This window comes from Cupressus sempervirens, chromosome 10 (assembly GCF_028749045.1).
Source record: "Cupressus sempervirens isolate cs-2001-9-10 chromosome 10, ASM2874904v1, whole genome shotgun sequence".
Taxonomy (NCBI): Eukaryota; Viridiplantae; Streptophyta; class Pinopsida; order Cupressales; family Cupressaceae; genus Cupressus; species Cupressus sempervirens.
In genome coordinates, this window is record NC_143127.1 from 372587215 (window position 1) to 372659303 (window position 72089).

A 72089-nucleotide genomic window follows, 5' to 3' on the forward strand; every position below is an offset into this window, starting at 1 on the left:
TTCTAGTTTCATGGAGTGAGTGAGAGAGAGGGGTTGCATAGTTTCATGGGTGCCATAGTTAGAGGTGTTATCTCATCCTTTGGTAGCATGTTTTGTGACTCATTGTGGATGGAACTCTATGCAGGAAAGCATCACCACGGGTGTGCCAATGCTTTGTTGGCCTTATTTCATAGACCAGTTTCTTAACAGAACATATATTGTGGATGTGTGGAAATTGGTTTTGGCATTGAATGCAACTAGCAATGGCATTATAGAGAAAGGGGAATGCCTAAAATGTGTATGGAGTTTATTGGAATTAGAGCGAAGCCAGGAGATTAGAGAAGCAACAAGAAAATTGAAGAGAATTGCAAGGGATGCAATGGAGGATAGTGGTTTGTCATGCAACAAAATTAATCTTTTTCTCACTGACATGAAGTGGCAATGGGATGAATGACTCTCTTTCTGGATCGATTATTTTGGTTCATTTGCAGGCTCATTTAGATTGGGTTCTCCTATTCAACTTCCACATAGGTTATTCATCCATGATGTTGTAAAACATTCTTGTTTAGGAATCTGTTATGAAAAATATGATGAATTAAAGGATATTTTATTTTATTAAAATAGATCTTAGTTATATGTAACCATGTTGTTTGGGTGTAAATGTTGTATTATTGTAAATGTTCGGTAATAAATTTTGTATTATTGTATCTTAGTTATAATCACATTTGGTATTATTGTATTAGTTGCATTGAGTATATAGACTATAGATCCTATAAATTCTAAAGTTAAGCTTTATTGTTGTTTTTGTTGACACAAAAATGTGTTTTTCTATAACTATTAAATAGAGTTTAGTTGATTTGTATTGTAAAAAATATTGTCAAATTGTTGATCATGGTTAGTGTTATTAAATCAATTTTAAAAAATTGGTTGAATTTAGTATATAGAATGTAATTTATATAAACTTAAAAGTTTTAATTTTGTTGATAGTTTGCAATTATCTCTTTTATATTAATCATTGTCATGTTTTTGAAATTTTCCCTTTACACTATGGTTAGATTATAATTTATTATTAAATTTAATTTTATGCTCTTTTATTGGTTGTGTCCATTTTTGTTGATAATCTTTTCATTTTCTCTCAATGAAATAGTAAAAATGAAGTTGTGACATTTGGCAAAGCAACATGTGTGTCATTTGGAGGTTTTGTATGGATAATAGTGCCCAAATCTTCAACATTTTCCCTAAATTATTAGGATAATAGTTCCTCAATCTTCTCCACTTCATTTTTCTCATTAGATGAAACCTTAATTTTCTCAATCTTTTTCAAGATATTAGAATTTATGAAAAGATTTTTTTTCTTTATCTTTTTCAAGTTATTTAAATTTATAATCATGGTTTAATTGAATGGTGTAATTTAGTATTCCTCATGTGAGAATCGAAGCACAAAAGTTTACAATTATGGTTATCTTTTGAGATTGTTGGGTGGATAAAGTTAAATTTGAATAAATTAATAATATATTATTACTTAGATTTTAATAAATTTTATCTTTACTAAAATTTAATTATAAAATAATTAAAGATTGCCTAATTTTCTATGAACATTTTCAACCATAAATAATAACTATTTTTAAATAAATGTCACTTGTTTAATAAGTTGATTTTTTTAAAAATTCTCTCTATATATTTAAAATTCTTTTCTCACTTGATTCATATTTATTTTATTCTTTACTTCCATTTTCATCTATAGATTGCACGAGGTGGGACTCTAGCTTACATAGCTCTTGTTCATATAATTGTTGGGTTGAGTTTAGTATACAGAAATAATATATAATTTTAAAAGAATGTATTTTTGGTATGATTGTTGAATTGAGTTTTATGAGCTTAGTTTGTAACTTGTTCATATAAGTTTTATTTTTATTTAGTTGTTGGATTGAATTTAGTTAATTTTTTAAAAACCAATTTATATAGGAAAATTTCTTTCAAAAGACTATTTTCACACTTTGAAACTTGTCTAGCATATATTAGAAAATTAAAATTATCAAAATATATTTGAACCAAAAAATTATCATTATATGTGGTTCAAATGAATTAACATGAAATATAATAAAACACTAAATTAAATCATAAAAATAATAGAGTAAATCAAATTACTTCAAAATAGTTAAATAAAATTTCATATAAATAAACCATTTGAAATTTGAATGTCATAGAATAGAGAAAACACTTATCCACATGTTTTAAACTATAATATTTTTTTCTCCAAAAATGACAATGATTGAAAGGAAATATGTTTGAGCTGAATATAAATATTCATTAGGTTTGACTCATTAGGCTATAAGTTGAATTGTACCATCTTCAATAGTTGAAGGAAATACTTCATTGACATTTTAAAGTTTATTGCTTATCATATTGAAATATGAAATGAAGAAATAGGTCAAAGGGAAAATATCGAATAGCTCTACCTAAGGGCACCGATCTACCAAAGTGTGATGGTCTTCATGTGGACGCTTGTTTCTCCTCGGTTCGGCTCGATGGGGCACCGCTGGTTCAATCCAATGTCGATTACCTAAAACACAACGCCAATTTATGGACGCTACCCTTTTGGTAGCAATTTGCTTTAAAAAAATTGAAATGAAAGGTTACGGAGCTCATATCTTGCCTCTTTAAAGAATTTGAATGCTATAAATTTCCGTCATACTAGTTTCTATGTGATGGGATTTAATTAACTTTAGCAATGTATATATTGACATATTTTTCTTGTTATTATATTATATTCATATATATTTATTAGTGTCTATATTTTAAAGAATTTGAATGCTATAAATTTCCGTCATACTAGTCTCTATGTGATGGGATTGAATTAACTTTAGCAATGTAGATATTTACATATTTTTCTTATTATTATATTATATTTATATATATTCATTAGTGTCTATATGATTTATTAAAGTGTAGTTCTTAACAATGTATATATGTATTTATTGCAAGAATAATATAGAATATGAATAATATGACATAAGATAATTTGAATGTTGTTATAGATTTGTATTATTTAAACATATTTTATTTTCAATTACATTGTGTAAATTTTTTAGATTGATGCAGTTGTAAATTTCAAAGTGCATTCTTCTATCAAGTCATATAGACTCGTATTATTATAGATTTGTATTATTTAAAAATATTTTATTTTAAATTACATTATGTAAATTTTTGAGATTGATGCACTTGTAAATTTTAAAGTACATTCTTGTATCAAGTCATACAGATTCATATTATTAATTTCTACCAAAGCATTTCAATTTTTTCTATGTAGGAATTTCATTTTAAGTTGTCACCTAGATGTAATAATAATGGTTGAACATTATTAGAAACATTTCATCGATATATGTTTTTGCAGGTTTTTTTTCCTTTTTGGTGGTGTCTTGTTTTTGGTGTTCTATTTATAGTGTTAGTTTGTTGGGCTTGGTTTTTAGTTGGTGTTGGTTTCTTGTTTTGGGAGAAGTGGTTTCTCTTATAATTGTTTTCTTTGGAACTTTAATGAGTTTTTTGTTGTATTTTTTTTAGAGTTTTCATTCTTATAAAAAACATTTTTTAACACTTAATCTAAAACATTTCATATATGTCACTAACATTCACAAGTTAAATATCAATTATATTATATTCAGTAATAGCAAATAATAGTTATTTTATTATTTTGTTTGAGTTATCATTGAGGGCCATACTTAAAAATCACACTAAGGAAGAAATTAAACTTGGAAAAATAAGTCCACATGATTATTTAACACTTTTAGTTTAGGAATCAAGTCTGAGTGTGTGATATTTAAGCAGTCCAATCATTAAAGATTAAATTCTAACAAGAAAATTGATAATTGTTTGCACTATTATTACATTTCTATTTGGTGATCCTCAATACTATTTAGTTTTTCTATGCATATGTTAGATAAATATCTTTGTTCACATGATTTTGATGGTAATCTAAATTTTCATAATTTTATCTCTCAAGTCTCTATTACAACATTTAAGTACTCCAATATTAGGTCAGTCTACCTCATCGAGTTCAAATTATTCTTTACAAACAGGACTCTATTTTAAATTTTGGTTAATGTTGAGTGAAATGTTTTATTAGAATATCATTATTTTTTAAGTCAGTAAGTTAACTAGAGTTGAGTAGGATTGAAATTAAAAACTAATATGCAGGTGAAGTCGGTTGGGGCAGTGCAGCTGGCGCGAAATATTTAAACATTATTGCGAACAATGCGTTATGGCGGATTTGATAATGCGTGAGAAAGAGTCAAAAAGTTCGATAGATACAATCGCTATACAATATAGAATAAGGGACAAAAGTTTCACTCATTACAATGAAGATTTCCTATCATCAATCAGGTATAGAATAGAAAATTTTGTTGTTGGAATAGAAATAGAAAATTTGGAATACATTTTCTATTTTCGGTTTGATTTGTCAATTAGAATAGGGAATAGAGATATATATTCCCATTTCACCTCTAAAATAGCTTATAACCATTCTAAAAAATAGTTTGAAATAGCCATTCCTATTCTCCATTCCTTTGCTGCAACCACACGGGCACAGGAATATTACATCGACTGTTGTTTATCTCGGTGCAGGGCTAAGCGATGGCTCCTCACGCGCTTCTCATTCCTTTCCCTGCGCAGGGTCACATTAATCCCATGATGCAGCTCGCCTGGAAGCTCGTCTCAAATGGATTCCTCGTCACTTTTCTAAATTCTGATAGTAATCATAACCGCATGGTCAAAGATAACACTCCAAATTCCTTCTCTGATGGCATCCGAATGATATCAATTCCCTTTAAATTCCCGCTTATGGAAGGCGTTGAAAATACAATGGAAGCGGTGGAAGAGGGAATGGGATCTTCTGTAATTGATAAACTCATTCAGGAATTAAACGTCAGGGAAGAAGAGAACAAACTCACCTGTATAATTGCAGACGTCTGGATGTGCTTTGGCTTGCAGCCAGTAGCCACGCTCCACAAACTTCCCCTCGCCGCTTTCAACACTGCTCTTGTTTCACTCCTTGCACTTAGCTACTTTGCTGCCAATCTGGTTTCGCTTGGCGTCCTTTCTTCTGATGGTAACATATAATCATCATACACTAGTTTCAATCTATTTCAGTTTTTATTCATGATATAATTGAAAACCTTTTCCAATGTTTGTGGATTTTGTATTGAAGGATCTCTGAAGGAAGATAAAACAATACAATATTATCTTCCCTGCATACCTCCACTGCCATCTGCAGATCTCCCGTGGTTGTGGGGAGGCGAGTACATGTTTAGAAAGGGGATTCGCAAGGCTGAGGAAGTCAAGCAGATCAAATGGGTCCTCTTCAATTCTTTCTCAGAGATCGAATCTCCAGTGGTCGAGACGTTGTCCAAAGAAATGGGAGTGTACCCAATCGGACCTCTGATCGCTCCTGAGTTTCTCCATAAAAGCAGGTCAACCACGAAGGTCCTCCCAAGCTTATGCAAACAGGAGACGGAATGCTTACAGTGGTTAGATGAACAGCGGGCCCTCTCTGTGATCTACATATCTTTTGGAAGTACTACATTTCTGAGCGAGAAGCAAATCGAAGAACTTGCTCTGGGATTGGAGGCCACCGGAAGACCATTTCTGTGGGTTGTGCGGTCCAATCTTATAAAAGGAAGCGAAGCTGTTTTACCTGCAGGTTTCATGGAGCGAGCGGGAGATAGGGGCTGTGTAGTTTCGTGGGCGCCACAGTTAGAGGTGTTATCTCATCCTTCCATTGCTTGTTTTGTGACTCACTGTGGATGGAACTCTGTGCAGGAAAGTATCGCCATGGGTGTGCCAATGCTTTGTTGGCCTTATTTTGCAGACCAGTTTCTTAACCGCACGTATATTGTTGATGTGTGGAAGTTGGGTCTGTCGTTGAATGCGAATAGCCAAGGAATCATAGAGAAAGGGGAATTTGTGAAACGTGTAGAGATTTTGATGGAGTCGGAACAAGGTCTGGAGATAAAAGAGGAAGCGAGAAAATTGGAAGGAGTTGCAAGGAATGCAATCAAGGAGAGGGGTTCGTCTTGGAATAATTTTAATGTATTTGTCACAGCCATGAAGCGACAACCGACTAGTGAATGAATCACTTGCTTTCTGGAGCGATTGTGTTGTTGCACTTCGTTCTCTGTCCAAAAGAAAGGGATCATGCTTTTTATTTCCACGTAGGTAATGTCACCCATGCTGTTTAAAAGAACAGTACTTTCTTGTTCACCAGCAAATCGAAAAAATGCTAGGGCTATTTTGATAAAATAGACCATAACCATATTTTTATTTGGATGGTCAAGGTTGTTAATGCGATGCACTGTATTATAAATTAAAACAATATCAAAGCATTTTGTACTGTTACTGGATTGAGTTTTTCATATGGATATTTAATTAAATAGTTCTTTACCATATCAAAATATAATTCAAAGATAACATAGAGAGAAATTTGAAGTATCAATTTTATCTTAAAAAAATATTTTCATTTTAAATTAATAATATTCATAAATTATGAATTTATCAAATTTATATGAAATAAAATAATATATAAATATACCAAAGAAATGATAAATTAAGAGTAATAAATATGGATTTAAATAGATAAATTAAATAAATTTAGAGGTGCTTTTAAAAAAAAAGAGAAAATAATGTTAAATGTGTTAGATTGTTTTATCAAATATTATAAGTGGAACCCTTTAGAAATATTTTTAGAGTTTGTATAATAATTATACATTTCTATGTTTTCAATATCTAATAAGTTTTTTATTTTATTTCTACAAATCTATGTGTAGACTTTTGAAACTAAACTGATATGTAAATTTCATCCTAGGTCTATACTAGCTATATATACCTCTATATATATTACGCCGAGAGTAATCGTTCTCGAGGCACCTATTTTTATTTAATCCCAAAGTTATTTTAATCGAAGTTGGGATTAATGAAAATAAAAATAGGCGCCTTGAGAACGATTACTCTCGGCGTAATATATATAGAGGTATATATAGCTAGTGGCAGTCGCGGCGCAATAGGAAAAATATTTACTTTTTATTTTTTATTTTGATAAGGTTACTATAAAATTGTTAATTAATTTTTAATTAGAGTTGTATGAAGTTAGTATAAAATTATGCTTCAAAATATTTTTAAAAATTTAATATAAGGAGTTTAATATAGATTAAAAATATATTTTTTATTTTTGGGATATTGTAATGTAAAATGTTATAGTCATACATAGATATATGGTTAGGGACAAAGTTACCATTATAGTTAATGTTAACCTTAGGGATAGAATTAGGGTTAGGGTTAGGGTTAGCATTAGAGTTAGGGTTGGAGTTAGGGTTAGGGTTTGAGCTATGGTTAAGGTTAGGGATAGAGTTATGGTTATGGTTATTGTTAGAGTTATGGTTATGGTTTAGATTAGAGTTATGTTTATGGTTAAGGTTAGGGTTAATGTTATGGTCATGGTTAAGGTTAGGGTTAGAGTTATGGTTATGGTTATGATTAGGGTTAGTGTTAGGGTTATAGTAAGGCTAACATTAGGGTTAGGGTTAAGGTTTGAGTCAAGGTTAAGGTTAGAGTTTAAAGGGTTAGGGTTTGAGTTAGGATCAAAATTAAGGTTAGGGTTAAGGTTAGAGTCCAATTATGGTAGAGTCAAATCCAAAGTTAGAGTTATGCTCATGGTTAAGGCTAGGGTTAGACTTATGCTTATAGTTAGGGTTAGGGATAGGGTTAGAATCCAATTATGGTAGAGTTAGAATTAGGGTTAGAGTTAGGGGTAGAGTTATGCTTATGGTTAATGTTAGGTTTAGAGTAATGCTCATGGTTAAGGTTAGGGTTAGAGTCATCATTATGGTTATGGTTAGGGTTATAGTGTGAATAGGATTAGGGTTAGGGTTTGAGTCAAATATATCTTTTAATTTAATATAAGGAATTTAATTTAGATTTTTTTTAAAAAAAATTTGGGATATTGTAATGTAAAATGTTATAGTCATACGTAGATATATGGTTAGGGACAAAGTTAACATTACAGTTAATGTTAACCTCAGGGATAGAATTACGGTTAGGGTTAGCATTAGGGTTAGGGTTGGAGTTAGGGTTAGGGTTTGAGCTATGGTTAAGGTCAAGGATAGAATTATGGTTATGGTTATCATTAGAGTTATGGTTAAGAATTAGATTAGAGTTATGTTTATGGTTAAGGTTAGGGTTAGAGTTATGGTCATGGTTAAGGTTAGGGTTAGAGTTATGGTTATGGTTATGATTAGGGTTAGGGTTATAGTAAGGCTAGGGTTAGGGTTAGGGTTAAGGTTTGAATCAAGGTTAAGGTTAGAGTTAGGGTTAGGGTTTGAGTTAGGATCAAAATTAAGGTTAGGGTTAGGGTTAGTGTTCAATTATGGTAGAGTCAGATCTAGAGTTAGAGTTATGCTCATGGTTAAGGCTAGGGTTAGAGTTATGCTTATAGTTAGGGTTAGGGATAGGATTAGAGTCCAATTATGGTAGAGTTAGAATTAGGGTTAGAGTTAGGTGTAGAGTTATGTTTATGGTTAAGGTTAGGGTTAGAGTAATGCTCATGGTTAAGGTTAGGGTTACGGTTAAGGTTTGAGTCAAATATTATTTTAAATTTAATATAAGGAGTTTAATTTAGATAAAAATATATATTTTATTTTTAGGATATTGTAATGTAAAATGTTAGTCATACGTAGATATATGGTTAGGGACAAAGTTAGGGTAAGGGTTTGAGCTAGGGTTAAGGTTAGGGTTAGGGTTAGATTCTAATTATGGTAGAGTTAGATTTATGGTTAGAGTTAGGGGTAGGGTTAAGGTTAGTGTTAGGATTAGAATTAGGGTTAAGATTAGGATTAGAGTTAGGGTTAGGATTAGGGTTATAGATAGGGTTAGGGTTAGAGTTAGGGTAAGGTTCTGGGTTAGGGTTAGGGCTAGGGTCAGGTTTAGGGTTAGAGTATGAGTTAGGGTTAGAGTTTCAGTTAGGGTTAGGGTTATAGTTTGAGTTAGGGGTAGATAGAACATTATAATTTGGGTTAAGTTTAGGGTTTGAGTTTGAGTTATGGTTAGAGTTAGGGTTAGAGCTAGAGCTAGAGTTAGAGTTAGGGTTAGAATTAGGGTTAGGTTTAGGGTTTGAGTTACCAATAGAGTTAATTTTACAGTTGGGTTAATGTTAGAGTTAGGGTTAGGGTTAGAGTTTTGATTCAAGGTTAGGGTTAGAGTTAGGGTTAGGGTTAAAATTAAAATCCAATTATGGTAGAGTTAGATTTACAGTTAGAGTTATGGGTAGGGGTAGGGTTACGCTTACAGTTAGGATTAGAGTTAGATTTAGGGTTAGGGTTAGGTTTATATTTAGAGTTAGGGTTATATATAGAGAGAGTTATATCAATGTTAAGGTTAGGGTAAGGGGATTGAGTCAGGGTTAAGGTTAGAGTTAGGGTTAGGGTTTCAGTCAGGATTAAAGTTAGGGTTAGGGTTAGAGTCTAATTATGGTAGAGTTAGATTTATAGAAAGAGTTAGATTTAGGGTTAGAGTTAGGGGTAGGGTTAGGGTTAGGGTTAGGGTTAGGGTTAGAGATAGGGGTAGAAAAAGGGTTAGGCTTAGGCTTAGGGTTAGGGTCAAGGTTAGGGTTAGGTTTAGGGTTAGAATATGAGTTAGGGTTAGAGTTAGAGTTATAGTTAGGGCTATAGTTTGAGTTAGGGGTAGACAGAGTATTAGAATCCTAGCTACGATTAGGGTTAGGTTTTGGGTTACGGTTATGGTTACGGTTAAGGTTAGAGTTAGGTTTAGGGTTACAGTTATAGTTAGGGTTAAAGTCCAATTATGGTAGAGTTAGATTCAGGGTTACAGTTAGTGGTAGGGATAGGGTTACAATTATAGTTAGGGTTAGGGTTAGGGTTAGAGTTAGAGGAAGGGTTATATTTAGAATTTTTCTTATGGTCACAGTTATAGTTAGGAGGGGAGTAAGGGTTGGGATTTTAGATTATATTTATTATTATATAAGGTACCCTATATAATAATATGTATATTCCCACACTCATGGATAAGGTTAGGGAAAGAAGTAGGACCATGGTTATTAGTGTTACATTTAGAATTTCATTTAGGAGGGCATTGTGTGCTATTTTTTCCCCCTATTCAACCCATCACTGATGTCTGATCTGAGAGACCTTAAATGGGATAGGTTCTTTGCAGAGGGTTAACATCGCTAAAGTTGGCGGCTAACATTTTGTGTTGGCTCGGTTTCTTCATTGACCACGCTGGATCATTTTTTCTTGGTCGGGTTGATTCATGCTGCGAGATTCGATAACTCTTATTTCTTCGCGAGCTATCTTCCCATCTTCCCAAAGTGCAAGATGTTGCCATGCATTCCCATTCTAACATTTCTTTATACGCTAGTGTCTTCGAAACACTGTAAAGCCTAGAATTGCAAAAGATGCTGCCATGCATCTCCATTCTGATGCATTGTCATGCTACATTGTTTCTTCAATTCTCTGAAGCCCAAAATTGCATCATGCTACCACGCATTGCCTTTCCAACATTTCCTCACTCCACAATGCTTTCATGAGTCTTTGAGACCCAAAATTGTGCCACATGGAGGGGGTTCACACCTTTTGTGCTATTTGCTTCATTTGTTGGGAGGAATCTCTTCACTACATCTTAGTCATCCATTGGAAATAAAGCCAATCTTGATCGACGAATGTGACTTAATCCTTCATTGGGAGGAGTTTCATCATTGCATCTCAGTCATCCTTTTTGAGGGGAGAATCTACATCGACGGTTGCGACTTAATCCTTCATTAGTGAGGATTCACGATGCATCTATGCCATCTATTTCGAGAGGAAGACCTTCATCGATGACCATCATTCATTTTTGGGGAAACCAAATTCCCCCTTGGGATCAACCTTGCATTTTTTGTTGGAGGTTAAGACATCATGTTATCTCTTTTCATAGTTTTTTTCCAGCGACATGAATGTCTTTCCTCTTCTTTCCATGAGTCTCCATTCTAGCTCCTCCTTACGCTGCATTGTTTCTGCAATGCTCTAAAGCCCAAAATTGCGTCATGCTACTACATGTCACCTTTCTGACATTTCCTCACTCTGTAGTGCTTTTGCGAGGCTCCAAGACCCAGAATTGTGACATGTAGCAGGGCTCCCCACCTTTTGTGCTATGGTTACAATTTGGATTTTAGGGTTATGGTTAGAATCAAGGTCAATTCTAGAGTTTATAGAATATTTAGAGTTAAGATTAGGGATTAAATATACATGAGGGTTAGCATTGGGTTGTATGATAATTACAGTTAGGATTATAGTTAGATATATCATTTAGATTAGGTTTTAGTCAGGGTTTAATTAGACTTAAGATTAGGGTGAGGATCAAGGTGAAGTCTATATTAGGGTTCATATCATGGAAGGATTGAAACTAATGTTAGGGTTAACATTGAAATTATGATTAGGGGTAAGGTGAAGATTTATATTTGGTCATGATTGTGGTTTGTGCTAGGATTAGGGTCTAAGCTATGATTAATTTTATGATTGTACCTTTAGGGTTAGGGTTTTGTTTAAGTTTATGATTATGGTTACAACTATGGTTTATGGTTCAAGTTTAAAGTTGGGAATGTGATTAGGATCAGGGATTAGTAAATTTTTTAAGAGTTCAGTTATAGGTTTACACCATGGTTAGGACCTTGGGACTAGATTTAGAGTTTAATATCATGGTTATCCCTATAGTTAGGTTTAGGATTTTGATCAATATTTTGGAGTTTGTTTTTACATTATGGTTAAGGGTTAGATTTTAGGGTTAGGACTATAACCAATATTAGTGTGTAGGTTTTTGGTTTAGATTATGGTTTGGGCTGAGATTTTCGTTATGATTAGAGTTTAGAATATCAATAGGGATATGTTTTAGTGCTATAATTATAGTTTAATGTTGGATTATAGTTAGATTGTACATCATTGTTGGGGCTAGGGCTAAGGTAGGGGTTGTTGTTAGGGTTAACTAAGGATGACAATTAGGATGGTTTATCTTTTCAAGTAGAAAAAAAAACTCATATTGATTCAAAAACAAAGAAATTATACTTCGAAAATATTTTTCTATGTCATAATAGATTCATTTATTTTAATTATTGTATTAGTTAATTAGTTGTTTGATGTTTCAAAGTAAACATGGCTTATTTTATTTAAATTTAAATAATATTATTGTTTTGAATTGAATTTAGCCTAATTGTTAATGATCATATTTATATTTCTAATATTAAGTCCAATTTGATCAAAGACCAAATATATTTTTGGTATTTTTGTAAACGAACTTGCTTAACACTTCCCTATTTCAAAGTTAATAAAATATCATTTCTATTGTCTTAGATTTGAGAGTAAGTATATTAAATAAGTAATAATAAATGAACATTATGATTAATATATTTCTAAAATAAAAATATATTACTTAAAAACTTGTTTACTTTAAATGAATAAAGTACTCATTTACTTGTAAATTTTAAAAATAGAAATTAATCTACATATATATAAAATATTTATTCTTTTTCCTATTTGCATACAAATTAATTAAAATCTAAACTTTAAACTACATAAATATTTTAAAAATATATATCCATCAATAAATAGTTTAGAATAAAGTAAAATCTAAAAATTAGACACATATAGAATCTTTTTAATTTCTATATACATGTTTTTCTAATTTATTTCTACAAACGTGCAACTAATATTTCTATTATCCATTTTTTTCCATTCTAAAAAAATCTAGATGTAAATAGATTTTTTTTAGATGCATGCAATCTTTCTAATTTTTTCTACATGCATATATTAACATTTCTATTTTATATTGTGTTTTTACATTATGGTTATTTCAATCAAAATATGTAGATGTTAATAGAATTCTTTTCAAAAAAATTTATTTAAATTTAAATAATATTATTGTTTTGAACTGAATTTAGCTTAATTGTTAATGATCATATTTATATTTCTAATATTAAGTCCAATTTGATCAAAGACCAAATATATTTTTGGTATTTTTTGTAAACGAACTTGCTTAACACTTCCCTATTTCAAAGTTAATAAAATATCATTTCTATTGTCTTAGATTTGAGAGTAAGTATATTAAATAAGTAATAATAAATGAACATTATGATTAATATATTTCTAAAATAAAAATAAATTACTTAAAAACTTGTTTACTTTAAATGAATAAAGTACTCATTTACTTGTAAATTTTAAAAATAGAAATTAATCTACATATATATAAAATATTTATTCTTTTTCCTATTTGCATACAAATTAATTAAAATCTAAACTTTAAACTACATAAATATTTTTAAAATATATATCCATCAATAATTAGTTTAGAATAAAGTAAAATCTAAAAATTAGACACATATAGAATCTTTTTAATTTCTAGATACATGTTTTTCTAATTTATTTCTACAAACATGCAACTGATATTTCTATTATCCATTTTTTTCCATTCTAAAAAAATCTAAATGTAAATAGAATTTTTTTAGATGCATGCAATCTTTCTAATTTTTTCTACATACATATATTAACATTTCTATTTTATATTTTGTTTTTACATTATGGTTATTTCAATCAAAATATCTAGATGTAAATAGAATTCTTTTCAAAAAATCTAGATGTATATAGAATTCTTTTAATTTTTTACATACATAAAATCTTTCTAATTTTTTTCTACATGCATAAAAGAATAATTTCTATTTTCTATTTTTTATTTTCTATTTTTAAAAAAAAGCTATCATAAAGATTGATAAAAAAATTGATTGCATATGCATTCTTTATTTTGTGCACTAAATGCACAAAATAAACTATATAGATTAAAACTTCCCGTGCTGGGCACAGGAATATACAATAGAAATATCAGTTACCAAGAACAGTCGGCCATAAGCAATCAAATCTACCTTGCCACTGGAAATAGCTTCGTTACCATCATCTCGATCATAACCCCCTGTAGCCAAAAATGTTCCCTTGAATGTTGTTCTTATGGGAATCAGGCTCTTTTCACTCGCTATTGTCGTCTGTGAATTATCAATCCTAGGCTCAAAGAAATGAGCGTAGAATATCTTATATTTATTCAGAGCCTCCGCCATGTGAAGTCCCAGTGCCTCTGGATTTGAGTCATACGCTTCTGCATGATCCGAAAATGGAGAAAGCCAAATTCCCACATGCTTTGCTCCGATTTCCTCCACCACTGCTTCCACAACTTCAAGTGCAAATCTGCAACGATTCTCCAATATTCTGCCATAGCCATCTGTTCGATCATTCACCCTGTCCTTCATGAACTGGTCCACAAGGTACCCATGCGCCCCATGGATCTCAACACCGTCAAACCTTGTTCGTAAAAGGAATGATTATGTCAAAAAAAGGAACATTCTCTTCTTCAAACCAAGATAGATCAGAATAAAAAAACATACCTGCATCTATTGCATTCATGGCAGCATTTCTAAAATCAGCAACTATATTGGGAATTTCCTCTGTTTTCAGAGGCCGGGGAGGAGAGAAATCTGCCACATCCTTTCGGTTCGGAAGAGGGATCTTTCCAGAGATTGGTTTGCTTGTGGAGGAAACTGGAGATTGGCCATTAGGCTAATAATCTGCATTCCAATGCACCCATTAAATACACAATACATTGTTTGTTGTGGAGGAGAGCCAACCAAATTGAAATTAATTAAAATTGAAATCTAAATCAAAGTAGAATATTATAACTAATTTTGAATTTCAATTTACATCTACATCTAAATCTAAATGAAAATGTAAATAAAAAATAGAAATCTAACCTGCAAAAATGTTACTCCAAAACTTCAATTTAATCCTATTCAAAAACTCCAATCTAATCCTCCAATAACCTCCACCTCTTCCTTCTTGCAAAAACATAAAATGAAAATGAAATGAGGAGCCTTGGTTTTATAACTTCTGAGAGGCTCTTCATATCCCCCAACAGACGTCTCTTCACATTCCACGAATTTGTTTCAAATTCCCCCACTCCCCGCAAAAAATAAGCATGAATGTGCATGCAAAATTATATTTAACAAAAAAAAAAATCATATTGAAATTATTTCGCCCCTATTTTTTCGGGCCCTATTTTTTCGGGTCCTACTTTTTCGGGCCCTACTTTTTCGAGCCTATTATTTCGACCTCCATTTGGCTTCCTATTATTTCGGGAATTCTTTTTTAATATTTAATTTGGAAGTTTGTAACTGCTCCCAAATCTTTTTTATTGACAAGGAATCTTGGCAAATTCCCGTGCTGGGCATTTGTGTTGCCATTGTATAGAACGCCTCTCGGCGTAATAATGCATTGAAGAAAAATGAACTATCAACATTTAATCGTAATTTCTTTTGGTCAAACACTCATTGACAAAGGAAGATTAAGGTCCTAAGAAGCTTGTGGCATAAATGAAGAAATGTTGTAAAATTAGGACATGTAATAACTAGAATGCTAAAATAAAATATCAAAGTCATCCATCTTCTTCTCTAGTGTAACAGTTGTATACCTATAAGCCACTTCATTTTTCAGCATGAAGTCAATCCCTTCATTTAATAGGTCCCTGAAATTTTTACCTTTTTTTAGAATAACAATCAGTTACACAAAGATGTTATGAAAAATGAGTCCCCACTAAGACTCAGGTTTGAATGATAAACTAAATAATATTATTACTTTCATTGAAGATCAAAGATTTTCTAAATAAAATACAATGAAATATTAGTAATATGTTTCCAAAATTTAATTGTCATATCTCATAAATCGAGTCACAATCTGACAATATATAAATTATACAAAGAAACAAAATAATAAAAAAATAAACTTTAAAACATTAAATCTATAATACATTTGATAGATGTATAACCATATTAAAATGTTTTTAGCACAAAATATATTTATAATATGGGTAAGCAGACAATGCCATATGAGGTAGAAATCTTGAATGGGCTTTTTAAATTTTAAATATAAATAATCTAATATATATTTTTTAACCCTAGCAGAAACGGATTGTGCTGCTTACGCCCAGCCATTGGAGTAATGCGATAGGCACTATGCGCGATATGGTAAAGCCCAAATCCTAGATAAATACAATCGCTATACGACATCCTCGAAGCGACCACTAATGTTTTCAGGCGAGGGTCCCAACATAAAACAATATTTTAGGCATAATATTTCATGGCGTGTTTACTAGCAATTATACTACATCTGTGTTGCCCTGGAGAGGGGTATAGTCAGCCATGGTTTCTCACGCTCTTCTCATTCCTCTCCCTACACCGGGCCACATTAACCCCATGGTGCAACTCGCCTGGAAGCTCGTCTCCCATGGATTCCTCGTCACTTTCCTCAACTCTGACAGTAACCATAATCGCATACTCAAAGCGAACGCTCTACGTTCTCCGCACGATAACATCCGAATGAAATCATTTCCCTTTGAATTCCCAGCTATGGATACTCCACAAGGTCTCGAAAACGGTATGGAGGAGTTGGAAAAGTGTATGGGGCCTTCTGTAGTTGATAAACTCCTTCAGGAAATCAACGCCAGCAAAGAAGTTAGCAAGGTCACCTGTATAATTGCAGACGTCTATATGTGCTTTGGCTTACAGCCCGTAACCGAGCTCCACAAAGTTTCTCTTGCTTTTTTTCACACTGGTCACGTTTCGCTCTTCGCCATTCTCTACATCACTGCCAATCGTGTCTCACTTGGCATCTTTCCTCCCGATGGTAACATATAATCATGCAAAGGACGTTTAAGAACTCATTTTATCTTGGTGGCTTTTGTATGAAGGAATTCCAAAGGACGATGAAACAATTGAATATCTTCCCTCCATACCGCCACTACAATCTAAAGATCTTCCGCTGTACTGGGTAAGCGAATACATGTTTCGTAAAGGGATTCGCATGGCAGAGGAGATCAAGCGTAGCAAATGGATCTTCTTCAATTCTTTCTTAGAGATTGAAGCTCCTGTGGTCGAAACGTTGTCCAAAGAAGTGGGAGTGTATCCAATCGGGCCTCTAATTCCTCCTGACCAGTTTCTCCATTGCAGGACGAGCGCGAAGGTCCTCCCAAGCTTCTGGAAACAGGAGATGGAATGCTTGGAATGGCTAGATAAACAGAGTTCCCAGTCTGTGATCTACATATTTTGGAAGCTCTACATTTCTGAGCCAAAAGCAAGTGGAAGAACTTGCTCTGGCGTTGGAGGCCACCGGGAGATCGTTTCTGTGGGTTATGCGTTCCAATGTAATAAGAGGAGGCGAAGCTACTTCACCTGAAGGTTTCATGGATCGAGTGACAGAAAGGGGTTGTGTAGTTTCGTGGGCGCCACAGATAGAGGTGTTATCTCATCCTTCCATAGCTTGTTCTGTGACTCACTGTGGATGGAACTCTGTGCAGGAAAGTATCACTATGGGCGTGCCAATGATTTGTTGGCCGTATATTGCAGACCAGTTTCTTAACTGCACGTATGTCGTGGATATCTGGAAATTGGGTTTGCCATTAAACGGAAAGAGCCAAGGAACTCTAGAGAAGGGAGAATTTGTGAAAGGTGTAGAAATTTTGCTGGAGTCAAAACAAGGCGTGGAGATCAGAGAGGAAGCGAGCAAATTGAAGAGAATTGCAAGGGATGCAATCAAGGACGGGGGTTCCTCGTGGAATAACTTTAATCTATTTGTGAATGCCTTGAAGTCGCAACAGAATGAATGACTTGCTTTCGGGATCGCTTGTTTTGTGTCATTTAGGCCTGGAATTTGATGGCTTTTTCATGATGGCTAAATTTTTTTAACTTTTTATTTTAGTTTATTTTTAATTTTTATTAAAAATTATTTAATAGATCATTTTGAATTTAAATATTTTACATTTTAGATAATTATAATATAAATTAGTAATATACGCAAAATTATCTATGAATGACTTATAATTATAAATTAGTAATCTATACAAAAGTCTCAAATAAAAAAGCAAGTTTCTAGTTCATGTGTTTATTTTAACAAATATTTACATTAATATTAATATATATATAAAAATATAAGAAAACATATTTAATTTTGTAAACTACTAAAAATAAGTTTTTAAAATTCATTATATTCTATTTTAACAAGTTTCTAAATTAATATAAATATGCAATCATCAAAATACAAAATAGAAATAAGAAAGAAAAAAATAGAAACATATAAATATTATATATTATATATTTATAATACATATATATTATACATATTATGAAATCACATTTATTTATATTAAATAAAATACTAGATTGCCTATAAGAAATATTGACGGTTTAATAAAAAATTTGCTTGTCATATTGACGGTTCTTTAAAAATTTAGCCTATCAATTCATACAATCTTACAATTTTTTAGTCCATCGTATACAATTCAAAAATGCAAAAATGGTCAATAGGACCACCAAATTCCAATTTTAGCCTATCAATTCATACGATCTTACAATTTTTTAGTCCATCGTATACAGTTCAAAAATGCCAAAATGGTCAATAGGACCACCAAATTCCAAGCCTGGTGTCATTGTTTGTTATCTGGCAGAAAATAGGAAACCTCTTCTCCTCTGATCAAGTTGTCCCTTCTATCTTTAGTTATGTAATCTAGATCTACGTGCTTACCAAACATTTTCGTTGTTCAGCAATGTGTTTTAAAATCAAATAATGTTTGTTAAACAATGGACTCTAGGTTGTAATCATGTTTGTACAGGATGCATACTTAATGTTTTAACTGTTGTTGGGTAACGAGATAAGTTTCCAGTAAAGATGGATGGTAATATAATTTAAAAAGTTTTGCTGAGTTCTTTCTTTTTTTTCAATTTAATTAGATTTTTAAGTCATTTTAATCCAGAGGAACAAATCAAAATATTTTAATATTGAGCGATGTAAATGAATTTTATATATATATACAAGAGCCTTCATTTTCTTCTTCTTCCTGTCCTATCCATCTTGACTTTAATTTTATCCTCAAGCCAAGTAATACTGACATGAGACAACTGATTTCATGTCTGAGAATGAATCATATCACGTGTGTATGATGTTGATCAAGTCTAATTCATAGTTCAAACCCATAGAAGGTAACCATGCATTTGTTGATCAACTCTGATTTCAGATTTCAGAAGTTCATGCATTTGTGTAGACAATGATGAAGAGAGTTCTTCCGATTCACTCAACGAATCTCTACCAAAGAGCTCATTAATCCCTTCTGAAAGCAAAACGAATGAAGGGATCACTGAACTCAAAGATGAGAAGTTGTGCATTCACTCGCCAAACACAAACAAGATTGTTTGCTTTGAAAGGGGAAGCGAGAATCGCCTATAGTCCTCTCTATTGGCCCCAATTTTCGCCAAATTCGTAGTGGAATAATCAATGAGTCCTCATCCAGGAGTGGAAACGGTGACGAAGAGTCGTTTGGGAAGAAACTGAGAGCAGGGAGGAGCATAGGGTAAAATTTATAATTGAATTATAAAATTTGTTTTTTAATGGGGTTTTATAAATATTATACTTGAATTTAAAAGTAGATAGTTATAATTATTATTTTTAAATAGTATTTTAGAGTTTTAGATGTATAGGTACATTTGAAATAACTGTGACACCACTACGGTTTCATTTCAACCACCACTAAATAATTTCCTAAGGAAATAAATTTTTAATTTTACCAATTAAAACTCTAATGTCAAACATGATAACTATTAAAATATAAGGCATTCTTTACAAATTAAATATTTGTAATAGATTTTTTATAAGTAAAAAATTGAAATATTAGAGAGGTATTGGTTGACCTTAAGAAAATAATAATATTACCTCATATCTCATATTAATCAATTTGTTCTATTGATGGTATGTGACCTACAATTAACAATCCCACCAAAAAAAAATAGAATTAAATAACATAACGAGTGGAACATAATTTCTGTTATTATGTCAAGATAGATTGATTGATTTTGTTTTTTATTATGTTCACTTCTATACAACTGTTTTTTTGAAAACAATAAATAAGAATATCCTTATATGCAATTATTCACGGTACCAAAGAATTCAAATGTTAGTTGTCTCACACTTTTGAAGACACTTGGTTAGGACAAAAATGATTTCCCTTATCTTTCTTTACAATTGTTGGTTCTATATAGCCTTGCTTTCAAACAAAAATTCTATATGAATTAATATTTTACCAAATATGACTTAGTGTATGTTAGAATATAGTAAACTTGATATTCCTACGTTTTCCTTATAGTTTAGATTCTTTTGGTTATAGTTTTTTAAAGCATTACCCTTTTTCAGCTTTGTCTTTCCTAAGATTTAATTCATAATGTGGCTTAAATTTTATTACTATATTTTTCATATATTTATATTTATATCTCTTTATTATACTTATTTATTAATTATTTAAAATAAAATCATTTATAATGTTTCTATTTTTCCATTTCTCATAGCTAAATTTCGTTGTTTGTAGGACAAGATTTTAGAAGCAATTAATAAAATGAATTAGAAATGAATCTGAATAGTCTAAATATCTTTAATTTATCCTATAGATATATGTTAAGTCTACATTTTAGTATTAAAATATATAATTGAGATTTGTAAAAAATAGAAATTAAATTTACAAATTATGATACATGTTCTTATTAACTCATAAAATTCTCTATTCAAAATGAAAAATTAAAATAAAATCCTATAATCTTTAATGTCACTTCATCTTTCAAATCTATATTTAAAATAATATATTTAAATTTATTTAATTGATACATTTTATTTAACAATTATCATTATTTTTTAATTAGAATAATTTTCAAAAAGAGGAGATTGCGCAACTAATTCAGTTGAACCATTAATGAAGGTGGTATGGTGTTAGTGTACCTTGAGGAGTTGGTCCATAAATGTGATTGGTCTTCCTACTAAAACAAAGATTTATTGATAGAAGCCCGCCCATTGCCATGAATTGCACCATATCTGAAACTCTCATCTACTAGATCTCTATAGTGTGACTATTTTTCAGAGCCGCCTGTCACATCCTTCCCCATTTCTCCATGAGATGCTGCAAAGAACTCCGATTGACCTAAAATGGGATTCACAAGAAAAAAAAAAGTGATTAGTTAGCAATCTACTAAAATGGATATTTGTTAAATTTTAGAAGTTAACATGTTTGTGGAGAGCATGAACTCTGCTTCATCAACTGTGGATCCTCAACCTTGGAACCTTTATCCACATTCTAGAAAAAATAATGTCAATTTCTATACAAATTCTCATAAAAATTTGTACCTTGCTAAATTTCAACCTTCTTCCCAAATTCTCAACAAAAGACTCAATTTATTAGGCAATGCTGAAGAAAATTCTAATTTTGTTGTGCATAAATCATTCTTCCCTAGAAATCATTCTAGGGAATAATATTTGTGTATAGAAATTTTGATTGGGTTTAAAAGAAGTTAATCTCTAAATTATACTTAACTCTATCAAACTAAATAAATTTTGGAGCTTTTGTCAAACTTGATCTTAAGAACTAAAAAACTAGAAGCATTGCCACATAAGCATAACAACCAAAAAATGCAAAACATAAAGTTGAAAATTCAAATGTCGACTTCATAGGCATAATATTTTTTTTCCAATTTTCAAATAGAAGTTCAAAAATTATACATAATGACTTTTAGTTGAGTTGAACAAATATCACAAGTCTTCATTACATAAACACCAAAAAATTTCTCTACATACGATATTACATTGTCGATCACATGTCGATATCATAAACTAACAAAAAGATAAAGTCTACTCTTCAAACATCTATCATTAGTATCTCAACCTGCACGTCGAACATAAGAGTCATGAGTATATCATATGAGATAAACGTACAATAACATAAAATAATATGCCATCAAACCTGTGAGCCCATCCACTTGTAGTCCTATCTCCTAGCCATATGAATGTTGTCCATCTGCTATCATGAGATAGAAGAGTGGTCCAGGTGCTTTTACCGCCCAACCATGGAGTGGTTAGCTCCCCAAGGTTCTCCTATTAAGAAGAACTACTCGACCCTAGCATGAGAAGGCTAGCATCTCAACATAATTGGATTGGAAAGATCTGGTGCAGCCAAGTGATTTAATTTACTTACACCTATGTCTAGTAGATACTTTCACAAGGATATGGAAGAGGGAAAAACAAATTTTAACCTTGCATTTTCAATCATATGCATTGATATTTTACCAAGCTTGGCCAAACATCATGAACCAGTTTAGTGTAAAAGATTGGTAGGTAGCGTAATGAGGAGAATAATACACAATATTTACTTCTAAACTACCCTACTCTTTCAACCCACATTCAACACCTCTTCTTTAAGAACACAGAGTCAAGTATGAAGAGAAATAAATCTCACTACATTTATTTACTTATCTATTATTTCTTTCAGATTTATGTTTTCCATCTGAAAAGAAGATTTTATCAACAAATTTATTTCGTATCTCACCAGTGACCCAACTTGTCTAAAAATGTTGATACAATTTTAAGTAATGTTACATAAAAGAATAATATACAACCATCTTCATTGAACTAAAAACAATGATTTACATATGAAGTAAGTTTCTAAATTGTTTGGTGAAATCAAAACCTTTGTGTTAATAACACATGAGAAAAATTGAATCCCTTTTAATGTACAGGCATTCCATTTGAAAAATTCAGCCAATTATCTCTATTGGAAAACAAGCAAAGTTTTCATTCCTCAAAGATTTTTACAGTAGACATCGATGAATATTACAAAAACATTCATACCTAACGAAAAGATTGACAATGCCTTTTATAAATAAAGAAAAATGGTTTCAATATTTATCATTACATCTGCCCCTACTAGATGGTCTACTTTTAAGGACTTCTACTAGCTAATCCTTTATCATATAATCATTCCAAGTCAATAGAATTGATATAGTTCTTAAAAGAAAAACAATCTCAGCTATATAATATTCCTAAACTATTGGATAGTCAAACAAAAAACTATAGCAAGTTAATGATTTCACTATTTGGCTCTCATTAAAACTCCTATGACATTGATCATAGTTGCTATTAAAGGGACATTTTTGACTTTTTTTACTAGTTTCCCTGTATACAAACATTTGATCGATTCAATGACTTCATAGTAGCATACAAAAAAGAAAAAGAAATTCACATGATCACAATAGCATATTGATTTCCTAACAGCATAAATTTTCATAGAATAAAAACAAAACATAGCCAAGATATATATGTATTAAGATGTGAAAAAAAAATAGAAAGAGGAACCTGAAACAAATTGAAATGTGTCTCCAAGATTTTTGAAACAAATCAAAATGTGTCTCCAAGATTTCTGAAAAAAAAAAACACTTCTCTTCCAATATGTATCCAACAACTTCCCAAAGAATTTTTTCTCCCTTTTTTTTCTTGTTCTTTTCCTCCTACCAAAAATGTGCCTCCTTCAGCTCCCCCTTTTCAACAACCCTGTCCTTCCTTATCTAAGAAAACTTATTAGATTTTTATCCAAATCCGCACACCCTTCTTCCATTTGGCTTCCCCCCCTCTTCTATAAATCACCATCTTTCCTCAATCTAGTGCCCCCCAAAAAAAAATTTCATTTTCTTTTGCTCCCCAAATCATAATGACCATTAAGTTAAACTTAAATATTTTTAATTCTATTTCCCACTGATCTTGGAGAGTAACTGAACTTAATAATGTGGATGAAAAATTCACTCTTGTTCTATTTATTAACAATAAATTTTTAACTAACAAATTTGAGCATATTAGTTACTAGTTTTTAAAATAAATAAAAAACATAACATTTATTTTAAAATCTAAATTATAATATTAAAAAAAAAACAATAGACAAATCTACGAAATTTGTAAATAAACAATCCACAGTTTTTTTTTCTTATTTCAAAATTGAACTAGCTTTGAAAATAAAAGACAATAGATTTGATATGAATAAAAATATCTATGTGTGTGTGTGTGTGTGCTTACACCATAAAAATTCTGGGCCAACCTTGCCAAGGAGCTAAACTCCTCTACCTGAACTGCTCTTCCACCTTCAATTCTTGCACACTCACAATTTGACATCACCCAGTGCATCAGTAATGTTGATGTATCATTAAATAACATCTTAATTATAGATTTTAAACATTCATCATTCATCATTAGACATAAACATGTAAATACATCCAATAAATTTAACCATCATGTCAAGATCTCATAAGATCAACATATAATGACTTATCATTAAAAAAGAAGAAGTTAAATTTCCCATCTAATAGCATTGATGGTAAAGGTCTAGTTGGAGTCTATAAAGTATCTGACTCAAGTTAAGTCATACATAGTCAAACACAGTCTTAGACAAAAAATCAAACAACATACTAAGTCCTAATAAAAACATGTCAAAATAATGAGTTGTGACATCCCTCCACACTAGGAAGAAACGTTGACCCGATGTTCATCAATATCCAATGATCAACATAACATAAAAGAAACTACAATAGCAATATAAAGGTACTAATCTAAGTAAAGAGATATGAAATGGACTGATGCATATCATTAGCATCCTCCCATGTAGCACTGTCAGTAGAGAATTGGTCTCATTGGACCTTACATTACAAGATGCCTATGTCATGGACTCGGATAGTGTGCTCATCCATGAGGTGGGTAGGTAACACCTGTATGACCCTCAGATCTTGAACCTAGAAGGCACGCCAATCAAGAATATGAGATGCATTAGGATGATATGGCCTCAACAACGAAACATGAAAAACATTATGGATATGGGCCAGAGCTAGTGGTAGAGTAAGTTGATAAGCCACAAGATTTATGACTCCAAAACATCAAATGATCCAACATATCTTGGTGCAAGCTTAGAAGACTTGCCAAAAGAGATTGAACTCTTATACAGATGCACATGTAGGAAAACGTTGTTCCCAAACTAAAACTATCCAAAACTACATTTCCTATCTACATAGCTCTTTTGCCTGTTTATAGCTTCCTTCAGGCAAGAACAAATCATAACCATTTGTTCTTCCATTTCCTTGAGCATCTCTAGACCAATCACAATTTGATCCTCCACTTTATCACAACTAATAGGTGTGCTATACTTATGCCCATAAAAGTGCCTCAAAAGGAGCCATTCCAAGAGATGCATGATAAGAATTATTATATGTGAACTCAACCAAAGGAAGGTATTCCTCCCATTTATACTAATGATCCATGCAATACATACGAAGTAAATCCTCAACAACTTGATTTACCCTCTCTGTTTGTCCATCAGTCCATAGATGATAAGCAATACTAAAATTTAACTGTGTCCTCAAAGAAGCATTCAAGGTTGTATAGAACCTTGATGTCATTCGTGTGTCCCTATCAGAAATAATAGTCTTAGGTACACCATGTGACCTGAATACCTCTTGCACAAACTTCTTGGCCAATGCCAAAGATCCATCCTTCAAACTTTTAGGTATAAAATGTGCTACCTTGGTCAACTTATTGACTATGACTAATATAACATCATGCCTCTACCTAGTCATAGGTAAACCATGTATAAAACCCATAGAAATCACTTGCCATTTGTACTCTAGTATGTCATGAGGATACAACAATCCTACTAAATGAATATGCTCAGCCTTAACTCGCTAGCATTCTAAACACTGGGCAAAAAAAGCGTTCATGTCATGCTTTAGCCCTAGCCAAAAGTAAAGTGGGCTCATATTAGCAACCATCTTAATCACTCTTGGGTGACCCGAATAAGGAGTGCTATGCATTTCCTCAATCAAAATTTTCCTCTACCCTGTACGGTTGGGAATATACATACGTTCTCAATATCTCATAAGACCTTTTATGTCAAAACTATATCTGTCAAAATGGTGATTGGATGGATCAGTGTGCAATGTTTTTTTAAGCATCTCGTAATGGTCATCACCAGTGAGGTTTTCTACAACTTTCTCTCTCAGTCGTGTTCTAGTCATAGATATAGCAAAGATATGCCTTCTCTGACTAAGAGCATCAATTACCCTATTCTCTTTACCCTTAATGTACTCAATACCAAAATCACTGAGGAATTCGAGCCAACTCCTCTATCTGGTATTCAAATTTGGTTGAATAAAGATGTATCTCAAACCGATGTGATCCATTTTCGGCTCAAAATGTTTACCAATAAGATAATGCCTCCATATCTACAACGCATGAACAATGGCAACCAACTCAAGATCATGAGGTGCATAGTTAACCTCATGTTGCTTTATCTTATAGGACTCATATGCTACAACTCTACCTTCTTGCATCAACATTCTACCTAAACCATCACCTAAAACATCGGTGATCATGATGAAATGTTTGTTGGGATCAAGAATCACAAGAATAGGAGTGAAGGTGAGCTTCTATTTCAATAACTAAAAAGCCCTCTCACACTCATAAGAGAAAAGGAGGAGGAGGAGAGATATGAGGTAATTATAACATGAAATAATATCCATTAAAAAAATTGTTCAATAACCTTAAGTTCAAATACTAAATAATTAATTAATTTGAATAGTATCCCTAACCAAAATTGAAAATTATATCATATGGAACCTTAACCCATATTTAAAAAATCTAATTTAATCTAAAACATTAAGTTTGGTTCTATGCGCAATCCTATAAAAATAAAATTTATATATGTATACAAAGCCAAATTATGATTTTCTTGTGAGGACTTTCCGCTCCCGATGCTACTAGTTATATATATAATTTCACCTCTTATATTAATAAAAAATGATCATATCTATAAATTTCTAATTTTGATTATTTTAAATTTATAAACAAGAATATATAATTATTTGACTAAAAATTTACATGTTGAATTTGGATAGAAATATCATGTGAAAAATATTTCCTACTTAGAAATAAAATTATACCCACAAACCCTTTCAAATAAAACAATCATTTACTACTAAAAATAGATAAAATATATTTTAAGTTAAAAATGAATAAATATTAAATTGAATCTCCAGTCAATAGGCACATGAAAAAGTTTAAATTAAAACTATTTGTACTCTTTTCAGCTATGATGTTATATCACAACTAACATTCTAGCTGAACTATGGAATTTTCTCTTCTCGGTGTTGTCTTTATTGGTCAGATATTCCTTATTGCCATACCTATACATAGAAAATGTTAATACATGAAACATCTTGTAATTATTTTATCACAACATCATAGAGTCAAGTGGCAATGCCCTTCGATAATACCAACTTTCAAAAGATAATGTTTTTAAAAGCATAATATTATAGGGGCCTATTTGGCTGCGGGAATAGGAATAGCTATTTTGGAATACTTATTTTGGAATAGAAAATGGGGCTACATATTCCTGTTCTCTATTTGGTTCAGCCAATATTTGATGGGGAATTTGCGGACCCCAAAATTTATGTTTTCTAAAATAAATAAAAGTGGAATAGGAATATGTATTCCAATAACACCTATTTGGGTGGAATTGCAAAACCCCATTTTGGGCCAAAATTGGAATACGTATTCCTATTTTACTTCGTATTCTAATTCCAATTTGGTTCATCCAAATAAAAAATTCAAAATTTTAAGAATTTACATATGCCTATTCTACTTGTATTCCCATTGACAAATGGGCCCTAGGTGAACTCATTGTGGTGCTTCAGCAGGTGTAGATTATTTTTAAACATTACTGCACATAGTGTGTTAATTGTAGATGTAACCACACATCAGCTAGAGACAAAAATTTTGATAAATACCATCTAAAGAGACAAAAAAATTATTCATTACAATTAAATCAATTTCCTATCATCCACAGGAAAGTACGCAATTTATGTTAGGAAAGCAACGGTGTGGAAACGCTTACCAAATGACAAATGATAGGGAAATAAGCATAAACAAAATTACAGAGATGTGTAGATTAATAAACTATCCAAAAACATATCGGACACAAGACATAGAGAAAACATAGATTTAACGTAGGAAACCCTTCCAGGAAAAAAACCCACCACCCAAAACCCGAGCAAGCTTTTGTATAATAGTAAATGAAATTTACATACAACACTCTAGATTTTCACATGCTTAGACTGCCTCCTCTTCATCCAGTCACACCCTCCTTTTCATCCAGTCCTCCACTAGGAAGTTGTATATGGACTAGGAAGTCTCACTCTCCTTGCCTAGGTCCTTCAATCCTTGTTCACCCGTAGATAGTAAAGGGTGGTAGCCAAGGTTTCAAATCTTTGGCAGATGCTAGTATGATTATCTATCAAATCCTTCATTAGCCTATCAAGCCAAGCCTTGCAATGACTCCATTCATGGTTATTCTTTCCTCTCTCTTTTTCCCCTGCATTAGGTGTGTCCTTCATGGAGGAGTTGATGTCCTCACCACCGCTTCTAGCCAAGGAAGCATTAGCCTTAAGGATGTCAAAAATATGGGAGGGACTAGGAAGGGTTATGATACTTGTTACTAATAAATCATAAAATTTACCCTTTAAAAAAATTCTAATCTTTAATATCTTTTTTTAATTTTTGAAATCCATCTTTAAAATAGGACAATTAAATTTAGTTAAGTTATGCATTTTACTAAATAATTATAATCAAACTTAATCAATTAAAATGACTTAAAAATCTAATTGAATTGAAAGAAAACAACAATAATTCACCATTACATAATAGCACTTGATTTTAATTAATTTATTTTTAAATGATATTATTGACCGACCCAACAACAATACCAAAGACTCTTCTATAGTAAAATAAGAATTATAACATCAACTTTGATGAAAATATGTTTCAAAATCTACATGTTAAAGTGATGAGGAATCCATCAGAGACTAGCTTCCAAGCAAGTTGCATCATGGGATTAATGTTGCCTAGTGTAGGAAAAGGAATGAGAAGAGCATGAGGAACCATGGCTAACTATACGCCTCTTCGGAGAAATAGAGAGGTAGTATAATTCTTGGTAAACATGCCTTGAAATATAATGTGGTCCCTTGGCTAAAAACATTTAGTTTTTGCTTAGAGGATATTGTATAGCAATTGTATTCACCTAGGATTTGAGCTCTGCCATATCACACATAGTGACTATTGCATTATGCCAATGGCTGGGCCTATGCAACACAATTTGTTTTTGCTATGGTTTAAAAATATATATTAGATTATTTATATTTAAAATTTAAAAAGTCCTTTCAAGATTTCTACCTCAACTTACACATATTTTTATTATGTTTTATGCTAAAAGTATTTTAATACTACTATACATCTATCAAATGTATTATAGATTTAATGTGTTAAAATTTAATTTTTTTCATATTCTATTTATTTGTAAAATTAATATACGTTTTCTTTATTTTATGGATTGTTACTCGATTTTATGAGATGTGACAATTATGTTTTGGAGGTCCATTGTATTTTATCTAGAATTTTTTTATATTGAATAAAATTAATAATCTTATTTAATTTCTTTTATCTATTTATATTTAATGATATCACTAAATTTGGTAACAATGATATTTAAAATAGTAGGAGAATCTATCTCTCTTGAGACTCATTTTTCATAACATTCTTGTTTAGGTGGCTATGATTGTTAGAATAGATGAACATTTCTTGAACCTATTAAACAAAGGTAGTGGCTTGATGCTGAAAAAAGTGGCCTATGGATATACTACTGCTATACTAGAGGAGGAGATGGAGGACTTCGATATCACATTAATAGAGCTAATTAAGTAGATAAGAGAAAGGTAGAAAGTAAATAAAGACAAGAGGATAAGAAAATATTCCTCCATAGGTTGATCTCCTTCCTATTGTAGTTTTTCCTCCAATAGCTAATCTCATTCCCACTGTTGAAGAAGTGGGAGATCCATATACTATCTTTAAAATCAATGACATGATCTCAAATTGTGTAAAGATCCATTGGTTAGATTAATTGGGTAGCTAGCTACTACTAACTGAATTTTTAGTATTAGCTTTAGAATGTTTTTTATGTAAATTTATTGTTGATATGATGTTTTATGTAAGAGTGTAATGTAATATCAGAGTCAAACACAAAAATGGATCATAAGGCTTCCCTCTTTATATGGGTGTCATATTTGTTTTTATGGCTAATGGATCATATACTCATCATAGTATGTAACTAATGTTGCTTTCCGTATATGTTGTAATATTTTGAATATACTCAATTCATTAACTTAGTACAATGATATTTTAAACTAATAATTGTAATTGCAAGTAGTGTTATATCATTCTAATCTATAAAGCTAAAATTATATTATAAATAATTTCTAAACTATAAAGATGCCACTAAGTGGCACTTTTATATTTTTATCTCTTTATCATACTTATTTATTAATTATTTAAGATAAAATAATTTATAATGTTTCTATTTTTTCATTTCTCATAGCTAAATTTATTTGTTTGTATGCAAGTTTTTAGAAATAATTCATAAAATAAATTAGAAATGAATTCCAATAGTCTAAAACTCTTGAATTTATCCTATAGATATATGTTAAGTCTACATTTTAGTGTAAAAATTATATAATTGAGATTTACAAAATTAGAAATTAAATTTACAAATTATGATACATGTTCTTATTAACTCATAAAATTTTCTATTAGAAAAAAAAAATCCTATAATCTTTAATATTACTTCTTTATCTTTCAAATCTATATTTAAATGTATTTAATTGATACATTTTATTTAACAGTTATCATTATTAATTTTAATTTATTTTATAAGTAGAATAATTTTATATATAATTAGTTCATTTACATCACTCAATATTAAAATATTGATTTGTTCCTATGGACTAAATTGACTTGAAATCTAATTGAATTGAAAAATAATAATAACAACTTGCCATTATATTATGCAAAAAAAAATTATATTATATTAACACCCATTTTTAATTATATTACCACCAACCTTTATCGGAAACTTAGCCCGACAACATTACCAAGACACTTCCATAATAAAATAACAGTTACAACATTGATTATGATGAACGCATATTGCATCCTGTAAAAACATGATTACAACCTAAAGTCTATTGTTTGACTTTAAAACACATTGCTGAACAACGAGAATGTTTGGTAAGCACGTAGATTCAGATTACATGACTGAAGATAAAAGGAACAGCCTGATCAGAGGATAAGAGGACTCCTATTTTCTGCCGGATAACTAACAATGACACAAAACAAGCGACCCGAAAAGCAAGTCATTCATTCTGTTGCGACTTCATGGCATTCACAAATAGATTAAAGTTATTCCACGAGGAACCCCCGTCCTTGATTGCATCCCTTGCAATTCTCTTCAATTTGCTCGCTTCCTCTCTGATCTCCACGCCTTGTTTAGACTCCAGCAAAATTTCTACACCTTTCACAAATTCTCCCTTCTCTAGAGTTCCTTGGCTCTTCCCGTTTAATGGCAAACCCAATTTCCAGATATCCACGACATACGTGCAGTTAAGAAATTGGTCCGCAATATACGGCCAACAAAGCATGGGCACGCCCATAGTGATACTTTCCTGAACAGAGTTCCATCCGCAGTGAGTCACAAAACATGTTATGGAAGGGTGGGATAACACCTCTATCTGTGGAGCCCACGAAACTATGCAACCCCTATCTCTCACTCGATCCATGAAACCTTCAGGTAAAGTAGCTTCGCCTCCTCTTATTACATTGGAACGCATAACCCACAGAAACGGTCTCCCGGTGGCCTCTAATCCCAGAGCAACCTCTTCCACTTGCTTTTGGCTCAGAAATGTAGAGCTTCCAAAAGATATGTAGATCACAGACTGGGAACTCTGTTTATCTAGCCATTTCAAGCATTCCATCTCCTGTTTCCAGAAGCTTGGGAGAACCTTCGTGCTCGTCCCGCAATGGAGAAACTGATCAGGAGGAATTAGAGGTCCGATTGGATACACTCCCACTTCTTTGGACAACGTTTCGACCACTGGAGCTTCGATCTCTAAGAAAGAATTGAAGAGGACCCATTTGCTGTGCTTGATCTCCTCTGCCATGCGAATCCCTTTCCGAAACATGTATTCGCATACCCAGTACAGCGGAAGATCTTTAGATCGCAGTGGGGGAATGGAGGGAAGATATTCAATTGTTTCATCTTCCTTAGGAATTCCTTCACACACAAGCCACCAAGATAAAATGAGTTTTTAAACGTCCCTTGCATCATGAAAATAATAAAATTAACTAAAATCGAATGACAGAGTATGACTATATTTTACCATCGGGGGGAAAGATGCCAAGTGAGACCCGATTGGCAGTGATGTAGAGAATGGCGAAGAGCGAGACGTGACCAGTGTGCAAAAAAGCGAGGGAAGCTTTGTGGAGCGCGGCTACGGGCTGTAAGCCAAAGCACATATAGACGTCTGCAATTATACAGGTGACCTTGCTAATTTCTTTGCTGGCGTTGATTTCCTGAAGGAGTTTATTAACTACAGAAGGCCCCATACACTTTTCCAACTCCTCCATACCGTTTTCGAGACCTTGTGGAGTATCCATAGCTGCAGGGAATTCAAAGGGAACTGATTTCATTCGGATGTTACCATGCAGAGAATGTAGAGCGTTCGCTTTGAGTATACGGTTATGGTTGATGTGGGAGTTGAGGAAAGTGACGAGGAATCCATGGGAGACAAGCTTCCAGGCGAGTTGCATCATGGGGTTAATGTGGCCCGGTGCAGGGAAAGGAATGAGAAGAGCGTGAGAAACCATGGCTGACTATACCCCTCTCCAGGGCAACACAGATGTAGTATAATTGTTAAGTGAACACGCCATGAAATATAATGGTTAAAAAATTGTTTTATGTTGGAACCCTCGCCTGAAAACAGTAGTGGCCGCTTAGAGGATATCGTATAGCGATTGTATTCATCTACTATTTTTTGGCTCTATCATATCGCGCATGGTGACTATCGCATTACGCCAATGGCTGGGCGTAAGCAGCACAATCCGTTTCCGCTAGGATATAAAAATATATATTAGATTATTTATATTTAAAATTAAAGAAGTCTATTCAAGATTTCTACGTGATATGGGATTGTCTCCTTACTCGTATTATAATTATATTTTATGTTAAAAACATTTTAATATGATTATACATTTATTAAATATATTATAGTTTTTTAATTCAGTTTCTTGTATAATTAATAAATATTTTCTTTATTTTATGGTTTTTGATTGGATTTATGAAATATGGTAAATAAGTTGTGGAGACATATCACAAATATTTCATTGTATTTAATTTAGAAATTTCTTGATCTTGAATGAAAGCAATAATCTTATATAGTTTATTTTATCTTATTCAAATTTGAGTCTTTGTGGGGACTCAATTTTCATAACATCTTTGTGTAATTGATTGTGATTATGAAAATAGATAAAAATTTCACAGACTTATTAAATGACTTGATGATGAAAAATGAAGTGGCCTATAGGTATACAAGTGCTACAATGAATGACTTTGATATTTCATTTTAGCCATCTAGTTATTACATGTCCTAATTTTACAACATACATGTTGGCTATAATGACTTACCCTTTAATTTCTCCTAGCCCTATTTCTTCATTTATGCCACAAGCTTCTTAGGACCTTAACTTCCTTTGTGGATGAGTGTTGGACCAAAAGAAATTAGGATTAAACGTTGATAGTTCATTTTTCTTCAATGCATTATATAGATATAGGATGAAATCTACATATCAGTTTAGTTTCAAAAGTCTACACATAGATTTGTAGAAATAAAAATAAAAAACTTATTAGAAATTTAAAACATAAAAATGTATAATTATTATACAAATTCCAAACATATTTCTAGAGAGTTCTACATATAGTATTTGATTAAAAAAACTAATACATTTAACATTATTTTCTTATTTTTTAAAAAGCACCTATAAATTTATTTAATTTATCTATTTAAATTAATATTTATTACTTTTAATTTATCATTTCTTTGATATATTTATATATTATTTTATTTTATATAAATTTGATACATTCATAGAATTTTTAATTTATGATTATTATTAATTTAAAATAAAAATAATTATTTTAAATAAAATTGAGACTTCAAATTTCTCTCTATCTTATCTTTAAAGGAATTATATTGTAATATGGTAAAGAACTATTTAATATCATCAATACCCATATGAAAAACTCAATCCAGTAACAGTACAAAATGCATAGCTACTATTTTTATTTAATTAATACAGTTTCAACATGGATCGCGATGACGATGCATTGCATTAACACCTTTGACTATCCAAATGAAAATATGGTTATGGTCTATTTTTATCAAAATAGCCTTTATGACAACATTGTTTCGATCTGGAACAAGAAAGTAGTGTTTTATTAACAGCATGGATGACATTACCTACGTGGGAATAAAGCATATACCTTTCTGCTAGACAGCGAACGAAATGAAACAAAACAATCGCTCCAGAAAGCAAGTCATTCATTCACTATTCGGTTGTCGCTTCATGGCTGTGACAAATACATTAAAACTATTCCAAGACGATCCCCTCTCCTTGATTGCATCCCTTGCAACTCCTTTCAATTTTCTCGCTTCCTCTTTTATCTCCAGACCTTGTTCCGATTCCATCAAAATCTCTACACATTTCACAAATTCCCCTTTCTCTATAATCCCTTGGCTATTCGCATTCAAAGTTAGACCCAATTTCCACACATCCACAACATACGTGCGGTTGAGAAACTGGTCTGCAAAATAAGGCCAACAAAGCATTGGCACGCCCATAGCGATGCTTTCCTGCACAGAGTTCCATCCACAGTGAGTCACAAAACAAGCAATCGAAGGATGAGATAACACGTCCATACACAGCCCCTATCCCCCACTCGCTCCATGAAACCTGCAGGTAAAACAGTTTCGCTTCCTTTTATAAGATTGGACCGCACAACCCACAGAAATGGTCTCCCGGTGGCCTCCAATGCCAGAGCAAGTTCTTCCACTTGCTTCTCGCTCAGAAATGTAGTACTTCCAAAAGATATGTAGATCACAGAGAGGGCACGCTGTTCATCTAACCACTGTAAGCATTCCGTCTCCTGTTTGCATAAGCTCGGGAGGACCTTCGTGGTTGACCTGCTTATATGGAGAAACTCAGGAGCGATTAGAGGTCCGATTGGGTACACTCTCATTTCTTTGGACAACGTCTCGACTACTGGAGATTCGATCTCTGAGAAAGAATTGAAGAGGACCCATTTGATCTGCTTGACTTCCTCTGCCTTGCGAATCCCCCTTCTAAACAGGTACTCGCCTCCGCACAACCACGGGAGATCTGCAGATGGCAGTGGAGGCATGCAGGGAAGATAATATTGTATTGTTTTATCTTCCTTCGGAGATCCTTCAATACAAAATCCACAAACATTGGAAAACGTTTAGGTTTTCAATATCATAAATAAAAACTGAAATAGATTGAAACTAGTGCATGATGATTATATGTTACCATCAGAAGAAAGGACGCCAAGCGAGACCAGATTGGCAGCAAAGTAGCTAAGTGCAAGGAGCGAAACAAGAGCAGTATTGAAAGCGGCGAGGGGAAGTTTGTGGAGCGTGGCTACCGGCTGCAAGCCAAAGCACATCCAGACGTCTGCAATTATACAGGTGAGTTTGTTCTCTTCTTCCCTGCCGTTTACTTCCTGAATGAGTTTATCAATTACAGGAGACCCCATTCCCTTTTCCACTGCTTCCATTATATCTTCAACATCTTTGACAATAACCGGGAATTCAAAGGGAACGGATATCATTCGGATGCCATCACTAGAGAAGGAATTTGGAGTGTTATCTTTGACTATGCGGTTATGATTACTATCAGAGTTAAAAAAAGTGACGAGGAATCCATTTGAGACGAGCTTCCAGGCGAGCTGCATCATGGGATTAATATGACCCTGCGCAGGGAAAGGAATGAGAAGCGCGTGAGGAGCCATCGCGTAGCCGAGAGAAACACAGTCGATGTAATAATATTCCTGTCAGCCAAGAAGCCAAAATATAAAGGATAACTATACTGGTTTTCCTGTGGATGATGATAGGAAATCTTCATTGTAACGAGTGAAACTTTTGTCTCTTAATATATAGAGATTGTATTTATGTCACTTTTTGACTCTTCCTTACGCATTATCAAATCCGCCATAACGCACTGTTCGAAATAATGTTTAAATATTTCGCCCCAGCTGCAGTGCCCCAACCGAATTCAGCTGCATATTAGTTTTTAATTTCAATCCTACTCAACTCTAGTTAACTTGTTTATATTGAAAATTAAAATTATAAAGAAACATGGTGACAGCAGATAACAAAATTATTTCATTGATCTGGCTGCACACAAACAACCAATTACATAACTTCTATAAATAGAGGACTTCCAGCTGTTTAGAGCTTACATGTGGATCATCTAATGTGACAGCACTAACACTTCACTTAACAACCTTGTCATGTGTTTGGAGACAAATTCAATTGTGCATACATGTGGTGGAGTTAACTACAGTCCTACAAAACTGATGGCTAGAGAATAGGGAGCAGCAGTCAACTGTTAAACAGAATAGCAGATTTGGTGCAACAAAGTAGTGACTTATTCCAACATCCTCCCTTAATTTCTACCACTAAAGACTCTTTCCATGGGAGAAATTACAATAAGAAATTTAAACATGATAGGTCTCGGCATTAAGCCTTTTGAGGTACCCATTTACAACATAGAAATTTTTAGTTTCCCCTATCACTATCACTATGAAAAAATTCATTTTTCTTGTTAAGTGGTTTTAGCTCACCACAAACTCTTCGAAAAAAAATGCTTTAGGATCTTTCACCCAAACAAGTGGTTTTGGTTTACCACAAACCCTTCAAGACTTTTAGGCTTTTCACCTAAATAAGTGGTTTTGGCTTACCACAAACCGTTCAATAGATTTACTTAAACAAGTGGTTTTGGATTACCACAAACCCTTCAAACTTCACAAAACCATTGATCCAATGATAGGTAAACCAACTCTAAATTTTTCTCTAGCATACTAATATTGAGTCCATATGAAAAATAATCCATCTACCGAGTCACATTGGTACCCAGCCGCTGTGCTCGCTAGTTCTCTAGGAATATTTTTCAAATACATGATTCATCAATATAGTAAAAACTTTTGAGGTGTCAGGTACAACCTCAATTAAAACAACAGCTTCTTAAAAAATCACAGCCCAAAATTGCAAACACACCATTTCCAGCAATATATTTTCCTTCAACAAAACCCTCTAGCAATATTTCTAGCTGAACTTCTAAATGAATCTCCAGCTGAACCTGGCTAAGCTAGGCTCTGATACCATATTGAAAATTAAAACTATAAAGAAACATGGTGATAGCAGATAACAAAATTATTTCATTGATCTGGCTGCACACAAACAACCAATTACATAACCTCTATAAATAGAGGACTTCCAGCTATTTAGAGCTTACATGTGGATCATCTAATGTGACAGCACTAACACTTCACTTAACAACCTTGCCATGTGTTTGGAGACAAATTCAATTGTGCATACATGTGGTGGAGTTAACTACAATCCTACAAAACTAATGGCTAGAGAATAGGGAGCAACAGTCAACTGTTAAACAGAATAGCAGATTTGGTGCAACAAACTAGTGACTTATTCCAACAGTTTACTCTGAATATCATGATTTTCTTATAAAACATTTCACTCAACATTAACCAAAATTTGAAATAGGGTTCTGTTTGTAAAGAATTATTTGAACACAATGAAGTATAGTGACGTAATTAAATGTTGTAATAGAGATTTCAGAGATAAAATCATAAAAAGTTAGATTAGCATCAAAATCTTGTGACCAAAGATATTCACTTAACGTATGCGTAGAAAAGCTAAATAGTATTGACGATCACCAAATAGAAATGTAATAATAGTGTAAATAATTATCAATTTTCTTGTTAGAATTTAATCTTTAATGATTGGACCGCTTAAATATCACACACTAAGACTTTATTCCTAAACAAAAAGTGTTAAATAATCAAGTGGACTTATTTTTCCAAGCTTAATTTCTCCCTTAGACTATGATTTTTAAGGATGACCCTCAATGATAACTCAGACAAAATAATAAAATAAATATTATTTGCTATTAGTGTATATAATGTAATTGATATTTAACTTGTGAATGTTAGTGACATATATGAAATGTTTTAGATTAAGTGTTAAAACATGTTTTTTATAGTAACTAAACTCTAATTTTTTTTACAACAATAAGTCATTAAAGTTCCAAAACAAATAATTATGAGAGAAACCACTACTCCCAAAACAAGACACCAACACCAACTAATAACCGAACCTAACAAACTAACAGTATAAATAGAACACAAAAAACAAGACACCACTAGACAGAAAAAAAAAAACTACACAAAAGAGATATGTATGAAATGTTTCTAATAATGTTCAACCATTATAATTACATTTATGTGATGACTTTAAACAAAATTCTTACATAGAAAATTGAAATTCTTTGGTAGAAATTAATAGTATGAGTTTGTAGGACTTGATGCAAGAATGTACTTTAAAATTTACAAGTGCATCAATCTCAAAATTTACATAATGTAATTAAAAATAAAATATTTTTAAATAATAAAAATCTATAACAACCTTCAAATTATCATATATCATTCAAACATTAAATTATTCATATTCTATGTTATCCTTGCAATATATACATATATACATTGTATTGGTTGGTTAGGGGAGATCAACATAAACACGTTTAATGGGCACCCAATCAATGTGTTGGGATAGAAGAGGTCCATCTTTTCAATATGTAGGATGAATCTAATTATGTTTCATGGACTTAATTCATAAACCTAATTTATCTTAAGCCCACTAGTATCTAATTCACCTGGTATTAATTTGCATGTGGATGGCTTATTTTTCATTCCACAATTCCATCCTAGCAATACTTCATTACAAATTAGGATCTTTAATCAAACCCTTTAACAGGCCATATATGTCACAACTTATTATAAACTGATTAGGTTCCCTATTAGTTCTACCATTTTGATAACTCCATCAATGGAAGGAAAAACACAATGTACTCACATATGCATCCATTGATGCTTATGTTTCTCCGATTAAGTGATTAATGTAGAGAGTGAGAACCCACCTTCTTGGAGATGCAAGATAAGTTGAGACAAGACTAGAGGAATGATAATCTTGACGGAGAAATATCCTTCAAAGAATATGCAAAATTGTGAATGAAATATTCTAACACCGAGAACCATGGCTACTAGAATACTGACATTAAGTGAAAGATTAGTATGATGAGTCATTCTACTTTTGATGGATCTGAAATGACATCAGTGAGACCATGGGTGCAAAAGGAGAATACCTATTTTCAACTCAATCCAATGTCAAGGGATGGACTTCACAAATGTTATAAATATGCATAGACAATAGATAGGGTGGGGAGACGCTCCCATCAAAATTTCAAATGTTAGACTAGGGAGGAACTTCCATATCTGAAATGGCACACAGACTCAATTTTAATGAGAATCATAAATACACAAGAAAATATAACTCTACGATGGCTCCCTAGAATATTAGGCCCCTCCTTATAAAGGGGTCCATGAAGTATCTAGAAGGTTTAAATAGACCAACATGATTTACCATTTATTATGTTATTACATTTTACTCAATAATTTAATTAATTAATTAAAGTAGTCTATATGATATTATTTAAATTCAAGACCACTTAACCATCTCATTTTGGCATACTATAGCCCAGAGATACCAACCATAATCTGGACCCTTGAATTGAATTTTTATGTCATTTCATTGCAATCATGGTTCCAATCATTGTTATAATTAGATCTGTATATTTCTTTGTATATCAGACATGCTAAACATTTTTTTGTGCCTATTTTTGTAACATAAATGTATACTTGCTGCCATATTACCTTGGTATCCGATTTTTTTTTGTAAGAATTATGGATCCTATCCTCTATTTTTCTTCTAAGAATTATGGACTCTTCTAATGGTACTTTTCATTTTGTAAATCCATACTTTATCTTCTATAAAGACAAAAGCAAGATAAAGAATTGTCTTAGACTCTTATGTCTATGTCTAGAAAAGAGAGTTGTTTCTACTACAATATCCTTCAATGGTAAAAACCTAAATAGAAACATAAAAACTTTTTTTCTATCCCTTTTCTATGGCAGAAGAACATTCCCAAGAAAAAGTGCAATTCCTCCTCCATTCTTTCTCTAGCATTGATTTCAAAGCATCTTATACATTTATTAATGATGAAAGAAACTCTACAATGTGACCCATCTATAGGTAAAGATTTATAGGAGGATCATTTGATGGTGTGATTGATGGTTTGTTTTTTTGGGTTTCATTTACTTGGATGTCATACATTGAACAAAATGGTGCTTCTTGTTTCTATTGAGTACCGCATGGAACTTGAAAATCATCCAGCATGATGAACAAACTCAATGTTGTGTTAAACATACATTTCATTTTTGGGTAATTGCACATAATATTGGAAGAGACTCCAATTTAGGAGAGAGAACATTTAGTAAATGGAATAAATAAAGAACAACTGAAGAATGTTCATGTCACACATAGGGTATGTCTCCTAATTTTTAGATCAAAATTGATTGTATAAAGTTTTAAACTTCTGTAGGAATATGTGAAAATCATCTCCATATAATCATTGAAGACTTTTTTCTACTAAATTTGTGCATGATATCTTTGTTAAGGAACATCATTCTAAATGTAAAAAAAAAAAAATTCTTATTGGTGCATTTTCTCAATTGCTATTGTTGAAAAAAAAAAATCCAATTGAGTTTTGTCTTTCAAGTTGGGAACCCTAACAACTACTTCGACCTAAAGGATGTTATATGAGACATAGACATGGACTCCAAGAAGTAAGATAAGTTACTCTTGTCAATAGTAGTGATCTTAGAAAAAAGATGGCATATAGGAGGTAGTAGAATCTATTTGAAAAAGAGAGTGACTTCATAAATATGTGCCTGCCATTTTGCACATTTGATAATCCTCCTAAATTTTGTAGATCCATCTAAGCTAACAAGCAATCAAGTTTTTCTCTTCTCATGGAAGAGAAGATATGCAAAGAAAGTTATGTTTAGGTACATATTTATTACTAGAATAAAATCAAAAAAGGATTTCATAGGGATAATAATTGACAAATCACATTGTCAAGCTAAGGACATTAAGGTATTAAATTGAATTTATGCATTCAATGTGTACTGAACAATATATCCATGCATGTACATTTAGCATTACTATAGTGAAGTTATCCCCATATCTATTATTATGTTATTACAAGTTCAAAGTGCTTCCATTCTTGAAGCCATTAAATTCTATATTTAAAACAACCTACTCTACAAATTCATCATAGTTCCAAGTGCTTAGCACCATGCTAAGTCCTTGTTGAGTTCTATTTGGATGATTCATATTCCTACTACTTCCAACATAATTTTAAAATATTTAAAGAGAACTTGTGTTCTCATGCATGATAGCTATATTGTCTATTCAATTAGTTACTACTTGATGACTAGTGCTCATCCTTCCGATGGAAGAATTCTGGTACCTTACAAAACTCAGTTCAAGATGTAACTAAATAATAATATCATTTATATGACACATAACAAGAATGCAAAGGAGGAGTTTGAATTAAGACTTCATATTTATTTAGACCAAAGGAAGCTATTCAATCTTATATAGATGGTTCATAACTAATCTAAACACAAAAAATTACCTTTGAGAAACCAAAGTATAATTTTCATTTTTAGATGTAAGTGGCACTTTCTGCCAGGTTTGGAAAAATATTGAAAAACTAGTAGATCCTCCCATACATAATTCAAATGAAAAAATATTCTTAGAGTGGTTAACTAGAAGATGAGATTTCCAATCAATCAAAATTTTAAACATAACCCTAATGGACATGGTCATAAACAACAACGATTACCTAGAAGAGTATTACTAGATGATGTAAATGAAGACAGTCAAGCACTTATGGTAGCTATAGATTCACTTGGTTTAATAATGACTAATTAAAAATTAAGTTCTTATTGCTATGATATAATGTTTTCTTTTCTTTTCAATTTTACTCTCTCTTCTTGTGTGCCCATAGATTTTGATATCTTGCTTTGTGAAAACTACATATTATAGTGTTTCCACTTCAACTTCAAGGTTTATACTAGAAGAAAATATGCTACTGGGCATTGCTTTTAATAGACCAAAGCTTAACTCTTTTAGAAGGAAAAGAAAAGAATGTTTACATACCTCTTCTCCCCTTGAAGAAAATTGTAGAGTTGCAAGGGCTTGCCAACAATATCACGGGGACACACCAAGAAAAAGCACTAATCCCAAGAGCGTGACAACGTTTAGAGCTCTCCACCCTCATTTGGAGATCTCCACCTATTATGATTAAACCATAGACAGAAATAATAATTACATGCAAATATAACCAATAATAGACCACACAGAAAAGAACACAAGGCACCAAGATTTAACGTGGTTCACCCAATCCCTTGGCTACGTCCACCAAACAGCAAGTCCAATATTTTTATGTTCTAATGATTACAACTTGATTACAATCTGTAATCCCTTATAGCTCAATACCACTGTAAGAACCAATTTCACATCACACCTTATGAAACAATCCCTAACCCTAAGCCCTTTTATACAAGTATTTTAACCACTTTAGGGTTATAATTAATAATTACATGTCGGCCCAAAATCTCAATTAAATAGGGCCCAAAACAAAATTTTGCCTCAAAGAATTTATGAAGTGTGTACAGTACTTTCCTGATCAGTCACCACAATCTAACACCACCTCTCTCATGTGTAACTCCACAGTCGATCAAAAAAAATGGGGAATGATGTCACATGATTTTTATTCTTTTAGTTTATAATCATGTCGATGTCACAATTATAACACCAACATCGGTATTGTAATGATGTCAGGGACAATTGCCTAAAAAAAGAAACATGAAAATCACCCACAAATTACACCACTATTGCAAATTGTCATCACAATTTGACCCCAAATGCTGTAACTTAAGTAATTAAATATCAATGGGTGAAGACAACCCATAACCAAGCCATAAATAGAATTTATAACTATAGACCACTTACAACACTACACAACTTGTAGACCCAACAAGTCGTCATATATATATCCAAACCAAAAACTGATAATCATATTATCATGAGACCAATCTAAAATATGAATTGATTATATCCATATCTCCAAAGATATACCAAGTGAATCTCACATCATCAACATATCCAATTTGTAACATGCAATCACAAGCCTCAAGAGTAATACATGCCAAATATACACTAAGAAGCTCCCACTGCAAAAGATAATGTTAAATATGTAACCAATCCACTCAAAACATCTCAAAGAAGTGAATCTATGTAGTATCAAGGACATCTACAACACATGAATCAATAACTTGCAAGAACAACTCTCATAACAAGTCTCCAACACTATCCCAATTTCTCCACAACCAACAAAGGAAATAGATAAAAGAATAACCATTTCATATCTTACATGGCATACATGAGCAAAAACTAGTCATCACAATCTCCAACCAATCTCAAATCTAATATAAGTGAAACTAAACATTCAGGAAGATAACCAAGACCAGAGAGAAAACATGTGAATCATAACCTATATCATGTCCTTCTAGACACACCTCTAGATGTAAACTGTACAAGTATGATGTCTTTTATAAAACCCCAACAAGAAGCCACAACAACACCCAAACCATACCATATAACCAATTATGGATGTAAGCCTCTCATAAGAAGGTCACACTCATAACCATTCCTAAACCAAGGAATAACGATTCCTAATCCAAGGAATATGCCCAATATAAAATTATCTCCCAAACTCAAAAAACATAACAACATATGCACATAGAGATAAGCAATGCTAAACCATCTCTCAAATGAAGCCTCCAGAACTAACTCATGTACCATAGCTCAAGATCCATATCAATGAAAGAACTCTTCTCCCCATTGATCAACCCACTCTGATACCAAATGAAAGAGATAAAATATAAAATGACTTAATTTATTGACTCGAATTTTTTGGATACATTTGGATACACACAGACTTTATATAGCCTCATGGTTCCTTACAAGAACTACTTACAGGAATAACTTCCCAACAACTAAATATTAAACTAATTTATTTATTTAATCTAATCTTAGAAACTAACCTAATTCAATGTAATAAATCTAATGTTGCATAAAAACTACCCATCTCCACACTATGTTAAATCTCTTGAAAACTTGGTCAAATAGTCTTTGGTTAAATAGTCTTCTATGATTGAATTAGATATGCATGGCATATGGTGTTGCAATTTGAAATAGGCATTTGATCAACATTAGTTTTAGGACCTTGTTCAATTCGTAGAGTCACGAGTATTTCAATGGCAACTCATTTTTGTGATTTATAGAGTGGTTTGTTGAAGTACACTAGTATTCCTTATTTTCAAGATTCCTTCTTTTTATTGATTGGATCTAAGGTTTTATAATTATCAATTCATAACCAAAATAGGAAAATCTATCTAATTAGAAAAAAAAATTTAATTGGATTTGATAATTGAATCCACCTATTTAGCAAAATTATTATTAGATTTGATAATTGATTTGGTTGTAGAAAGCACCAAACTTCTATTGTAGTGCAATATAGAACCTATGCTCAAAGAATGTTTTGAAATCTTCAATCAAATGCAATAGGAATGTATAAAGCCATGTTTCACAACTTTAATGTTATGCATGTGATGACAAAAGGTTTAATAGATTGAATTAAGCTGTCAAAGTAGTTTTAGGTGTTTCTTGTTGTAGCAAGCCTTTGAGCCTAGCTATCCTTTGTCCTTTTTTTCCATTTATTAAATTTCAATGAAGGTAAATTGTTTTTAATTTATATGTTTTATATAAATTTAAAAATTACTTTAGTTTATTGTAGTTTTAAATATTTTATTTTGTTCAAATTTATTACAATTATATATTTGAACTTTAAATTTTGTGCAAGTATTTTTTTAATTTGTTTTAGATCAATTACTAATGATTAAAATTAGTTTTGTAGATATTTAACTTTGTTTAGCTTTGTAGATATTAAACTTTTTTTCTATGTTATCATGCATACATGTTTAGTACATAACAATTAGTAAATAATTCTAAGTGTTTCAATGACATGACTTGCAATGGACAAATATTTAAGAATGAATAAAATAATAAACATTGAATAAGATCTCTTAAAATTTTGAAGGAGTGTATAATTTTCAACAAATATTTATCATATATTAATGGTTGAAATAAAAATAATTAATATAATATTTTCAAGTTAAGATTATTAATAATTCTAAACCATGAAACTATAGGAGTTGAGTTATAATGAGATAGAAACTAAAATAATTATTGCAAATAATATATCTCAAACAATCATATGGTTGAAATAAAATGCATATTATATTTTAACGTCTAAAAATATTAATAATTCTAAATTAAATATTAGAAACTAAAAAAAATATTACAAATAATATCTCAAACAAATATATTCTTTTAAAAAATATACTATTTAAAATTCTAACAATATTAAAATAGTTCTAAATAAAATAATATAATATGAAATTATAAGAATTATAACAAGAAGAAACTAAAAATGTTATTACAACTAATATCTCAAACAATGATATTCTTTTTTAAAATAATTAGATCTCTAAACTATTTGCAAATGATAACCTTTCCAAAAATATTACATATATGGTTTATATAAATTTATTAATTCATATCTTAAAATATTTGTAATAATCTAATAAGTTAATAAATTTTCCAAGGAGATGATATGATCAATTTTTAATGTTGGAGATGAAAGGAGGAGGGAGGAAGAAGAACAAGAAAAGGAAGAACATGAGGAGAAGAGGAAGGAGGGAGGAGGGAGAGTGGGTGGGGGAGAAGGAGGAAGGATAGGAAATAGAATAAGGAGGAGAAGGAGAAGAAGAAGAAGACATATGAGAAAAAGGATGTACAGATAGGAAGGAGGAGGAGGGAGGGGTAGAAGAGGAAGAAGAAGTAGTGAAAGGAGGAGGAAGAGGAGACCAAGAAGATGGGAAAAACAAAGTGGTAGAAGAAGACAAAGGAAAAGAATAGTAAGGAGAAAGACAAGGAGGAAACCAAGAAGGGGAAGAAAATTAGCAAAAAAAGATGATGATGAGAAAAAGAAGCATAAGGAGAAGAGGAAAAAGCTACAAGAGGAGGAGGAGTAGAGGGGTGAAAAAAGAAAAAAAAAGAAGCCAGAGAAGAGTTAATGATGAAAAAGAAAAAATTATAAAATGACAAAAGAGGAGGAGAAGAGGGAGAAGTAGAAGCAATAGTGGAAGGAGGAGGAGGAGATAGAGAAGAAGGGAAAAAATCTAATAATATATTTTTAAAAATCTAATAAGTTAATGAGTTAATATAATCTTTCCAAGGAGATGATATGATCAATTTTTAATGTTGGAGACGAAAGGAGGAGGGAGGAAGAAGAACAAGAAGAGAAAGAACATGAGGAGGAGAGGAAATGGGAAGGACGGAGAGGGGGTGGGGAAGAAGGAATAAGGATAGGGAGAAGAATAAGGAGGAGAAGGAAAAGAAGAAGAAGAAGAAGAAGAAATATGAGGAGGAAGTGGAGATAGGAAGGAGGAGGGATGGGTAGAAGAGGAGGAAGAAGTAGTGGAAGGAGGAGGAGGAGACCAAGAAGATGGGAAAAACAAAGTGGTAGAAGAAGATGAAGGAAAAGAATAATAAGGAGAAAGATGAGGAGGAAACCAAGGAGAAGGGGAAGAAAAGTGGAAAAAGAAGTTGATGATGAAGAAGAAGCATAAGGAGAAGAGGAAAAAGATGAAGGAGGAGTAGAAGGGTGGAAGAAGAATAGAAAGAAGAAATAGAAGAGTTAATGACAAAAAAAAGAAAGTATAAAATGAAAAAAGAGGAGGAGGAGAAGGATGTGGAGATAGAAAGGAGGAGGAGAAGAGTGAGGAGTAGAAGCAATAGTGGAAGGAGGAGGAGGAGAAAGAGAAGAAGGAAAAAATATAATAATATATTTTTAAAAATCTAATAAGTTAATAAGTTAATAAATTTTCCAAAGAGATGATATGATCAATTTTTAATGTTGGAGAAGAAAGGAGGAAGGAGGAAGAAGAATGAGAAGAGAAAGAACATGAAGAGGAGAGGAAGGACGAAGGAGGGAGAGGGGTGGGGGAGAAGAAAGAAGGATAGGGAGTAGAATAAGGAGGAGAAGGAGAAGAAGAAAAAGAAAGATGAGGAGGATGTGGAGATAGGAAGGAAGAGGAGGGAGAGATAGAAGAGGAAGAAGAAGCAGTAGAAGGAGAGGAGGACAGCAAGAAGATGGGAAAAGAAAAGTGGTAGAAGAAGATGAAGAAAATGAATAATAAGGAGAAATATGAGGAGGAAACCAAGGAGAAGGGGAAGAAAAGTGGCAAAAGAAGATGATGAAGAAGAAGAGTTCATAAGGAGAAGAGGAAAAATCTATAGTAATAGGAGGAAGAGGAAGAGTATAAGGGTGAAAGAATAACAAAAAGAAGAAAGAGAAGAGTTAATGACAAATAAAAATTATGAAATTAAAAAAGTGGAAGAGGAGAAAGATTTGGAGATAAGAAGGAGGAGGAGAATAGGGAGGAGTAGAAGCAGTATTGGGAGGAGGAGGGGATAGTGAAGAAGGATTAAAAAAAAGTGGTAAAAGAAGATGAAGGAGAAGAAGCATAAGGAGAAATATGAGGAAACTAAGGAGAATGAGGGGAAAAGTGGAAAAAGAAGATAACAAAGAAGAAGCATAAGAAGAAGAGAGAACAAGCTAGAGGAGGAGGAGAGGGAGGAGAATGATTGAAGAAGAATAAAATAGAGCAAGAGTATAAGAAATCAATGTCATTAAATAAGAAGTTAAAAAATGAGAAAAGCAAAGGTGAAGAGGAGGAGAAGCATTAGAAGGAAAAAATAGGACGAGATAATTGCAAACTATGACATAGCAACACAAGAATGTGCTATATGCTACAAAAATTTCCCCTTGTAGAGTATAATCACTCTTTCAACTCTTATGGATGTAACTAGACAGGTACTACAATGAATAATAAGGATAACTTATATACCAAAAAGAATAGATGAAAACTACATACAAAAATACATTAAACAACCACTTGAGATAGAGACATTGACACTACTAGAATTTGCAAGGTTATTTGCCTACACCATCAAATATAAACAAAACAAGTAGAAGAAAAAGACCAATAAAAGTCATCATCTGTGTACACCCATATTTTACAACATTCTAGAGGACTCAAAATGATTCAAAATATTTTGTTGGACATAATTACTTGTATACAAACATTTTTGCCACATTAAACATAATGTGGACCTCATAAAGGATGCCACTAAAAGAAATTGGAAATGAAGTAATACAATTGAATACATTGTTTGACACATCAAATATCTCACTCCAAAGGAAATGAAAAACAATGATGTATAAGATGATCAAGAAGAAAAATGCAAACAATAGTGCCACTCTAAAATTTAGCAAATGAAAAATACTATCATAGGTAGGACCAACATCCACTAGTAATTTGAACAAACTTGCATACTACCATAGATGGGACCAACATCTAACAATAAAATGAACAAACTTAAATTCTTTGGAGACATGAATTCAACAAGGATAGAAGAAAGTTCTAAAAAAACTTCCTAACCAAAACATAAGTACCCCTACCATACCATTGTGCATGAAAATTATATGAATGGTGGGTATAGGAATATCATACTTAAAATATCTAACAATCATTAGTTATGTAAATTGTAGTGAGTGATCAATATAATGGATTAAAAATTGACATAATTCTTGGGCCTGCAAGGTACAAGTGCTAGTTGTATTAGAATGAGGTATATGTGAAAGAAAAGACGCACCACCATTATTGCTACCAATCAGCTCTATTTATGCCTACCACCTGCGAGAGTGCTGAAGTCATCTATTGTCATCCTTTTCCAACACCACCCCATGATGAACAACTCTATAGTCATAACACAACATGTAGATAATTTTTATGCCATCTTTGGGCTTCTTGTAGGTCACCTATCTTGTGTTGTTTGTACAATAACACAACAAGAAAAGTGTGGTTCAGAGACCCCTAAAACCAATATGAATAAGCTTACATTTTTGGATATCATTCTATAGAGATTACAACCTCTATAATTATTACACTTTATTTTAATGCAAATTTTAGTAGTATTAATTAGTGATGTATGTGTATATATATCATCAATTTCTATTATATCATAAAGACACCAACCACAAAGAAAACTAAAAAGAAATGTTGCTCGGTTTAAAGGAAATATTTTAATCTCATGGGACCATTTTCTTACATATTCATATTAGATTTCTATTTCAGATCATCCAGATCATTTTTCACTATTAGATATTCATTTTACTATATTAAAGATTTCTTTTACCACAAAATGATCATCGATTTGAAAGTAACCTATTATATTATAACTATTAGTACTCAACCCATAGCCATCTTTACTATCAAATTTAAAAATTATCTACTATATGTAAACGTCTTTTAAGAATATTTTAACATCATTCACACTTTGAAACCCATTGGCTTCTTTATAAAGAAGAATATTAGATTTGTATTATTGCTTAATCTCATCCATGGTTGCTCACATGCTTCTGATTCCTTTTCCTTTGCAGGGTCACGACATTAACCCCATGATGAAACTTTCCTCGAAGCTCGTCTCTACATGATATCCATTCCATTTAAATTCTCAGCTATGGATACTGAGGAAGGCATTGCAAGTGGCATTGGAAAAGGGCATGGGGCCTTCTATAATCGATGAAGTCATTCAAGAAATAAATGGCAGTGAAGAAGAAAAGAAGGTCACGCGTATAATTACAGACATGTGGATGTGCTTTGGTTTACACCAAATAGAAACTCTCCACAAAGTTCCCCTCGCCTTTTTTTTGATAGTGGACGAGTTGCCCTCTTTTCCATGCGCTACTTCAATGCTAATCTTGTCTTGCTAGGCATCCTTCCTTCTGATGGTACTCTATTATTCCATTTTATTACTTTTCTATTTCTTAATCTGAGTGATTTTTTCAAAAGTTTCAATTTCAATTCATGTTATAATATTTCTACTGGTGTTTTTCTTTTAAAGGAATCCCCAAGGAAGATAAAAGCTGCGATCTACAGAACTTTCGTGGTCCTGGGGAGGCGAATACATGTTTCGAAAGGGGATCCACATGGTAGAGGAAATTAAGCACATCAAATGGATGCTCTTCAATTCTTTCTTAGAGATTAAAGCTCCAATTGTCCAAAAAATATCCAAAGAAGTGGGAGTGTATCCGATCGGCCATCTCATTCCTCCTGAATTTCTCCATTTCCAGACAAGTACTAAGGTGCTCCCAAGCTTCTGGAAAAATGAGACAGAATGCTTGCAGTGGTGGGATAAACAACATGCCCGTTGTGTGATCTACATATCTTTTGGTAGTTTAGCGCTTCTAAGTGAAAAATAGTTGGAAGAGCTTGCTCTGGGAGTGGAAACAATGCAGAGACCTCTTCTGTGGGTTGTGTGCTCTGATCTAATTAAAGAAAGGGATGCTATTTTTCCAGCTGGTTTCATGGAGCAAGTGGGAGAAAGGGGTTACATAGTTTAATGGCACCATTGCTAGAGGTGTTATCCCATCCTTCCGTAGCATGTTTTGTGACTCACTGTGGATGGAATTCTGTGTAGGAGAGCATCACCATGAAATGCCCATAATTTGTTGGCCTTCTCTTTCAAACCAGTTTCTTAATCGAACGTATGTTGTGGATGTGTGGAAGTTAGGTCTTCCATTGAATGTAAATAGCCAAGGAATCATAGAAAAGGGAGAGTTTGTAAAAGGCGTAGGTGTTTTACTGGAATCGGAAGAAGGACCTGAAATGAGGAAGCGAGAAAATTGAAGATAATTGCTAGGGATGCAGTCATGCATGGGGGCTCTTAATGGAAAATTTTTAATCTATTCGTCGCAGCCATGAAGTGAATGACTTTCCTTTTAAAGCAATCATTTTCTTTCATTTTGCTTGTATGTTCTGCAAGTTATCCTTTATCCTTTCCAGGACTTTCCCATAGGTTAGGTCATCAGCAACGTTGTTTTACAGATATTTTGGTAAAGATGGGTGTTTATTATTAACTCGATTTTCATTTGGGAACCTTACATATAGATAACGAAAGAGGTTATTGCTATTTATGTGCTTTCATTATAGTTGATGCCAAGCATATTTTAAATAAATTTTCATTATATCATTATAATTTAGTTTCTTGTGAGATGAAGATATAGCCATTGTCATTGAATACAATGAGTGTTTCATTTGGGACTAGCAATAAAATTTGATGACATTGACAAGACTTGATCCATGGTAGGCTCTTTGTGAGCCTTTCAACTTTACTAGTAAACCAAGGGCCAGGGCCCCTTTGACTGATTTTATTAATTTTAACATACTAGAAGAGAAGCTTCCCTTTGTATGTTCAACAATGTATTGTATACTTGTCATCATCAAGTGAATTTGAGATTTTCTACTTTGTTCTAGTTCATTCCACAAATAGGTTAGTTGTTGTGACAATTATGCACCTTTGTATGGAGAAAATAATCTTCCTTTGCAAAGCTTGGATTTCTCAATGTTTACATGATTCCAAAGTATTTTAAATTTGTTGTTGAAGGCATGTTTGATGCATCATTGGATGGATCAAGTGTTTCATTTCATGGCTGTCCTACAATGAGGAGGATTATAGCGAGGTTATCTTCCACTACACAAAAGAATACAAACAATTTACATGATTTGGTGGACACACAGAAGAAAGTTAAATGGTTTCAGTTGGCTCATAAATGTAGCTATGATCTAAGGGAGATCAACTCCTAAAATTTTTTATTTATTTTTAACAATAGAAATTATGAAATCTTTTTTTTTCAAATCATGACATATTAGCTTACTTATTTCTTTTCTATTTAGTGTTATAGCATATTTTGTGTTCACCTCAATCTTAAGGAGAAACGTGATCTATGTGCTTGTTATCTAGAATAATATACTTGATAGAATCTTGTGACTTTATAGGAGAGAATGTATGACTTACTTTTTAAATTATTAACACTTAATATTAATGAAATGAACTTCCACAATTTAAAATTTATTTTACCAATCAACAAGCTCTATTTCCCTACCACACGATCAAAAATTTTAAAACTTAAAACAATCAGATCCTTATTTTCTTCTATGTTCTAATTTATCAGTGATTTGCTACCACCCATCACTCATTACTTAAGTGATAAATTGAACCTTGCATACTATTCAAAAACCAATCCCTCTTGTTATTAATTTCCTATCTAAACTTGTTTCTATATATTAATAAATTAGTAATTCATCCCATTAAGCACCATTTAATTGGCATCCAATTATCATATATTTTGTGTGTCGAGAACTATTTATTTATTGTGATATGTTGGCTATCAATGAGCTATAAACTTGAGATGGTGCATTGCATTGCATGTTTGCTTTTGAAACTAGGAGAAATGGCCTCATTTACCTTCTAGGTGATATGATTGAATCACATGCTTTCTTTTCCTTGTGGCTTCTATCTTTGACAGAGATCTATTGTTAATTTGTGAGATGTCAATGTGTATCCTCACTCTAATAGTTCATGTCTTTTTAATGTTTCTCTTTGCATTGCAATATCTAAGTTAGGATTAGGTTTCAATTTTCAAAAGTGAAGGACTAAGTTAGGGACATGATAGTTTCTTAGTGGATCACATTGCTCAAAATTATCAAAGGATTTGAATGTTTGGACCTAGTTGTAGTTGTGATGATCAAAAATTGTAAACAAGCCTTGAGCTCACTATTATGCTCAACCTTGACCAAATGTAGGTTTCTATCCAGTGTATTCCACATGGATATCTATTGCATATTCTCATAATCTTATCACAATATGCAAAGGGATGGGCAAAAATATGATGGAACAATACATAAATTCACATGCCTTATGTTTAGAGGAGGCTTCCTACTATACAAAAACATAAAAATGACATGCAATGTGACTCATTAAATCATGTATCTTGATAACTAACATCCTCCAATCCAAGATGTTAAAATAAAATTAAAGCATTCAATCTTAAGATTGAATAAGGTAAAAAGGGTGGTTTGGGAATACTAAGATACCATTACTATTCTGAGAATCTTCTCTAAAAACCTTTTCATCAAGTAAGATCATTTTGAAACATATTGAACTATCTTGAATTATTTTTGATAGCTATTTAAGGGATGAAGCTAACAATAGTTATTATTTTTGTGGAAAAATTCCTTCTCTCTTACATTCAAACTAAAGGGTCCTTAATGCTAAGGAATGATTGAGTGACAAACATGTTCTTTATGGCTTTCTCAGTGACCAAAATTAGATTTTTTAGGAGCTCCTACTAGATATTCTAGATGGTGATGTTGTTAAGGCTTTCAATACCTTGCATGTGTTATCTCTTATCTTGAACAACCAATATGAATAATTTTTTACTAGGTCTTTTACCAATGATACTTCTTCATTTTTCTAAAAATTATTATATTTTATATAGGACTTGTAACTATAAATAAGTATAATCTTTGTATTAGTAATCATAGTCATTTTACCTTCTTAATTTTGTCACATAATTCATTATTACGTTTATATTTGAATGTGCTCTTTTTTGCTATTATATGTGTCTATTTGTTGCAGCAACTACATTTTTAATTATGAACTTTAAAATCTCTAATTTCTTCCATTGTCTTATTAAAATCTAACACACACACACACACACACACACAAAAGCTAGTTTAATAGAGAACTATGTGAGTCATGAAAGAAGAGATAGATAAAAAATTATAGACACGTTCTCCATGGTATAAAACAAATTCTTAAATAAAAAAATCAATAAAAATAATTGCATTGACTTTGGCATAAAGAAGAAAACAAAAAGTTCATCATTGATTCCCTTTATGTGATTTTCAATCAACCATATATTTTGTAAACTAACTAAATATGTACAATTTGATTTCTAAAATTGAAACTAAAGATTATAGATGATAAGTGAGGAGAATAAACTTGAAGATATATTTTCCATAGAAACACATATAAGAGTCAAGGTGTGAAAACAAAAGTTATGATGTGATAAATATTCTCCTCCCCTGCAAGTTAGATTTTTTGGTTTCATTTTTCATGATTTAAACATAGTTCAGAAAGATGTAGAGGATGTTGGTACAAGTAGAAATAGGAGAATATCAAATCTATCTTTCTACAAAATCGAAAGGTTGGTGATTTTGAGGTATGGAGAAAGTTATGACTTTGATAGTTTTAGTAGTTTTTAGAGTTTATTTTGTAATTAAATAACTTGTGAAATTTTCATTTTCATTTTTGAGGGATAGTGGTGACCCTTGAGATCCATCAAACTTTGAATATACTCTATTTTCAAATTCAGTAGATCATTTTTTGACTTGAAGAAATATTTAGTCACTTTCTACTATTTTTAACTAATTAAAATACCATAGGTTCTAAATCAGATACTATAGTCCAAATTCTTAATTCAATCATTTCACAGCATAAGACTATCAAAAAGTCTTAATATCCCAGCTGACATCTTGTTATGAGCAAACCTATAGACTTTATGTCATCTCCTATAAAAAGAATGAATCAATGACTCATTTTCATAGCTCAAGTCTGAATAACTTGGTCGGCATCTTGTTATGAGCAAACCTATAGACTTTATGTCATCTCCTATAAAAAGAATGAATCAATGACTCACTTTCATAGCTCATTCTCTTGTACTTCAGCATGTTCCAATAAAGGTGACATTGGCTAATCTCTAGACAAAATGCACCAAAGACGAAAAAAAGTCAAACGTGATTCTTTTTCAGATTTACGAAAACATAATGAAAGTTAATAAAAAAAATTTGTTGTTTTCGATCACAAAATATACAGATCATGAAGATCAAATGTTGAAAATTTCAAAAAAAATCATTGTAGTTTCATTTTTTTAAAATTTAGTCAATGGTACAAATTGTAGAGAGGATAACCGCATCCAGTAAAGATACCTTTGCTACGATTTTTTTATAGCACTAACATGACAGTTTGATGGTGCAGAGATATGGACGTTCCTGTCTCTTCGAATAGAGATTTTACATATTCTAACAGAAATGACACAGCAACAACTGGAGGTTTTCAATCTCTCATTCAGATGATCGGTTTTGATAGAAGGTGAAGATGTATAAATAATAATAAAATGGTGATGGTTTGTTCATAAGAAAATAAACAAATACACTAGTCTTTAACTATAGTTCCAACAAATTTATTATACGGCCTTTCAGATGAAGACTGGCATATAGCCATATTTTAATACCACAGCTACATTATTCCTTGTGAAGAAGAATACAAACAAACACGACTAATACAATGAATCCTGTCATTTCACTTGGTTCCACTGGATTGTTGCTTCATGGCCGTGACAAATGAGTTATAGCCATTTGATGAGGAGCCCCCGTCCTTTATTGAATCCCTTGCGATTCCTTTCATTTTTGTCGCTTCCTCTTTAATCTCCAGACCTTGTTCCGATTCCATCAAAATCTCTACACGTTTTAGAAATTCCCCTTTCTCTATGATTCCTTGGCTATTCGCATTCAATGGAAGACCTAATTTCCACACATCCACAACATACGTTCGGTTAAGAAACTGGTCTGCAAAATAAGGCCAGCAAAGCATGGGCACGCCCATGGTGATGCTTTCCTGCACAGAGTTCCATCCACAGTGAGTCACAAAACAAGCAATCGAAGGATGAGATAACACCTCTATCTGTGGCGCCCATGAAACTATGCAACCCCTCTCTCCCACTCGCTCCCTGAATTCTGCAGGTAGAATGGCTTCACTTCCTTTTATAAGATTCGACCGCAAAACCCACAGAAATGGTCTCCCGGTGGCCTCCACTCCCAGAGCAAGTTCTTCCAACTGTTTTTCATTAAGAAGTGCTAAACTTCCAAAAGATATATAGATCACAGAGTTGGCACGCTGTTTATCTAACCACTTTAAGCATTCTGTGTCGTTTTTCCAGAAACTTGGGAGGACGTTCGTGCTCGTCCCGCTGTGGAGAAAGTCAAAGGGGATGAGAGGGCCTACTGAATACACATCAATTTCTTTGGAGAGCGTTTGGACTACCGGCGCTTCAAGTTCTCGGACGGAATTGAAAAGGATCCATTTGATCTCCTTGGTTTCCTCTATCATGCGAATCCCTCGCAAAAACATGTATTCGCCTCCCCACGACCACGGAAGTTCTGTAGATCGCAGTGGTGGAATGCACGGTAGAAGCTTTATTGCCTTGTCTTCGTCTGGAATTCCTTCAACACCAAACCCACAGAGATGGGAAAAAAGAAATGCTTAAATAATGGCATTTGAATCATTGAATAAAAACGCATATAGATTAAGAGATTATGACCGTATGTTACCATTGGATGGGAGGATGCCCAGCGAGACCATATGGCGAGAAAAGTAGCGAATGGCGTAGATTGAAATGAGAGAAGTATGGAAACCGGCGAGGGAAAGTTTGTGGCGCGTGGCTACCTGCTGCAAGCCAAAGCACATCAAAACGTCTGCAATTATGCAGGTGAGCTTCTTCTCTTCTTCTTCCCTGTCATTTATTTCCTGAATGAGTTTATCGATAACAGAAGAGCCCATGCCCTTTTCCAATGCCTCCATACAACCTGCTACGCCGTTGGGAGAAAGCGCAGCCTGGTCGAATTCATAGGGGACGGATATCATTCGGATGTTATCGAAGGAATTTGGAGCGTTGGCTTCAAGTATGCGATTATGATTGCCGTCGGAGTTGAGAAAAGTGACGAGGAATCCATCGGAGAGGAGCTTCCAGGCGAGTTGCATCATGGGCATAACGTGACCCTGTAAGGGAGAAGGAATGAGGAGCGCGTGAGGAGCCATATTATAAGCTTAGCAATGTATCCCTCCCAAGAGCATCAACACAGATCTTCTTCGGAAAGAAGCGAAGATATAATGGGGTGAAACATCGTTTTGGTAAGGACTTATATGGAGCACTCGCCTCAAAACTTGTCACGCTATTCCCCTGAAAGGGGCTTGCATAGTATCCGTGGTCTCACCATAGATTACATATTTTATTTTTGGAAACAGGAATCTTTACTTTCAGTATTTGTCTACACTTAAAAGCTGTCTAGATTAATTACATTCACACATTTTTTTTTTTTTTAAAGTGTATTAGTTTTAGCTTCGAATGTTTTATTTTTTTAAACACATTATTATTTATAATATTTATATTAACTAGTTTATATATATTATATATATATATAATAAATTGAAACATATCCTTCTCGAGGGCATCTATTCTCATAATCTCAAAATTTTCATCATCACATATTTCTGTGAGTCTAAGAGACATGACAAAATGATGAAGAGACTGCATCCTTTTTACTTCCATTTCCTCTCTGTAATTTTCATGATTTTAATTATAATTATATTTAGTTTATTTCTATTTTATTTTTGACATGTAAATGAACGTCAATTTTTTTTCAAAATAGAAAATGTTTACATTGAAGATTGCTGCCACTATAGAAAGCCTCTCGGCTTAATTAATATCAATATATGTATTTTGTCATATTATTAAATATTAGTCATTTAAAAAATCAAATAACATTAATATGTTAAAACTTTTAAGTAATAAATATGTATATATATTAGAATCTTAGTAAAAATAGTTTTGACTTTTTCTATTGTCTTTATAGTATAATTAAGATGTTTTTTAAAAAAAATTAATATTAATTATTATAAAAAGATTGTTCTTGTTGTGTACTAGAGGTTATAGTTAGAGGCATTCAAGATGCTTATTCTAAGTTTGGATGTTGGATTCTGTTTTTTCCAACTTCTAATGACTTGTTTGTTACATAATTGTCATGACAAGGAAGTAGTTATGTTTCTTGATCTATTATTATTACTACTTTAGCAACTATATTGTAATCCATTTTCTAAGATGTAATTGTATTGTAGATTTTATTCAAAAACAAAGTGAATCATTTGACTATCAAATCTTAAAATTTATCACTTTCATACTATGTGTGTGTGTGTGTGTGTACATATATATGATAATTTTTAAAAATTCAGTAACATTATTAAAATAAGTTTGAAAACAACCCATGATTAAGTAATTTCCTTAATCAATATCTATACATATGTCTTTAGTTTTGAATCTTTTCTTTATGTCTTTATGGTATATTTGAAGATGTTGTTATACACATATATGATGCATTTATATTTTTTTAAATTAATTATTATAAAATTATTAGTTTAGTTCAATATGTCCATATCAATCATTCATAGTCATATTGTTGAACCAAAAAATATTAATCCTTTATAAAAATAATATGACGTTTTTGACGTATTAAAAATCAGCCTAGTACATCAGGCTGGAGAATGGCCCATAGTCACATCTCTACAATTCAACTTACGCCTTTTCTATACATCAAAAACACCTTATCAACCAAGAAAAGGTTCAAGTTCTTCTTATTATGATGTTGTGTGTATGTGATATTGTGTGTATAGGTATACTTGTGTGTGTGGATATATATATATTTATTCATGTTGATCCCCAAGCTAACCCATAGAACTATTTTAGGTAGGGCCTCTGCACCGGCAAACCCTACCATTCTATATGAAGCAGATTGAGAAGTAGGAGACTCCGCCTCGGAATGAGAATATTGTTGGACCCATCACCTTCTACTACTGATGCTGCTGGGACAACAGGGTAAAGTCCATCAATGACTGGTGCATCTGGATAACTATACCCCTGCCAGCAGCTAAGTAAAAGAACCAGAAGTTTAAGTAGGGCCCTTGTCACTAGACGCACCTTTGCATGCATAGTGATGGAAACCGAACTTTAAACCTGAAGATCTCCTCCCCCGCCCTCCCTGTCACTGCAGGGGCAACTCCAAGCAATGGGTAAGCGCCCTTCCTTTCTATCGGGTGACAAGGGCCCGGACCCGATTGGCAATTATAGCTACAGGGCTCGGCCGGCCCGCCTTAGAATAGCGTTGTTCATGAACAATAATCTATTTGTGCCAGCGGAAAGGGGCACGTCTGCGGCACTCGACCGCCCAAAGGCCCAATTCTAATTCTTGGCGAGAGCTGGAGATTCACACCAACACGGAGCTGGCTGTATCGCCGTCAAGCAAAATAAAATCTATTTTAAATAGCTCGATTGCTCCGCGGTGCTTTAGAGGTTGCTCTACATGCACCTGGGGGTGAAGGAATCTGTTGTCCGGGGTGAAGGCAACTATTAACCCGGGGAACCACCATCGGTAGCTGGGGTGCCCGGGGTATGCATGCAGTGGGTAGGGCATGCCCTATCATTCTATAGGGGACGACCCTCGGCTCCCATGCATCTAGGTGTTGAACCCGCGTTGCCTTCTTTTCTTTTCTACCCACCTGCTCGTGTGTCTTGCTATGAACAAAGTGGGGAATGTTGTCAGGTACTGCACATTACTCAGACATTGGATCTGACGGACATCCAATGAAACAGTGTCACAGACGGAGCCGGCTTATGGGTCGGTCGGAGGTCTTAAAGCACGGTGTCTATCAACTAGACACCAAAGAGAGCTGAGAGGCGGGAAGACGGACATTCGCCCCCTTTGCCTGGGTAGATGTCGCCATAGGGCAGCCCGACTATTCTTTCTAAGGATCAAGAGCTCCAGCCTAAGATTGGAGGATGGGCATACAATTCTATTGGGGAGGATGGGCTGGAGAATGGGTATATATATAGGGCATTCTATTATACACCCTAAGGACATTTTTCATTTTATCTTTGCTTGTACTTTCAATTATATATAGTCCCTATTATACACGCATACATTTACACACACAAAAATAAGGGCATTCAACTAATCTTGCCAATATTTGGGGAGACTAACAAAAAAAGTATCTCCAAAGTTGTAATAACAATGTACTGATACAATTGTTCTTATTTGTTGATAAGGGAGGTACATGAATTAAAAACATAAACCGAGCCAAATATAAACATAATCAAAAATAGATATTGGATACTATCAACCTTCTAATTAGCATTTGAACACAAGGGATTTAAGTTTAAGAAATGGATGCTAGTGTTCTGTGTCATGGATTGACTATAGATTATTATTTATTAGGCAAAATGTAGATTATTTATGAAAAATCAAACATTGAAATGTGTCTGATCAATATTTTGTAATTTAAAGTCATTATATGTTTCTTGAAGGATGTGCCTATGGGTGCTCTATATTCTATCATGGGAGACTCATTAGTCTTAAATGGTCTAATTAAAATGCTAAGAAATGGGCAAGGGGAAAACATTACTAGGATGGTGCATGAGGTAAGTTTGAAAGTTATATTTTAGAAGTCCAATTATCTTATGTTTTGTATTATGTCATGTTAAGTTATGTTTATGGAATGCAGGCCATCTCCAAAATTGTTCCAGATCCGACTGTGTCACATGATACACCCAATATTATGCATTTGGTAAGATTCGGTCATATGTTTGTTTGGGTTTGGCTATGTTATTTACTATATTATACCACTTAAAATATTTATGTTTTTCCTTTGCAGAATATGTCAAGAAGACATGTCATGCCCTCTACATCTCGATTGGATACACCTACCCCAAGAGTTGATGGATGGCTAGAGGCACTAGAAAATGAAAAACACAAAGCACAACATGCTACAACACAATATAAGTTGATGGTATTATATTCATTGTGATCTCAAATGAATACATAGTGCCTTTGTATAGGAAAGTGTACAATATTCTAGATAAATCTAGCATTCGCCGACATGACAAAATATCTACATACTTATGGAAAATACTATAGCCGACACAACTAAAATACCTAAACCTAATAATCTAGAAACATCTAATGATGGAAAATTAATCCTAAATAGAAATTATTATTTCTAATACTCCCCCCTAATTTCTACTCTATACATCATTAATATTTACAATTCCTAATGCTTCCCTCAAAATCTCAAATTGTTTCTATGCTAAAGCCTTGGTGAAGATATCTGCAAGTTGCTCCTCTGATCTGCAATGTTGTAGATTAATTTCTCTATTACTAACCAACTCTCTAATGAAGTGATACCTTGTGTCAATGTGCTTTTTCCTCTTGTGAAACACATGGTTCTTTGAAAGTGCAATAGCAAACTTGTTGTCACAATAGATTGTAGTATGTCCATTTTGAGCTTCCATTAAGTCTTTTAAAATCCTTTGCATCCATACTGCTTGACAAGCTATTTTCATTCCGGCTACATACTCTGCTTTAGTTGATGAAAGAGTTACTACAAGTTGCTTCTTTGATGCCCATGCTACAAGACCTATCCCAAGATTTAATGCATACCCAGATGTGCTCCTTCTATCTTCAATATTCCCTGAAAAATCACTATTTGTATATCCAATTAATCTAAAATAATCTGAAGTAGAATACATTGTGTCATGATTCATATTTCCTACAATATATCTCAATATTGTTTTTCTTTCCTTCCATTGTGATTTCTTAGGTGAGTCCATGAATCTAGAGATTAAACTCACTCCATGCATAATATCTGGTCTAGTTGTTATGAGATACATCAAACTACCAACCAATTTTTTGAATATAGTTGAGTCAAAACCTTTCCCTTGTTCATAGATCTTGGTATATAATGTAGGTTTGCTGGTGCTTCTCTTGAATCCATTTTGTACCATGTATGAATCTATTCTACTATGCCAAGCTCTTAGAGCTTGTTTCGATCCATAGAGTGCCTTCTTCAAATTATAAACTTTGTCTTCATATCCTCTTATTTCATATCTTGTTGGTTGTTGCACATAGACTTCTTCTTCCAAACATCCATTCAAAAGAGCTGATTTGGCATCCATTTGATGAACCATCCATTTGTTTTGACTTGCAATAGCTAATACTAATTTGATAGTATCAAGTCTTGCTATAGGTGCAAATGTCTCATTATAGTCAACCCTGTATTCTTGTGAAAATCCCTTAGTAACTAACCTTTCCTTATATTTTTCTACACCTCCATTAGCTTTAAATTTAGTCTTATAAACCCATTTTACACCAATGCAATCTTTGTTCATACACAAATCCACTAATTCTCATGTATCATTTCTCTCTCGAGATTTTATTTCATCATTCATTGCATTAATCCAATGTCCTTCCTTAAATGCATCATCAAAATATATAGGATCTTGATCAAGTAAAGAAAAATTTGATTAAAAATCTATTTTACTTCCTTGATCATAAATCTCATTCAAGCTTCTAGTTTTCTTGCTTGTAATCCTTGATCTCAATTGTGTAAGTATGGGATTTGAATCACTACTTACTTGTGAATTCAAAGATTCTCCATATTCGACTTCATTTTCTAAGTGATCTCCTTCTGGACTTCATTGTGGAGTCCCTTCTTGGTTGCTTGGTTGATCCTCTTGAACTTCATGATCCTTTTTATCCTTCTCATCATATGGTATTGTTGTAGCACCTATAGCAATTTTATCTATATTTCTATCCCAAGATTCATCTTCTTTAAATACAACATCCCTACTCACAATGAATTTTTTGGTGATAGGATTAAACAACCTATATGACTTATATGTCTCATCATAGCCAACAAAAATGCATTTCTCACTCTTATCATCTAATTTACTTGTAGTTTCTTTAGGAACATGTGCACATGCAATATAACCAAATAACCTGAGATGAGAAACACTATGAATCTTACCACTCCATGCTTGTTGTAGAATCATGTCCCTCACAATCTTCGTTGGACTCCTATTTAAGATATAAACAACACAAGAAACTACTGCACTCCAATACTCGTTAGGAAGATTCTTACCTTTCAACATGTTGCTTGCCATCTCCATTATTGTCCTATTATTTCTCTCTGCAACACCATTTTGTTGTGGTGTGTAACTAGTAGTAAATTTATTTTTGATTCCATGATTCTTGCAATAAACTAAAAATTAATTTGACTTATACTCTCCTCCTCTATCAGATCTCAATACCTTGATAGGTAAACCACTTTGTTTCTAAAAAAAAGCCCTGAATTCTTTAAATTTGTCAAAAGTTTCAAATTTGTATTTAAGAAAGTAAACCCATGTCTTTCTACTAAAGTGATCAATAAATGATAAGAAATAAGTACTCCCCACTAATGATGATGTTTTCATTGGACCACATATATATCCGAATACACAATTTCTAAAGGCACCCTTGCTCTATATGAAATCCCTTTTGAAAAGCTCTCTCTATGATGTTTGGCCAAAATACAACTTTCACATGGACTTAATGATGCTTCAATTGTGGGTTTAAGCCTCTTACCATTTCCCTTCTTTGTAATAAAGATAATCCTTTGAGATTTAGATGACCATACCTCAAGTGCAATATCCATGTTTGGTCTTAACCTGTTGCCTTGAAATTTGCTGCAATTTCATTAATTATATTGCTCTTTATCTGTAGTGGAAACATCTTGTTATTTGTCATTTCTACCCTTGCAATCACCAAGTTACTAGGAGGCATATCAACTATAGTGCACATGTTTTTCTCAAAAATAACTCTATAACCTTTTTGGCTAAGTTGCCCCACACTCATAAGATTATGTTTCAAACTAGGTACAAAGTATACATCAAAAATAGATTTCTTACCATGCTCTATTATGGCATTGATTGTACCTTTTCTACTTACTTCCACTATCTCATTATTTCCCAACTTCACTTTTGATTTAATTGATCTATCCAAGCTTTCAAAAATCTCTTTGTTTCCTATCATATGATTGCTGCAACCACTATCTAGAAACCAAAAATCATTTGAACTCTCTTGGGCTACAGTGCAAGTAATGAACAATGTCTCAGAACTACTCTCAAAAAAAAAAAAAATTTGCTTACTCATATCAACTTGTTTCTTTCTACACTCATTTAAAAAATGTCCAAACTTCTTGCAATAATAACACTAAATATTTGTTTTATCATACCACTATGGTGTTTGGCTATCATTGCATCCCCTTGAGTTGAAGTATTGATTTCTCCTTCCTCATGAATCTTGATTCTTTCCTTCTTCCTTTTGAAAATTATATCTCTCTCTTCCTCTTCCTCTAAATCTAGAATTTCCTCTTCCTCTACCTCTACCAAATTTCATTTGTGTTTTGAATGCATTCTCTAGTGAATTACCATTATGTTTGTTCAACCTATCTTTATGTTTATACAAGGATACAAACACCTCATCTATAGATAATGTTGTTAAATATTTAGATTCTTCAATTACCACCACAGTATTATCAAATTTAGGATGCAAACTTTTTAGAATATTTTCTACAACCTTTTGATCAATAATTTCATCACCATTCATCCTTATTTGATTAACCACATTCATAACACAATTTGAAAATTTCTCTACAGAATCAAAATCCTTCATTTGTAAATTCTCAAATTATCTTCTAAGTGCTTGGAATTTAACAATCTTTACCTTACTTGTACCTTGGTATACAGTCTCAAGAATGTCCCAAGCTTGCTTTTCTATAACTGTTGGCTTAATATTTCCAAGAATAGAGTCATCGAGTACTTGTCCAATAATCTGCAAAGCTTTTTTATTCTTTTGCCTATTTTCATCAAGCTTTTTCTTTTGATTAGCATTTAAAGTAGAATCATCTATAGGTTCAACATAACCATTTAAGATTATATTTGATAACTCATAGGAATCAAATATAAGCTTTATTCTAAAGACCAATCATCATAATTCTTTCCAGAAAACATTGGAATTGAAGGTTGAAAACTCCTTGAAACCATGCCTAATAAAAACTCATAAAATAATACCTAGATATACCAAACCCTAAATAGGGCAACAAGGAACTTACAAATCTCACAACAAACTAGTTTTTATGACTTTTAGTTCCCTTTCTTTGCTACAATCCTCCTTATGCACAATCCTTTAAACTCCTCTTTTTAATCTTATCTAATACCAATTTGATGTATGGGAAGAGGCATAGGAAAATGAAAAACACAAAACATAATGTGTTGTGGCACAATAAAAATTGATTTTATTTTGTTCACCGTGATCTCAAATGAATACATAGTGCCTTTTTGCAGGCAAGTGTACAATATTCTAGATAAATCTAGCATTAGCTAATACAACAAAACATCTACATACTTTTGGAAAATACTACATCTGACACAACCAAAATACCTAAACCTAATAATCTAGAAACATCTAATGATGGGAAATTAATCCTAAGTAGAAATTATTATTTCTAACAAGAGTGACATCAAGCACAATGACACATAAGATGCCTTCTACATCAAGTATGGGTGGTCCTTGTATCCCTACTAAAATTGACATGCACACCCATGTTAGAAGTACACCACAATCAATAAATGATCCATCAAGTATGGATTCAATTAGAATTCTCCCAAAAACACCTAAACAAGCTTCGTTGAAGAGTCTTATAGAATCACAATAAAAAAAATTAAGGCTCCTACCAGATTCTCCTAAAAATGCTAAATATAGGAAAGAAATATATTAAAAAATTGAGTCATGGGAGAGGATTTTTTTGGGGACTTCAAGGACTACTTTAGATGAATAGGTACAATTATTTTGAAGTGTTATTGTATTACTCTATTCCAATTAATTGATTTCATTGTCAATTTGTGTCTCACTTTGGGACCGATTTGATTGATTTGAGTGTGATTTTTCATTTTATTTTTTCTTGTACTTTCTATTTATTGTGACTATCAGACAAACACAAATCTTTTAAGTGGTATAATAGGGTAAATAACATAAGCAAACCCAAAAAAAACATATGACCAAATCTTACCAATTGCATAATATTTTGTGTATTAGATAGCACAACATGATTTGGAACAACCTTGGAGATGGCTTGCATTCTAGAAACATAAATTAACATGATAAAATACAAATCATAAGATAATTGGACTTCTAAAAGAAAAATTTTAAACTTACCTCCCGCACCAGCCTAGTAATGTTTTCCCCTTACCCATTTCTTAGCATTTCAATTAGACCATTTAAGACATATGGGTGTCCCACAATAGATTCTAAAGCACCCCTAGGCACATCCTTAAAGAAACATATAATGACATAAACTTACAAAATATTAACCAAACACTGAACAATGTTTGATTTGTCATAAATAATCTTAGACATTTTTTAATATACAATAATTTATAGGCAATCCACGACATAGAACTCTAGGATCCATTTCTTAAACTTAAATACCTTAGGTTCAAATGTTAACTAGAAGGTTGGTAGTACCCAATGTCTATTTTGGATTATGTTTTTTTGGCATGGTTTATGTTTTTCATTCATGTACTCTCCTTACCAATAAATAGGAACAATTATATACGTACATTGTTATTACAAATTTGGAGATGCTTTGTTGTTAGTCTCCCTTGAATATTGACAACAGTAGTTGAATGGCCTAATTTTTGTTATGGCTTAACAATCTAAAAGTGTATAGAAGCTATGATATGATGCCTATTTCTTATAAATGACCCACTAAATTGAAATGATCCACAAGCTACTCAACTCAAAGTATATGGTGCAACAAACTAAAATTTGCATGCATAAGAGTATAAATGATGATTTAATGTTTTTTTGTGAATGGACCTGATAAACTATAGTACAAAAGGAAGATGCATGAATTTTGGGGTAGATGCACACTTTGAAGGAGGAAACTATGTTAAAACATGCCATTTTTTAATAATATCCACCATCTTATGTGTACTATTCACACTTAGATATCATCATATTTATTTACACACATGTCAAATATATGACAAAGAAAGACCAGATTTATGAAATTTAAACCATAGGTTGATTTCTACAAATAACATCCATTCAATAAGATTGCTTCATAATAGTAGCAAATGACAAAGACACTTACAAGTAGATGTAGATATAACCAATACTCTAGATATAGATTTTAAGGCTAATATTTTACCATTCTGGAAATTAAAGAACTAAATTGACTTAGATCTAAGAATGGAAAACAAATTCTGATATGAATTGTCCCTTCTTGCTTTTTCTAGTGTCTACCACACAACAAAATGAAGCAACCTAGTTGCTTGCAAAATAATTGATAAATGAAAAGATATAATTATATTGTATGAATCCTCACAACAATCCTAAAGTGAACATGGTGATCAAATATTGTCATCTTCACAAGAAGATTACCCATATGATGGAACAGATATCCCATCATTAATAGGACCTAAATCTACAAATAAATTAATAGTGATCATTTTCATGCTCTCTTTCATCTTCAAATATAGGTAAATGAAAATCAATAAACTCATCGTCTTCATGGACTAGTTGATGTCCATGTGCTTCCTTGTGTCCTTCTGAAACTTTAGTAAACTCATCATGATCTTCATGTTGGTCATCTACATTGACCAAAAAAATTACATCATCTCCATCTTGGCCATCTATTTCTTCAAGGAGAACTTATTCATCTTCAAGTAAATCATGGCCCTCTATGTCTTGAACAAATTTTACTCTTTTTGCTCTTGGGTCATACTCAAATGGCCATCCGATTTGAGCTAAATTTGGAATAAGGAATATTTATTCATATTTATTTGGAAACACATAAGTTTCAAAAGTCTCTTCAAACCTAGATGTATTAATCATATTGAATCCAACTTTTGTCATCTTGTACCATTCAACACAAAAAATAACTTTCTTGAAAGTGGCAAAATCAAGCTCTATAATATTCTCCACTTCTCCATAATATTGAAGTGTGTTGGTAACTTTTTGTCTATCATTTACATGTGAACATCATTCTACCTCAAGAGATGTTGAAACTTCACAATCATAAGTTTGTATCATTTAATCAACTTTTTAGATGTGGAAATGATGCCCAAAATTCCACATTCCTTTTTAATATGTTACCTAAATTCAAATAAAAGATAACAAATTAGATTCAATGATACAAAATAGAAAACTTATTAAAAGTTTGCAACATGTTAATATATATGCATCACCTCCTTATTCTTATATCCTTTAATAAAATTTTGTTGTTGTGGTGTCACTCAATTTCTCCCTTTTGATGCCTCATGTTCAATATTGCTCTTTAGCCAATTCCATGAGCATCTATCTGGCCATTTTATAATGTGGCTTAAAGGAAGTCCTCGATTAGAGTTTTGACCATGTTTATTATATATGTTGTCAAATGCCATTTCATCCTCTAATTTCTTTTATTTAGCATAGTATTCTGACATAAAGCCAGAATTATATTATGAATATTAAGATAAAAATAAAATCAATGTATTATAAAATTTAAGATAAAAACTACTTTTATTTTTGGATACCTTTTATCCTCTTTGAAGTCCCTTGGCCCTCTAATTTTTCTCCTTCACATGATAGATTTTGGTTATAATTCCATAACAGTGGTGCTTCGAGGTGTAAATGAGGTAACTACTCACTCAAATGAACCATTTATTGGAAAGCCATGTAACCCTCAACTATGGACCCTTCTGGGCTAGCCTCTTGCCTCACAAATTGTTTTAAAACTTTCATATATATCTCGACAAGCCACATTGTTCAACTATGAATAGCTCCACACAACCCAATCTCTTCTACTAGGTGTGCAAGGTAGTTCTCTTAAGAATTAAAAAAACTTGGAGGGAAGCACCGTTGAATATTACACATTAAAAATGGAATACTCCTCTTCCAATACTTTATGTCATCCTAATATATCTCTTTAGATGATACCTACCTACATGTATTAAAAATATTACATAAGTTTATGATATATTTAAATCTATAAGTATAAAATCATATAAAGCCATAAGAGATTATTCATTTAAAGTGGTAAGAGTTAGTGAAATGCCTCAAATATTTGGATAATTTGTAAAAGCTAATGTGATATCATGGTCAAAAGTGCTTGGTATTACTGGAGGCAATACATACTACACAACTAGTCACAAATAACCACATTAAAATATGTATTAATATATGTTACCATTCATATTTGCAAATTCATAGTTATGCCTCAAATAAATGCAGTGTTCCACAAAATTACCTTTATCCAATTGTGTTAATCACATGCTTTTAGGCTTGAGAACTCTTCTCCATCTCTTGTGAATAGGTTTTTTAATGTAGCACCAAAGTCAAAATGAAATCTTATGCTTTTCATTGTATTAATGATGTTTAACTTCCCCTTTGATGTCAAAGTCGATGCACCATGAACATATGAGTTGTCTTTGTGCAACCACATATTTGGCATGATATTGGTGACTTGCAAATCCTTTCATAACTTTATTTGTGCTTCAAGGTTTATTCTAGTAATATGTTTCCACAAGTATTTGGCCACATTTTCCCCAATGTGAATAGTATCAAATAGGTGCACTATTCGTAGGGTCTCATAATATTCCAATTTATAAAAATAGAGTCTTTACATTCCTAGTTGCAATCTTGTCCCTTCTTTTTTCTCATAAAAGGACTTCCACCCAACAAGGTTCATCCTTATTAGCTTCCTAACTTCCACTTCCTTTCCATTGAAAGAATTTTTCTCCCGCACTCGATAGTGATGATTTTGCAGTAAGAAATATCTATACAATTTTATTAAAGATCTTTTGAGTGTCTATACAACATTTTTGGCCCACATGATAGACAACCATATTTCCCCTTTGTTTATAGCCCTAAAATAAGAATGGATGTCATATTTAGAAAATGGAACAATGAACATGATAATAAAAAATACACACAATAATTAAAAATGCACTTTATAATATATTTCCACAACAAATAGAGAGCTATAGGGCATCATAAATTGTCCAAATAAAAATTTCATGAAATAAAAAGTTTCTATCATTAATGAGTCTTGATACATTAGATGTATTTATGCCATCCCATAATTCTCAAAGCTTGTCAATGAGGGGCTCCATGTATACATCCATATCCTTTATATTTCCCTAAGTAGAGAAAAAAATTAAATGATCATAATTTAATTATGTTTTAAGTTAAGAATGGATTTATTCCTGAGTAACTCTAATTATTGTAAGATTCCTGATAATTTTTGTGTAAAAAGAAGGAAAACAGTAACATACGCATCAAGAAAAAGTCCAACATCAAGGAATAGGGTAGTACCTAGTTTTGGCTAGATCAGAATCCAACTATCCCATGTACCTTATGGGTACATATAAAAAAACCCTTAAGGAATCTAAGATTAAAAGAATGTGCTCCTGCTAAGGCTAAGAGAGTCCACATCAAATAAACATAAATTATAGCTAGAAATATAATGATAATCACTAACAAACACTCTATTTAATCCAAATACTACTTCTTGTCAAACAATTGCCTTACAACACAATAACTATAACTATGAGATAACTTTCTTAAATGAAAACATCCATGGAATCCAAATGCAATACAATATATTTTTTACTTCCTCCACATGGCTCCCTTCCATGGTCTGGGTTACTCACCCCAATTCAAGGGATTCATAGACATCATTCACAAAACACTCTTGATGGGACTACAACCCCCATATGGTTGATCGTCACTTTCCTACGGCTATATTTTCTCTTTAGGTTATATCTAGAAAAATGTGGAAGCAAGCAAAGGTGGACATTGAGTTGTAGGGAGAGAATAGTTCAATGGTTGTAAAATACTTGGTATGTTCCCCACCTAATACAATGTTATGAGCTTGATCTATATGTTTACTAAATACATTAATAATATTAAATTATCATAGGTAAATTATTCATAGATGATAGAAATATATAAATTTATACAAATATTATAAAATTGTGTTTATTTTAGTTATATGCTTTTAATATTAATATAACATTTATAAGATACTTCTACCCAAAAATTGCATAGTTGAACCAAGTTATTCCAAATCCGGGAAATAAAAATCCACCATAACAGAAAACCCATACCTAAACATAACTTAACTTTGCTACTTTACTCAAATATGTAGTTTCTTGTTGGACTAAAAAAATGCTTTAAATTAGTATGTTTATGAGTGGTGAACTCCATTTGAAGTTATAATTGTTCATTTTTCAGATGGTGCAAGACATAGAAAGCATCAATTATTCTTCCTTTATTAATAAGGATTTCTTTTGAAGTATTAGATAGAAGCTAGAAGGATGGGTGGTTGACCCCAAAGTACAAAAAGGCTAAAGGATCGGCCAGAGGTTACCTCCCAATCAAACTAACCAATACCTATTTTATACTTCAAAAAAAAAGTTCCAGAACAGAACTATCACTACCATTAGTCCTATTTCTTACTAATAGAAACAAAAAAACATTCAAGCAACAAAGAAAAATACTACTATCAATCTAGCACTTAAAAATATATATAAAAAGTAAAACCTTGTAGGGCATCTAGTTTAGGGCAATTAACAACATAACAAAAAAAGTAAAACCATAACAAGGGCTAGTTACCCTCATTCTTTTTAGGTGCCTCATCCTTCCTCTCCTTAAGCTTATCTTTGTTCATTTCCACCCCCTCCTCTTTAACAGGTTTGTCCAGAAGCATTTTTAGCCAATCCTCTACTAGGAAGGTGTAGATGGAGTGGGTAGTCTTGCTCTCCTTTCCCAAGTCTTTCTTGTCCTTATTCACCTATTGGAAATAAAGGGTAGTGGTAGAAAAATGCATAACTTTACTGGAGAATTCCACTAGAGTGTCAAATTTTTGGGAGATTCCAATGTGATTGTCCACCATATCCTTCATTGAATGCTCTGTCCTATCTAGCCAAACCTTACTTTGAGTCTGGCCATGTCTATGCTTTCCTTTTTTCTCCCCACTTTTGGGAGTACCTTTTATAGGGGAGGTGATGTCCTCCCCCCAACTTGTATTCAAGGAAGGGACAACATCAAGTATCATAAATGTGAGAGGGACTAGGAGGACTAGAGATAGGTTTCTTCCCAATGTCATGGTGAGGTCTCTTCCTCTTGGTGGGTTTTATGTCACTCTCGGTAGACTCAGAGCTAAAATCCTTTTCTTTTCTTTTTTTTTTTTTTTGGGGGGGGGGGGGGGG

General features: G+C 32.5%; 3 protein-coding genes and 4 pseudogenes across 3 annotated transcripts; 3 read left to right on the plus strand and 4 right to left on the minus strand.

Annotated features, from left to right (window-relative positions):
- Nucleotides 1-4608: 4608 nt before the first annotated feature.
- LOC149534221 (UDP-glycosyltransferase 85A1-like) lies at nt 4609-6105 on the plus strand. The gene is made up of 2 exons (XM_089804505.1): nt 4609-5083; nt 5183-6105. Exons 1-2 carry the CDS (start codon nt 4609-4611, stop codon nt 6103-6105), a joined length of 1398 nt encoding a protein of 465 aa, XP_089660631.1.
- A 1-nt stretch (nt 6106) lies between these two features.
- On the minus strand, nt 6107-14302 carry LOC149534222 (putative 12-oxophytodienoate reductase 11 pseudogene; annotated as a pseudogene).
- A 1941-nt stretch (nt 14303-16243) lies between these two features.
- Nucleotides 16244-17706, plus strand: LOC149534223 (UDP-glycosyltransferase 85A2-like; annotated as a pseudogene).
- Nucleotides 17707-31177: 13471 nt separating this feature from the next.
- LOC149534224 (UDP-glycosyltransferase 85A1-like) lies at nt 31178-32687 on the minus strand. Its single transcript, XM_089805023.1, has 2 exons — nt 32201-32687; nt 31178-32094 (listed from the first exon to the last, which is right to left on the minus strand). The coding sequence occupies exons 1-2, from the start codon at nt 32685-32687 to the stop codon at nt 31178-31180; spliced, it is 1404 nt and encodes a 467-aa protein (XP_089661149.1).
- A 1730-nt stretch (nt 32688-34417) lies between these two features.
- LOC149534225 (UDP-glycosyltransferase 85A2-like) lies at nt 34418-35904 on the minus strand (annotated as a pseudogene).
- Nucleotides 35905-49688: 13784 nt separating this feature from the next.
- LOC149534226 (UDP-glycosyltransferase 74E1-like) lies at nt 49689-55286 on the plus strand (annotated as a pseudogene).
- A 206-nt stretch (nt 55287-55492) lies between these two features.
- LOC149534227 (UDP-glycosyltransferase 83A1-like) lies at nt 55493-57007 on the minus strand. The gene is made up of 2 exons (XM_089805991.1): nt 56521-57007; nt 55493-56412 (listed from the first exon to the last, which is right to left on the minus strand). Exons 1-2 carry the CDS (start codon nt 57005-57007, stop codon nt 55493-55495), a joined length of 1407 nt encoding a protein of 468 aa, XP_089662117.1.
- Nucleotides 57008-72089: the final 15082 nt, after the last annotated feature.

Coding starts and splice junctions, on each gene's coding strand:
- LOC149534224 (XM_089805023.1), bottom strand. CDS start 32,687: ATGGTTTCTCACGCTCTTCTCATTCCTTTCCCTGCACCGGGCCACATT. Junction 32,095..32,200: donor TGGCATCTTTCCCCCCGATG/GTAAAATATAGT, acceptor TTGTGTGTGAAG/GAATTCCTAAGGAAGATGAA.
- LOC149534227 (XM_089805991.1), bottom strand. CDS start 57,007: ATGGCTCCTCACGCGCTCCTCATTCCTTCTCCCTTACAGGGTCACGTT. Junction 56,413..56,520: donor GGGCATCCTCCCATCCAATG/GTAACATACGGT, acceptor TTGGTGTTGAAG/GAATTCCAGACGAAGACAAG.
- LOC149534221 (XM_089804505.1), top strand. CDS start 4,609: ATGGCTCCTCACGCGCTTCTCATTCCTTTCCCTGCGCAGGGTCACATT. Junction 5,084..5,182: donor TGGCGTCCTTTCTTCTGATG/GTAACATATAAT, acceptor TTTGTATTGAAG/GATCTCTGAAGGAAGATAAA.